Genomic DNA, 72,089 nt, shown 5'->3' on the forward strand with positions numbered 1-72,089 from the left:
GATAAGCTTATGTCTTAGAAAGACAAAGGTTTTTTTTAATTTTTTTTCGTAAATTCTTTAGGGCTATATATACCAGGTTTAAACATTTGCTTTCGCCAGTTTTTTTGTGGTAGATGGTTGTGTGAGTCGGTTATTTTAGTTATCTTTCCATCTTTGTCCATTATGAGTTTGGCGTTGCATGCTCTGCGACCGGTCCTCGAGGAACAAGCCCAGGTGTTTGTGCTTTGTTTATTAAAGGTGTAGCCTTCGATCAACAACAACCGCCTCCCCCTTTGTGACGTCACAACGTCGTAACGCAAACCTGAAATGTGTGTTATTGGTTAGAAGAACAAATTCGCGGTGTACGGTCTCGAGCATTAATATATATACACTTTGATACCATGTCACATTAACTTTTTTGACAAATTGAACTGTAAGTCTCACTAAATGGCAAATATGTTAGTGCGACAGAGTCCTAAAGTGGGTACATTACATTGCTCATGACTGTACTAGTACGCACTCATACATGTACATGTTACCATACTGCTAAGGGCTACCGTGTATGTATGTACGTATAAGGAGTGAGAGCATTCTACCACCGCTCAGTCCTTCTTTTTTTAGTTAGTTTCGACTATTGGTAATGCGAATATTCGAAATGAAAGATATATACAATTTTATTGTACTTTATATTGATGAAGCTTAACATAACTCATTATTAGTCCTATCTAACTTATTATAAGCGATAAAACTAGTACGATATCTAAAATTTACATAAAAACAATTAATATTAGAAATGCTTGCAAAATGTCTTCAAAAAAAATTACGAAGAAAATATTTCGTAAATAATAATCGCAATAGGCTAGCCCCATATTACACGAGACTACACATACGATCCAAACGTGAATTCAAACTCATAAAGTGAATTACAGTGGTGCAGAGCCCGAGCCAAGATTCAAACCAGTGATACTATGGCGTTCTGTCGGGTCTGCATGACAACCGCGCCGCGCGCGTCGCGAATTATATCGACCGCTTGGACCAATAAACGATACGAATGCTATCTACGTAGATAGACGTCAAACGGCTATTGGTCGAAGCGAATAAAATTCGCGCCGCGCGCGGCGCGTTTGTCATGCAGACCCGGCTTGAACGCACGCCTTATTTAATAGTTTAAATATTAAATAATAAAATTATTATGTTAATTACGTTTCGTTACTGGTTTGTGAACGAATATTATCGTACTGGCAACACCGTTGTTGCCGCGAATAAAATCTGTCAATCGACACTTTTGACAGTTCACTTCTTCAGGGTTAACATGCGCAACACTATAAAATTATCGATCGATTCAATAAATTTTGTCGAAAGCGATAAGTTTGTTTTTTTCCCTAACATGCGTGGCACGTGATTTTGTTCACCGTGACCATGTATATTGACCATGACAAAATTTTATCACGTTGTACTTGTCAGCCCTTCTGAAAATATAACCTGACGAACATTCGGTTTTTCATTTATAATCCGACATCCTCGCCTTGGAAAGAATTGGCCGAGTATTAGACCGCGATCGAGATATATCTAAGCCGTCAAACTAATGACACCCGACGCGTCCGGTCACGAGTACTAATATGTACTTTGCAACCATGTCATATTAACTTTTTTGACAATTTAAACCGTAAGCCTCATTAAATATCAAATATATGATAGTGCGACAGGGTTCTAAAGTGGGTACATGATATTGCTCATGACTGTACTACGTTGTTGAAGATCGCATCCCAAGCGAATTAAGTGGAAGATTACTTCAGCGCAGAGCGCCTGACTATCATCTTTCTACTTCGGAGAAAGTGAACTGACGACAGAAGCTGGCTACGACCTTGGCTCTTTACCCGACCGGCATTTCGAGCTGTCCGGCCAACCTGTGGATGGGGACGATTCGACATAGCGGCCACTTCTTCGCATCGCTGCCAAATTATCGCGTTGCCTTCTTGCCTTTCGCTTTCAGGCTGTAAGTCGCTCGTTCTCCGAACGACAATCGAACAACTACAACTTAGTTTTACAACTTAGTTAAGATCATCAAGAATTCTGGAACAGGGCTGTCATAGACTTCATTTTTAAACACGAATTAATTCTCCCTTTTTATTCTTAACATACTTCGCTGGTGGGTGGTTATGTTCCCTGTTTATCTTAACAATTTTGTCATTTAAAACCCAAAGTTTGCCTTTGCAACCTGGATTCTTTGTGGAACAAGTCCATTGGGCATTTGTCACCTTGGAATACGTGTATCCATCTACATACATCAACTTTTTTCCTCTTTGTGACGTCACTATTCCATAGGGAATGTCTGAAAAAATAAAAATAATGTGTTACAAAAAATAAATTAAAAATGTTTATTTAAAAATAGAATAACGTAAAACATATACGTACACCACCAGTATCTATCACAAAATATATTTCATGGTGATGACGTAATATGTGCAGAACCTAAAAAGACAATTTAAATTAGGCACTATATTTGAAACTGAAAACAGGGGGTCTAAAGAGGCCACATTGTTGCAATTCATCTAAGAAAGCAATATTACTATTTGACATTTGTTTGCATTGCGCACTTACTTTTAAGTGCGCAAATGTCAAATTGCAATATTGCTTTTTAGATGATTTGCTTCGATGTGGCCTTTTTAACCCCCCAGAATGTCATCATTATTATATTTTTTTCAACTGACTCCAATAGCGTACGGTCACGAGCATTAATATGTATACACTTTGGTACCATGTCACATTAACTTTTTTGACAAATTGAACTGTAAGTCTCACTAAATGTCAAATATGTTAGTGCGACAGAGTCCTAAAGTCGGTACATTATATTGCTCATGACTGTACCTGTTTCTTCTTCTATTGTGGGGGTTGTGAGGTGGATTACCAACCTCATCAACCTTTGGTATCAGGGTTACTATTGAGCCGCCAAATGCTCCTGACATGACTCATGTAACGACTACGTAGTACTTACATCAGTAATTAGTAACCGGCACCAACGGCTTAACAATACAATACAATACACTTTATTGCACCAGAATAAAAAGAAATAAATTACAAAAAGACTCTTTTTAACTAAGTATATGGCTAAAGGCGGTCTTATCGCTTAAATTGATTTCTTCCAGATAACCATAAGGTGAGGAAAAAATGAAAAGATTGAAAGACGTGCCTTCTGTAGTAGCGTACCGAAAACCTAGAATATAGAATAATACTACGTATAGAACGGTGACTCTCCGACCCTCACCATTTGTATCTGGCACCGAGATCGTTACAACACTTACAGCGTAGTAATTAGACAGTCCCTTAGATATATACCTCACCCCTCTGGGTCTTACTTAAGTCTAAAAATGGCCGTAAACCGCTGAAGAGTAGGTAACGGGGAGATAGCGCGAATTGTGTCGCTCGCACTAAAGGTTAGGTTACACAGTGCGAGCAGCTGATGTGACAATGACAGCTACTGTGCCTGTGTAGTCGTATGACAGTAGCTCGATTCGCCTCGCACGGTCACACTATGCAAACTGCTGGCGTCGCAGAAGACAGCTTCTATACCAACTGTCCCACTCGCACATGACAGTAACTCGTATGATGCGGTCACACGTGCGTAGTAGCTGCACCTCAATAAATTTACTGACTCGGTCAGACCGCATGTTAGCTCGCACTGTGTAACCTAGGCTTTACGCGTTGTAAGTCTATTGGGAAGGAAATTCCCAGTAGTTCAACTGGTAAGACTACTGGGAATAGGGGTTACTTTTGCGTAAAATATCAGGGGTGACGTGCTGTACTGGTAATACTTATAAAAAGTATTAATGTAATCGAATACTATAACGTACGTGTGAATAAATGTCATTTATAATTGTGAGTTCCAGCCCAGTCCCGCTTTAGCCTGCCAACGTCAGCTATACCGGTTTTTGAGCGCAGCAGTGTTTTGAACTCAATCAATTCGTTTTACACCTAGTGTGCTGCGCTCCATTGCTCTTTGGCAAACCTTGACCTTGGACTTTTGAGCCTCAGTAAGCGACCACGTTTGGGCACCGTAAGTAAGGATTGGCAGGATGCACACGTCGATGAGTTTGCGTTTCAGTGAAAGAGGAAGATCCCCTTTCATGAGATGTTTCATCGACCAGAAACTCTTCCAGACATTATCTATACGAGATATCTGTCAGTTCAAACTCTACTGAACTTGTACTTATTTTCCGCATAACATCTTTGTAACATTACAAGGCCTCCGTGGCATAACAGCCTCCGTGGTCTAGCGGTTAGAGCGTTAGGCTCACGATCTGGAGGTCCGGGTTCGATTCCCGATGGGGACATTGTCTAAATCACTTTGTGAGACTGTCCTTTGTTTGGTAAGGACTTTTCAGGCTTGAATCACCTGATTGTCCGAAAAAATAAGATGATTCCGTGCTTCGGAGGGCACGTTAAGCCGTTGGTCCCGGCTATTAGACGTAAAAACACCTCCACCAAACCGCATTGGAGCAGCGTGGTGGAGTATGCTACATACCCCCTCCATTTGATTGAGGAGACGCCTGTACCCAGCAGTGGGACGTATATAGGCTGTTTATGTAACATTACAAGGGGGATGAGAATGGTTATTATCAATATAATGCGATTATACTCGTTCCTCGTTGTTTGTTGTTGAGCCTTGGTAGCCGAGTTGTTAGAACGCTTGCCTCTCACTTTGACGTCGCAGGTTTGAATCCAGCACAGACCTAAACGAACGATTGTCGAATTTGTTTTCGAATTCATCTTTGGATCATAAATGATTATCACGTGCTCAGCGGTGAAGAAAGACATCGCGAGGAAACCCACATTCCCGAGAAAAGCATTTTCTGACATAACATCACATCTTCATCCTGTGAAGACGGGATAACGCTGCTGTAAGGGTGATCATGACTTATAAGTACATGTGAATGTTATATGGCCTAATTTCTTAATTATTCAGCCAGTGCAAAAAATAAAAATAAGTCTAAATTCAGAAATTACAATGAAACCAACATTACACACAAAATGAAGTTTGTCATTCGGAAAAGGATTAAGTACTCCAAATAATACTGACTTTGTTAAGTTTAATATATTAAATTCTTAAAAAAATCTAATCGTAATCCACATTTCTTACTTAAAATAACGCAAATTCCGTTCTAACAGCGAAAAACCCGATCGAATGCAATGGCAAGACTTAGCTCATTAACATTAAGAAAAAAAAGTGTAGTAATTTTCTTTTCGCTTGGGATACCAAACTAATTCTTTGGATTGTTGATTGAGCTCTTCTATGAAAATTTCTTTGCAGCATTTGATAATCAACATCTGATAAAAATGGCGTTAACGGTCCATTTTGTTGTTTGCATTTTGAAGAGCAAGACGTAGCCTATACTCTGCCGCCTTTTTTCTCCAATATTTTCGTGCCAAACGACGTTCTTTAGGAGTCATTTTATCGACAGTTTTTATCAGTCCTTTCTCCTTTTTTCGGAAATATCTATCCATATCTTTTTTCTTTTGCAATGCATACTTTTCTGGATCATTTCTGATCCTTTGCTTTCTTAATCTCTCTGCTTCACGCTTCTTTTCTAACTTTTCTTCACGTGTTAACTCTTTCTTGGTGCTATCACCTGTAACAATATAAGACAATGAGGAATGAATGAATGGTCTCGTGTTTTTTTACGTGTTTCGCAGTCTCAAACCTGGTTTACCTGGTTGAGTGTTTTTTTAATAATATATGCTCGCGTTTGACCACAATTTCACCTGATGGTAAATGACGATGTGTGTGTGTGTGTGTGCGTGTGTGTGTGTGTGTTCGTGTGTGTGTGTGTGTGTTCGTTTTAAAATAACATACATACACTCACGACTATAACCCTATTGGGATAGTCAAAGGTACTTCCATCGCAACTAAGTACCTACTCACACCTCACCGAGCTTTCTGTTAGCTCAACGTGACAGGTGGTGAGCCGTATCTGTATATAACGGTCGAGCCAACTGTGGTAACGAAAACTGTACTTAAGGTAATTTGTCTTATAGCTCATTGGTGCAAGTCTGGTACCGGGGTTGGAGCGAAAAGCAAGCCGATGTACCACAGGGCCACAGTTGGTCAAACCATAGATTTAAACCTCGATATTCCATATTTGGGGCGGAAGGACCAACGATCTGGTGAAGGTCGCGGGAAGCCGCTGGATGCGGGCAGCGCAGGACCGATCGTCGTGGAGATCCTTGGGGGAGGCCTATGCCCAGCAGTGGGCGTCGTACGGCTGATGATGATGATGGGCGGAAGGCAAAAGGGAAACCACTGCCCTATTTTTCCGTAGAATAGTTGCACGGAGAATGCTACACCGACAAGAGCGTGGCTCTTAAATTAATGATGATGATTCCATATTTACCATCATTATGAGATGTGTATTGAGATTGATTTAAGTCAAATTCAAAAATATCTTTATTCAGTAGGTAACATAGTTACACTTTGAATCGTCAATTTTCACATAACGAACGTCTCATCCGCCTAAAACTACTGCAGCTTTTCTAATAACAACAACAGCATTCGGCTCCTTCGTATACAGAGTGTTAGTGACACCAAAACGAAAACTTTGAGGGTGATTCACTAAAATGAAACACTAAAATTTTCATAAATTTTCCGATAGGAAATTCCACTTGATATCAACTCAGCAATCTCCCCCTCTGAATCATCCCCCTCAGCATTCAGTGTATCTAACACCCATACGTACTCATATGGCTACCTGTTCGTAGCCATATGAGTGTAAGTGACATCACAACGAATATTGAGGGTGAGTTAATATCAAGTAGAATTTTCCATCGAAAAGTTTAGAATTGTAAATAACTTTAAAGAACATGAATTTTGCGACGGAAAATTCCACTTGATATTAACTCAGAATGATGTCAAATGAAAAAGTGCTGGAAAGAGTTGAAGAAAAGAGAAACTTATTGAAGACTATAGAGAACCGGAGAGTAAATATGATTGGCCACCTGATACGACACGATTCATTTATAACAAACATTATAAAGGGAAGAGAGGAAGGGGTAGACCTAGGATAACATTTATGAAACAAATAAAAGAGAAGGTGCAGGTCGTGTCGTATCGGGAGGTGAAGGTTTTGGCGGGAAGAAGAGAGGAATGGCGATTACTCCACCGACAAGAGCGCAGCTCTTAAATAGAGAGAGAGATTAACTCAGAATCATGAGCTGAATCATCCACCTCAGTATTCGTTTCGGTGTCACTAACACCCTGTATGTATAATATTTGATCATGATAGATGAGATCCTATATAATCCCACCCGTTTCACCTCGCCGTGATAAATGATCTCTGTATTCTGTATGTTTTATATTTATATCTTCGTCATTTTCTTATCTAGGTATGTATGTAGGTAAGTACTATACATGATCACACACAATTTTATTAATGCATTGTATTCAAAATTTGTTCTAAGGTTCTATACATTTAAAAAGGATATAAAGAACATAAGGTCAAATGGAAAGTGAACAACTGTCTTACTTTAAATCACCATTTCAATGATAAGATGATGATAATGAAGATCATTTATGATGATGATCTGTGATGTTATTTATGTAATACCGCGTCTAAATTATGTTCTTTATATTTTATTCTTAATCATATCATAATACGAAATATAAAAATAGTTCCTTGTAATTTCATCATTATTGAGAAGTAATACGCCTTCAAATAATTTACTAAACTTGTCATGATACAATTATAATAAATAATTTGAACGTTACAAACAAATACATGATACAAAAAAAATATATTACAAAAATATCGTATTACGTATGAAAAATTACAAAATTACGTATGTGATTATCTTCAACAAAACCCTGATGTTCTTCAATCAATTTCAATCTGGATAAAATTGGAGACTATAATTTTTTTACCTGGATTGAAATTAGTGTATCTGTTGCGTTGTTTTGTTAACAAAAATCACATGCGAACGTGATTTTTCAAAAAGGCGGTCATGTGGTTCTCATCTTCGTCGATATTTATTATTCAAGAATGTTTAGACTGTCGTCAATTGCCCATCCCACCTCCTTACTAATTTAGGAGGTTCATGGTTGTGATTTTTTTTAATCATAATAATTTTATTGTTTGTAAATCTAAGCTTAGCTGTGCAGTTAAACTTGCTACATTGCCAGCTATAACTACTTCTGTTCCGGAAAGTGAATCCTTTGAAAACGAGCAAGTTGCTTCCTCTTTGTGACGTCATCATTTCGTAAGAGACACCTATAATGAAACAAAAATCATTTCTTACATATAATAAAAAAAAAATCTTAACTCAAATTGAAAAAAGACTTAAAAGAACATTGGTTTTTATAATAATATCGTATTATTTTAAGGGATTAATAATAGTGGTAGCAGTTATAACATACCAATTTATTTTTGTTATGTCTTCAATAAAACGCCGGAATTAATTAATTTATTATCAGGAAAACATAGTCTAGAGCCTTTTTAGCGGCATAACGAGAGAGCGAGACAGACAAGCGAGCGAGGCGGAGTGACCGAAAGGGAAAGCAATTCGGATACACAACAATTTTTATTTATTTGTATACGGTTCCACTGATAACAAAGTGGTCTTATAGGGTTCCGTTTATGCTTTTGAGGTTCGGAAAAAGAATTCGTTTTATATATTATAAGTACGAATGTTTAGTGCCATATCATCTCCCACTCTTCGCGTGTAATTGTTTTGTTGTTTGTGACAACAGTTTTTTTTAATTGTTGACTGAACTGAAAATTCCTTTGCAGCCCTTAGAAAAAAAAAAAGTATTTATTCATTTGATCATGAACATCTGAAATAGCCATCATGGCGTATCCGGCGACGGCGACTCCTAAATGTCTATCCCAGGTCGTTGTTATGATAGGCTCCAATGTGGCTAGCAAAACCGAACTTCGATTTGAAGGTTCGGCCACATAGCGCACAGAATAACTGGCCAGCAGAATTAAACGTATACTTGTAGGAGGGCTTATCTGAAATAGATGGCGTTACCGGAACATAGTTACATTTTCAAGAGCAAGACGTAGCCTTCGCTCTGTTGCCCTTTTTCTCCATGCGCTTCTTGCCTTACGATGTTCTGTAGGAGTCATCTGATCGACAGTTTTTATAATTCCTTTCTCCTTTTTTTTCAAATATCTTTCCTTTTCTTTTTGCCTTTGCAATGCATGCCTTTCCGGATCATTTTTTATCCTTTCCTTTCTTAATCTTTCTGCTTTACGTTTCTTCTCTAATTTCTCTTCGCGTGTTAACTTTTTTTTCGTATTGCAATCATCTGTAACAATATTTCAAAAATTGCTGTCTCTATTTTACTAATTTAATTGCAAGGATTCAACAAGACCTAGATATATAGAGTCTTTTAGTCTGAAAAAAATATCCTAAAATAACAAATACTTTTTAGCCGCATCATAAGTGTTTCTTGTACATGTTCTATGTTTGTGTGTGCAATCAAGTGTTTATTTATTTATTCAACAACTTCGTCATAAAATTCAGATATCATCTATCCCGTTTTTCACAGGGTCTGCCTACCTAACCTGAAGTTTTGACATTTTGTTTCTTTTTGGTTATGTGTTGCGAAATGAATGGTGTCAAATAACAATATTGATGAAATGCTTAATGTGGCCTTATTAACTCGCTGACAGAAATCAAACAGAAGTACACAGTCACGCAATGACAATTATTTTTAACATTTCAGTACAGCGTCTGTGAGATCCTTCGAGAAATAATTTTGTAACAGATTACTTAACACGTTGAACGCTATGACGGACACCATATACCCGCCGATGGACTTACCCCTGGGGCCACGCCAAAAATGTGAGAATTGTCCAAATATCGTAGAGACTTTTATGTGAATATTGTCTGGAAATAACTAAAAAATAATAGGCAGCTTAAGGAAAACACGATTTACTTACTCATTATTTTCCGAAATGTCAAACACCAATGTCTACCATTTGACATCTGCGCTGCAACTTACTCGGCTAGACCATGAATTTTAGTCTGGTGTTCAATGTGTTAAGGAGTAAAAACAAACAACTAATAATATTTTTGATGTCATTTTATTAATAATATAAGCTCACGACTGTGTTCCCAATTGGAATGTGTTGCTGTTGCAGTTTCTTGTCATTTCTTCTCCTCAGCCATAACACCTTGCGAAATGACGTAAATTCAAAATGTTACATTGACCTTCAACAAGTTTATCCATGATAATTACGTTGAATAAATGATTCTGATTCTGAATAGTCAGGATTACAGCCATCGCATGACGTTAATTAGACCAACGAGTGAGGTCGTGAACCGTATCCCGTAATGGTCGAAAGTCAACTGGAGATTGTAATAAGGGACTTTCCAAGACACGTTCCCCAAAAATAAGATAGATGGCGCTGTCGCGATCTACCTATTAGCTCATTACTAGAGTACACATACATAACGTAAACAGCCTATATACGTCCCACTGCTGGGCACAGGCCTCCCCTCAATCAACCAGAGGGGGTATGGAGCATACTCCACCATGCTGCTCCACTGCGGGTTGGTGGATGTTTTTTACGGCTAATCGCCGGGACCAACGGCTTAACGTGCCCTCCGAAGCACGGAATCATCTTACTTTTTCGGACAATCAGGTGATTCAAACCTGAAAAGTCCTTACCAAACAAAGGACAGTCTCACAAAGTGATTTCGACAATATCCCCTTTGGGAATCGAACCCGGACCTCCAGATCGTGAGCCTAACGCTCTAACCACTAGACCACGGAGGCTGTATTAGAGTACACAATTATTCAAAAATGCAATGTAATGGCAGAAGCATATATAAAAATAAAATAATTGTTGCTTGATATTTGGATCACATTATGTATAGAATTGTGTTGCTTCCTACCTATATTGTTTCTTTTTAGTTTGAACAGAATAATGATGGGTGAAAAATGTAATTGTGCCTGGGTGTAATAAAGTGTTATTATTTATACCTAAATTTAATAATTCAAATGAAACAGCAATATCTACACATGATTGATTTTATTCGCCTTAAAGCTGACAATAAAATATCATAACAAGTAAACGATTGTCGTGTTTAGATTAAAATGTTTTAAAGGCCCTCTACGTGTTGGCTTCGGCCCATGCACGCTTTCTATAGCTCCGGGACTCCAGAGCCCCGAGATATGGTAAGAACATTACAAATAATAATAAATAAATAAAAACGAAAAAATAAAAACAATAAAATTATTTATGTCCATAAGATTTTTTTACACAAAAAGTAATGGCTGGAACCTCTTTTTAAGTTTCTTTAGCCTGTATCATGAGGTACCTACCGCTTTGCCAGAATTGTGAGTTTCGTAAATATGACCTTTTTATATAAATGAGACCTGTATAAAAACTTAACCCAAAATTACCTAGAACCTTAACCTAATAATAATATATTTGGGCAATGTTCTGCAGGACTATTCTGTAAACCAGTGGACAAATAAAATCTGACAAAAATCAAAATTAGGTACATTATTTTCTTATCGTAATAAATATAATTACAGATAAACTTGTCAAAAGTCGAAAGCTATAGGACCGTCGATGTGCTTCTATTAACACTTTTGTGCTGAGGGAGGTTTCAGGATTTCCCTCATTCAGCGCTTATCGCTATCGACCCACTAGGGTCGATTAATTCTTTCAAATATTTTTCCTCTCAGACAACGCCCTGAGCCGAGGTTCGCGCCCAACTGGGCACCCTCAGGCCTGTTGTCTTAAACGTTATACCGGGTGAGAGCCTTCAGCGCTCCCCATTTGTCCGGCCAAGTTAATGCCATCTGCGGCAAATCTACAATAACTCACGTCAAAAAAAAGGAGTTTTCAGGCTACGTTCCCAAAAACAATATAGATAGCGTTGTACAGCTTTAACGTGATAATTACCTATTTTCTCATTACTCGGGTACATAACTATTCAAAAATATAATATAATGGCAGAAGCATATATAAATATCATTGTTACTTGACATTTGAACGAGATATGGTGAAGAATTATGTTGCTACCTATATTGCTTCTTATACACTTATACCAAATCTGCTCATAGTAAACAAAAAAAAAAGATACTGATTGCAGATATAGCCAAGAAAAAAAAATGTTTCTTTTTATTTTGCTCGGAATAATAATGATTGGAAGATATGTTGTGCCTCGGTATATGTAATAACAAGGGTTCATTTATACCTAAAGGGGTCATCATTTATACCCAAAAACGAAGATAATGTATAAATATGTCTGTTATCAATGAAATTAGAAGGTTAAACGAAGGCAGCCTTGTACAGCGCCACCTATACCTATTTTAGGGAACGCAGCCTGGAAACTTTGCCATTGTTTTTTAATGTTGTGTTTGTGTAAATAAAATGTTTTACATTGTATTCGTGGCATATTTTATATATTATGATGACACTTTCATATATACTCCTTGAGCGTTGACGATATACTGAGGAGGTGGATGGAAATGCACATTATGGTCTTTATCTGTTGTGTCGATTTGCCCATACTCATTCAACTTCACTTTAGCCTTACACCCCTTGTTCTTCTTCGAACAATAATACCTTGGTCCTTTTGTATCTTTTGAGTAAGTATACCCATTTAACATGAGCAAATAACGCCCCATTTGTGTTTGGATGAATTTGTATCGACGACCTGAAACGAAATCGGATTCTGTAACAATATAACTTTATTGCACTTAACAACTAATTACATCACAAACATGAGATGGACGTTTACAAGGGAGGACTTATCTCTAAGAGAGATCTCTTCCAGCCAACCCAGAGGTAGTATAAGAATTGCTTCGGGAGAATAAAAAGAGGTGCTATATAAGAAAAAACTCTACAGTATAATAAAATAATAATAACTATATAAATAAACAAACTATGGCAACACAAATACATGCCTAAGCCTTTATAAATATATACACATATATAATATACTATACCTATGTATATACCTATTATATGTATATATAAGTACATACTTAGACTAAGAATAAGTACTCATTGGCCCCGATTCCTGCAGACACCGCCTAATTTTATTTTAAGTTATATCCGTCAAAAATGAAAGGGACGGATGATTGTCAACAAGTTAATTTTAAAACGAATGAATAACCCGGGCAAATAAAATAGGTATGTAATCCGTTTGACGTGCTGTCTACTTAACTCTGTCGGGTTATTGGCCGATGTAAAATTTTTAGACGTTTTAGATTTTTGCTTAAAATTGACGTGTATTCCATAAATTTTATGCTTGTCGATTAACCGTCCCTTTCTTTTTCAACGGATAAGAAAGTGACAGGTATAACTTAAAATTAGATGGCGTCTGCAGGAATTAGCACCATTAGATAAAAAGTACTATTTGACTTAAAATTGAATCAATATAAACATTTTAAAGTCTGTTTATTTGCGAATTTAAAATCCATAAGGAATAAACAAAGTTTATATGGTTACATTTTAATATCCTTGTAAATGGTACATTAAAGATGCTAGATAGTGTTCATTTTGACGTAAGTACATTAATTATACCTGACACACGCATTTGACTTTTCGTATTAACACAACTCCTTACAAAATGAGTCATTGTAAGAAAGAAGAGTAACAAAAAAAAAATATAATTTCCATTTTCAAACATTAATAAAAAAAAAATCTTGCACATTTTGGTCACAGAATGAGATCATTCAGAAGACAAGATAAACAACACACAAATTATCTAAGTTATAAACGATTATGACAATCGACAGTGACTGTAATAAAAATGTATGGAATTGACATTAAGTGACTGTCGGTTGTCATAATCGTTTTCAACTTGAACATTGGACTGAGATTTAAACCCTCAGACATAATACGACATACACACGCCCGATTGGGTTAAATTGTACCTAAGAACTGTATTTTTTCTTTTTACAATGTAACTATGACATCTTTTTTTTTTGACTGTACAATTGCAATAAAACACTTTTATTTTTTTTTTTGAAAAACATAATACGTTGCAATGGAATCTGTATTGCTAAAGAAACGCCACATTAAGAGGTTGCTTCCTAATTCTATTAATTTGGCATTATCATAAGGAGTGGAATTCTCTGCAGTCTTCTGTATTTCCGAATGCATATACCCTGGGTGCTCTCAAGGTCAGAGTAAACAGGCACCTTCTCGCTCCATCTTAGGCCTCGTCAATGCCTTCGGGCAAGTCTGGGGCTAAGAGCCAAATTTGATGGGTTTACATCAAAGGTAAAAAAAAAAGAAAAATCTGGGAGTTTTAATTGCTTAACGAAAGAAAGAGTGTGTGTAACTCAAATCATACATACTAATAATCATACATACATACATACATAAACTCACGCCCGTAATCCCTAATGGGGTGGGCAGAGTCACAAGTAATCAAAGACAACTTGCAGCCACTGTTGATACGATGTCGTAAGCTAGATATGATAAACCTTATGGTGATAAGGGATCAGCCTATCGCCCATAACATTAGTCCATCATGTTAGAGGACACAAACCCTCTGTCGGTTTTTACGACATGCCCGGGAAGACAAGCAGCTGAACGTTTTCTATGTTTTTTATTAACATTAAGTTAATGTTTTCTATGTTTTTGTAACTCAAATCATATCTTCACATACTGTCCCTGAGCGGTGATGGTAAACGGTGTTGGTGGATGGTTGTGATCCTCCTTTATAGCTATGATCTTGCCAACTGAAGACAACTTCACACTGCATCGGCAATCAGCTGATATCCTCTTAGAACAATAGTACGTGAATTTAGCGTGGTTGTTTTGTGAGTATGTGTAACCGTTGCGAAGTAGAAGTCGTTTTTGGTCTGCTCGTATAGTTGACACCATCCTGTAACCTGTAAGATTTGAAAAAGATGAGATGTACCGGTTTTATGAGATAGAAAACACTATATTCACACATGAATTATTCATACATGAATTTTGCGACGGAAAATTTCACTTGATATCAACTCAGAATCATGGTCTGAATCGTCCCTCAAAGTCTTCGTTACCATGTCACTAACACCCTGTATATATTAATATATAATATAATTTACGTAGATAAGGGATCGGAAAATTCTGGACTCTGATTTCGAATTCGAAATTCAAATACTAGATAGTTGATCAAGGAATCAAATCCTGTTGGACCCCACAATTTTTCGATCGTCTTATAGACCTTTTTTTTAATATTGTGATGTTAAGATTTAACAATACCTACATTTTATATACAAAATGATCGTAGATGTGAATCTTGACAATAAAGAGATGTGAGGGATAATTAAAACAAAATGTTTTACTAAATAACTATATTTCACGCGAAAAATTATTATAGGTACACCGTGTTATTTAAACAACTACATAATATGCATGTAGGTGCATTCTAATATAATTAAAACTTATTCGAATAAACGTTTCATACTTGTTACATACGACTGACATAAAACCGTTACTTGATAATTATTATTGCTATAATTAGAACATATTCCCTAATATTAGGACTTATTGTAAAGATCAAACGGTACTTATAAATGATTAAATTGGTTTAAACCAATTCACAAAGCGTAGCTTAAACATAGAATAAGGAATAATACTACGACTAACGGCAACTCTCCGCACCCAACCAGCGGCTGAGCTAGGTCCCCCCCCCCCCTCGATCTTTAGTCTTCATCGCATGAGCATCAGAGGTCACACACACAGAAGCGCGTGTACGATGACGTCAATGTGTAGCGTATGTGTGAAACGAGGTGTTACAAAGGGTACGGGTAAATACACTGCTACACGTTTTTATTTTAACATCAAGTCTAAATGATCAATCAAATGACATAGAACGTCATAATAATAATCGGATCCAGCGAAACCACAAAGCGCAACACTTCATAAAAGAAGGTTTTATTCTTTCTTAATAATTACAACATTATACGCAACGCTTTGAGAGTTTTCTTCATTTTCAATGTTCTCAACATTTTCCTCCTGGTAAGCTAGGATCTGATCGGGATGGGTGTCCTTGATATGGTCGAAGAGAGCTTGCTGCTCTTCGTCAGAACAATTGATGACAGTGCCACACTCCTTGCATTTGTAATCGTCTCCTTCAGAATCAAAGTAGTATTTGTCGAAGCTGATCGGGGTCTCTTCTGCAAAAGATGTAAGTAAGGTAAACAAAACACAATCGCGTAATTTTCGTGGTCTTGTGAAATTAGAGTATTGAGTTCACGATCCCAAGTTCGATTCCCAAAAAAATAAATAAACTGTAGTTTAATTGGGTTAGTTAGGACAATGCCAGCTGGGATCACGTGATTAAATGAAAATAAGATGACTCGATGCTCATCGCACAAGCAAGTACATAGTCGTTACATGTATGAGCCATTTCAGGGGCCTTTCGCGGCCCAATAATAACCCTACCATCATCTACACCACTGTCGTCATCGATCATTGTTGCCTCTGTCGACCTTATAACCCACACCAAAGGAAAACTGAAATCTTAACAGTAAAGGATGGAATTGTTACATTGTTGTTGTTACATTCCAGGGTTGATGGGGTTGGCAATCCACCTCACAACCCACACGATAGAAGAAGTTACATTAAAAGTATAATCAACAAAACTACTTACTGTCACTGTCACCATCGTTCTCAGCCAAGTACTTCATAATAATATTATACTGCCTCTTGTGTTTATTTTTAATATGTCGCTTGAGATTCGCAATGCTGTGTGGGAATATTGCCACTCTTCTATTGCATGCCAAACAAGCATAGCGATGGTTCTCTACGACGACATTGAAGAAATTCCAAAAACAATTTCGGGCTCTCTCTGAAAAATAAAACGTAAAGTTGAAAGAAACCAAATGAAATGTTTTGTTTGTTATGATAAAAATGTCAAAAGGACATCGAAAAGTAAAAATATCACGCTGATAAATGATGTGATTAAAATGTTGAATAAATGGTCTTTGCCAAATAGCAAGACAATGCAAAATTTAGGTAGAATAATAATTGATTAAGCAACAAAACTGGTATATGGAGAGTGGTTGCAATGTTCTTTCAAAATGTAGAAATATTTGGTTGATGGGCTGATAACCTGTATGGTTTATCTTCGTTGCTTGCTTATAAATGATTGGTGGGTCTCCTCCCTCTACTGAGGATTACGGGGCATTATTAATGTATGTAAGTATGTAAGAAGAAAACTCACTTCTGCCAGGGATTTCTCTTTTCGAAACAAGATATTTGACTTTAGTCTCTAACTCAGGATCAGAATCATATAAGAATGGCTTCCCTTCTGTAGACTCCGGATCCGACTCGGAACCTCTTTCGTCATTACTGTTCTCTTTCTCCGGGCTCTCTTCATCTTTGCTCTCAACTTCATAGTCACTCAAATACTCTGCTACTATGTTCTCATCATCACCAGTACTAACATCCACATAACTTCTTTGTTGATTAACTTCTTTCTCATATACATAAGGGTGTTTGGTTCTAATATGCCTTTTCATGTTACCGTAAAGTCCTTTTGGGAATCTGAGCACTGCGCTACAGACATTGCATTGATATTTTTTCTCGCCCACTCTATGACAATACCTTCTTGCCCAGCTTCCTTTTACCCAGCTTGTTGATATTTTGGAAATGGCTGTTAAAAAAATATTTTTTAAAAGTTACATTAAGGCTGGTTAAGTTTGACAAGTAAAATTAATCACAAAGGGGAACCATAATGGCTAGAAATTCACTTTCAGCGCCCACAGCACAGGCACAGCCGCGTCGCGAATTATATCGAAGACTTCGAACAATAGACGCAGCGAATACTATCTACGCAGACAAAATATCGTACGGCTATTGCCTAATAGTCAAAGCCCTCGATATAATTTGCGCCCCGTGCGGCATGATTGCTGTGGCGCGGGTGCATTTTAAGTTAGTTTAAAAGTCTACAGTCTCCTTTTCATAGTCTCACTTTTTTGCTGTGCAAAACCATCGTGTTTATCAATTTTTAAAAACTTGACAAAATGTCGGACTTATTATTAAATTTTTCTTTATTAAAATTCATAAATAAGTTAAATAGAGAAAAGAAAACGTTTTTGAGATCTTTAGATCCGTCTTTATTTAGTAACAAGAATTTCATTATTTATTTTGACCTAGGAAACTACCCAATTGAAGCCTTGCAAGTCCGCGTTAAATGAAGCAAAGATACTTACTACTATATTTTTTTGTTTCTAAATGCTGATGCATTTGACGATAGACCTTCGGATGTTTCAGCCGGAGATGTCTTGCCATATTCTTGCTCAACTTCTTCGAACATATCTTGCAACGTGTAAGATTTGCACCAAGCTCCACGAAGAAATTCCAAAGATAACTCCTCTTACGACCTTAAACCAAAGCGATAAGGTTAAGAGTGAAAACAGATTTTTATTGGTCGAATTATTATTACGTAAAATTAATCGAGATAGAGGTAAATAAAACAAGAATGACATACAATCGATGTACCTTTATTAATTAAATTGCTATATATACAAGATAATAGTAGTAATAAAACGCCAATTCGGTTTAAAAATCAATGTTTACTGCCACGTTTATTAATAATAATTTAAAAAAAACACAAAACGAGGGTAGGGGGAAACAACAAAATCAACCACAACAGAAAAGGAATCGGAACATCTTAAAATGCATTACACATTGACGTAAACATTTATAAAAGAAACTAATCGTTCAAAGCACAGCCGAAATCATAGTCTGGTTCAGAAGCATGTAACACTGCACAAAGATTCTTTAACCAATTTTTCGCATCGTTCTAAAAGTTTACTGGGGAAGCCCCATATTCGTACAAAACGAACGTGGGAATTACTACAAAAAGTTAATATTGTTATAAATCGATAGAGGTGGTCAAACACTTTGCAAGATTTTAGTGAGTGTAATAGTCCAAAATTGACTCGAGCAAATGACTCTCCTTCGCTATCAAGAAGGAACAGTTCGACACTCGCCTGAAATGTTTGAACAGCGCAGATAACTTTGGGACAGTGAATCATGGAAATGGGTAAATCCAGGGAACGCCGAACGAAGATGTATCAAAGAGCAGGGGGTTAGAAAGGCCACATCGAAGCCATTCCTCTGAAAAAAAATTGTTGACATTTGTTGGCATTACGCACTTACTTTTTTTAATACGTGTAAATGTCAAATTGCAATATTGATTTTTAGATGAATTGCTTCGCTGTGGCCTTCTTAACCCGTCAATTCTTTCAATTGATGCACAGCAGCTCTTATATTAAATATATATAGCCAAATAAAGTAGATTTATTTTTTCAGTTGCTAGAGGTCTAGGTATGTAATTATAGGTAGAGCTAGTATAAAAATAGATATTCGAGTATTTAATTAAAAAAGTATTATAGAAGTATTATATTGTAGTTGAGTATTATATATTGGTAAGACAGATGTAAAAGTATCTCCCATAAATATAAGCTGTGGTGTAAGTTTTGTAAGAAATCTGTTTTGTTTTTAATGTAATAAAAGAGTAATATTTTAAATGAACCTGCTGAAAAGTAAAATATATTATTAAAAAATCATATATAATGTGAATTTCACTGTTTCATCCTTATTGTATATCAGAAATCTACATTATAATGAAGTAAATAAGCACTATGCTGCTTCTATGCTGTTCTGGGAGCAAATAAAAAACATAGAACACGTTCAGCTGCTTGTCTTCCCGGGCATGTCGTAAAAACCGACAGAGGGATTGCGTCCTCTAACATGATGGACTAATGTTATGGGCGATAGGCTGATCCCTTATCACCATAAGGTTCATCATATCCATCTTAGGACTTCGTATCAACAGTGGCTGCAAGTTGTCTTTGATTACTTGTGGCTCTGCCCACCCCATTTGGGATTACGGGCGTGAGTTTATGTATGTATGTATGTAAATAAGCACTAGCTACTAAGAAGGGAGTTTCCTAATTTCATCCCTTTTTAAAAGGTCGAAAAAGGGATGAAAGTTTGAACTAAGGTTACGACCGAGGTAATTAATGAAACAAAATGATTAAGCTCGTTCATAAATATTTATAATTGCACTAAATTCGGTCATCAATCACATTTTATTTACATGCTAATTTTACTTAATGGTATTTTGAATGATTGAGTATAAGATTTCAACATTTTCAACATCAGTACCGTAATACGCAACTTACATAGCTATTTGTCTTGTGATATCGACGGAAAATCTCTATAGAGTACGCGCCACGAAAGAAGCCCCGCGGATTTAAATGGAACTAAATGACAAGTTATAATAATTATTATGCAGATACTGCGACAGCAGCGCCGCGTCAAAATCTGAAAACGCCACATTCTATTAATGACTTATTCTGCAAAAGACAGATTCTGGAAATGTCATATTCTATTATTGACAAATTCTACAAATGCCACATTAACGTGAAATGTAGGTTCATGCGAATATGGTGCTAAATAACAAGTCATTCAATACTTAAAATACACTTCTCATCAAAAAAATCGAAACACCTTGCAAGTTTACGTTTTGTCAGAATTATCAGAAAAATGTGTACATTTAGGAATAAATGTTAAATGTCGTTTAATAGTGAGTAATATGAGCTTATCAAATCTTAATGTTAATGTTCTAAAGGAGAATGGGCGAATCTGGTCCAAGAACCTCCACTGATGAGACTTATATGTAATGAAAGCTTATGCTTTCCCTATGAATCTGGCAAAGTACTATCAGATTCTGTCCCGGGGTTCTTTTTTTACGGCCATGTTTGTCCTGGCTAAAAATGTGATAAAATACAGTGGGAGCTAAAATCGGCTCAAGATTTGTTGCTGGATAACAAAGTCTACATAAATAATTATGTATCATATTGTATATCATTTTAAAGAGGATCTTTTCCAGAATCCGAAACATAAAAAAAAAAAACAAAAAAATCTTTTTGTAAGCGAATTATAGTCAATTTATATCTGCAGCGCCATTGTTTCTCGGTAGCTAAGTTCAAGTTTCATGCCTTTTACCCCTTCCAAAAGTATCTTACCGATTTTTTTATATTGCTTCCGGAATTTGATCTGAGTGATAATAACAAGAAAAATAAATAAACACCTCTCCGATAGAGACCGGCTAAGCTATTGCCTATTGCAAGAAATCGTCATCATTAGCAAGTCATTACGGTATTGCATATTATAAGCTTATCAGCAACTTGGAACTTGGTCCAAGAACCTCCACTGGTGAGACTTGCATGTAATGATAGCTTATACTTGTCCTATGATTCTGGCAAAGTTCTATCAAACTCTGTCCTAGGGTTTTTTTACGGCCATGTTTGTCCTGAGTGTACAGTAGTGGACTGCAAAATCACCTCAGGATTTGTTGTCGAAAAACTATTTAACTAAGTCTATATACATAATTATATATCATAATGTATATCAATTTTAAAGGGAAAGGTTATCAGAATCAGAAACACAAATAAAAAAAAATGCATTATGTAAACGACTTTTAGCCAACTCACGTCCGTAGCATCATTTTTCTCAGCAGCTACGTACGAGTTTCGCGCCTTCCAACCTTTCCAAAGAAGCCCAATCATTTTTTCCTTCTTCTGATATTGCATTCTTAACCTGACAAGACTAAGTGACAACAACAAGAAATAAAATAGATACCATTCCGATAGAGGCCGCGTAAGCTATGGACCTATTGCAAGATAACGTACTCAAAGGCTAGTCATTATAATCCAACAGACGTAACATGATTAGAATGCGGCGGGACGGAAATGTAGTACATCGCCTTATGCGAAAGAGACGAAATATGTGTCTCTTTAACACTAACAGCAATACAACTATACAACTATACAGCTTAGTACGAGAGAAACAAGAAATAAGTCATTCTAATCAAGATGCAATACAATGACTCTATTGTATACAAAAGAAACACATTAAACAAGTTCAGGCAATAACTGGTGCAAAAGGCGGCTTTATTGCCAAGGTAGCAATTACTACCAGGCAACCTTACGTTTACGATACGTTTGTTGTACCATTCGGCATTGTTTATAATACAAGATATAAGCCTGGATTAATAAAACAAGATTGTGGTGAAAGAAAACATACTACATTTGCGTCCTCCCGCATTCTAATCATGTTACGTCTGTTGGATTATAATGACTAGCCTTTGAGTACGTTATCTTGCAATAGGTCCATAGCTTACGCGGCCTCTATCGGAATGGTATCTATTTTATTTCTTGTTGTTGTCACTTAGTCTTGTCAGGTTAAGAATGCAATATCAGAAGAAGGAAAAAATGATTGGGCTTCTTTGGAAAGGTTGGAAGGCGCGAAACTCGTACGTAGCTGCTGAGAAAAATGGTGCTACGGACGTGAGTTGGCTAAAAGTCGTTTACATACTTACTTAATGCATTTTTTTATTTGTGTTTCAGATTCTGATAACCTTCCCCTTTAAAATTGATATACATTATGATATATAATTATGTATATAGCCTTAGTTAAATAGTTTATCGACAACAAATCCTGAGGTGATTTTGCAGTCCACTACTGTACACTCAGGACAAACATGGCCGTAAAAAAACCCTAGGACAGTGTTTGATAGAACTTTGCCAGAATCATAGGACAAGTATAAGCTATCATTACATGCAAGTCTCACCAGTGGAGGTTCTTGGACCAAGTTCCAAGTTCCTGATAAGCTTATAATATGCAATACCGTAATGACTTGCTAATGATGACGATTTCTTGCAATAGGCAATAGCTTAGCCGGTCTCTATCGGAGAGGTGTTTATTTATTTTTCTTGTTATTATCACTCAGATCAAATTCCGGAAGCAATATAAAAAAAATCGGTAAGATACTTTTGGAAGGGGTAAAAGGCATGAAACTTGAACTTAGCTACCGAGAAACAATGGCGCTGCAGATATAAATTGACTATAATTCGCTTACAAAAAGATTTTTTTTTGTTTTTTTTTTATGTTTCGGATTCTGGAAAAGATCCTCTTTAAAATGATATACAATATGATACATAATTATTTATGTAGACTTAGTTATCCAGCAACACATCTTGAGTCGATTTTAGCTCCCACTGTATTTTATCACATTTTTAGCCAGGACAAACATGGCCATAAAAAAAGAACCCCGGGACAGAATCTGATAGGACTTTGCCAGAATCATAGGGAAAGCATAAGCTTTCATTACATATAAGTCTCATCAGTGGAGGTTCTTGGACCAAGTTTCATACAAAAGTGCCCATTGTCATTTAAATGAATTTTTCATAGGTTTCGTATTTTGTTAAATGAGTCATTTTTATTCCGTATGGAGTATAAAGGAAATGGATAAAACAACACACGTAAATGAAAAAAAAAAGCTAAAAAACGTTTATCTAAACGTTTATATAATAACTTGTATTCCCTCCCCGAGCTCTAATTACTGCTTCCATACGGTTCTTCATCGATCGGATGAGAGTCACGATCACATGCTGTGGTATATTGTCCCATTCCTCTTGGATTGCATCTTGCAGCTGGCTAAGTGTTTCTGGGGCAGGATCTCTTGCTCGAATTCGTCTCTTTAATTCATCCCACAGATGTTCAATGGGATTCATGTCCGGGCTTCTTGCTGGCCATTCCATAATAGAGATATCGACTTCGTTAAGATAATCTCGTACGACGCCCGCGGTGTGAGCCCTAGCATTGTCGTGCATGAATATGAAGCCGTTGCGAATAAAATGTGCATAGGGCATCACATGAGGCTCGAGACACTCTTCGACGTACCGATGACAGTTTAGTGCAGGCAGACGTGGCCCAGACACGAAAGCAAGCTCTGTCTTACCGTCGGCGCTGATTCCTCCCCAAACCGTCCACGAACCGCCACCATAGCTGACCTTTTCTTCAATGCAGCATTGTGCATAGCGTTCTCCGTCTCTTCTGTAGACCTTGTTCCTTCCGTCGTTACCATACAGCATAATTTTACACTCATCAGAAAAGAGAACTTTGCTCCACTGTAGGTATGACCAATTTAGGTGCTCACGTGCAAAGTTAAGGCGCGCTCTTCGATGGTCTGCAGTTAATTTCAACCCATTTGCTGGCTTATGCGGTACCAGTCCACGATCCTTCAACCTTCTTCTAATTGTAGAGTCACTTACAGCCACCCTTCGTACAACACGAAGCCGCTGCTGCAGTTGAAAAGCGTTAAGGCGTCGATTTCTTAAAGAAGTTGTTACAATAAATCGATCATCTCGCTCAGAAGTGACCCGATTCCTGCCAGATCCTGAACGGCGCGTGAACAAACCAGTCTCCCGATAACGTTTATAGACTCTATGAACAGATGACAGGCTTAGATGCAGTCTTGCAGCCACAACACGCTGACTAAGGCCAGAATCCAGCAATGCCACAACTTGGGCGGCTTCTGTGGGCGAAGTATCCATACGTTTTAGAAAAAAAACCTTTTTTCAGACGTCCCAAAGTCACAGTATTGAAATAAAAAACAAAAAGTTTAAGGATAGGCGCCAATTTTTAGTTTTTAAACGCTAAATGTACTCCAACCCTAAACACACATTTGTCTCAAAACAGTGATTCATTTCGTTTATAAGATAAACAAATGAAATTCTAATTTTGAATTTAGAATTTTCGCTTATTACTGTAATGGCCAAACTGCCAGCTATACATTTATGTATTTTTTTTCATCGTATGAATTCTTTTTTGTGTTAAATTCGGACAGAAACAATGAAAACGGAAGTGTTTCGATTTTTTTGATGAGAAGTGTATTATTATTTCTTGTTTAATCACTATAACTTAAATTTTACACAAATAAATCAGAAAAATAAACAAAATTAAACAGCCTCCGTGGTCTAGTGGTTAGAGCGTTAGGCTCACGATCTGAAGGTCCGGGTTCGATTCCTGATGGGGACATTGTCGAAATCACTTTGTGAGACTGTCCTTTGTTTGGTAAGGACTTTTCAGGCTTGAATCACTTGATTGTCCGAAAAAGTAAGATGATTCCGTGCTTCGGAGGGCACGTTAAGCCGTTGGTCCCGGCTATTAGCCGTAAAAAAACACCTCCACCAACCCGCATTGGAGCAGCGTGGTGGAGTATGCTCCATACCCCCTCCGGTTGATTGAGGGGAGGCCTGTGCCCAGCAGTGGGACGTATACATATGAGGCCTCCCCTCAATCAATAGGTTGATTTTTCTGATTTATTTGTGTAAAATTTAAGTTATAGTGATTAAACAAGAAATAATAATATTTTAAGTATTGAATGACTTGTTATTTAGCACCATATCCGCATGAACCTACATTTCACGTTAATGTGGCATTTGTAGAATTTGTCAATAATAGAATATGACATTTCCAGAATCTGTCTTTTGCAGAATAAGTCATTAATAGAATGTGGCGTTTTCAGATTTTGTCATTTATAGAATTTGTCGTTTTAAGACTAGTGTGTCATTTCCAGAATATGGCATTTATCGACTAAACCCGTGGGACTTCATTCGTGTCGCGAACTCTACCTTTCACATTTTTATTTTGGAATTTACAAATAAGAGTCACATTTTGTTTAACGGTGTGTAAAACGACGAATGTGAAAAATATATGATGGATGTAGACGCGACCTAATTTTTTATAAAACACATTTATTTTATAAAATAAAATTATATAATCTTTTGATAAATTTCAGATTACACACTCGACCCGGTTTCGTATTTTTTTCTCCGTATGAATAAATGCTGATCATAATTTTAAACACCACACGCAAATGCATTCGGCGGGTCTTAGGATTGTAAACAATGTATTGATTAATATTGATGATGATTGATATTTGGTAGTATTACCATTTATAACACAAATTAGCATTTTTAAAACACTAAATTGAGTCTTGGATCTCTCTCTTACGCCTTTGGTATACGTTCTTAGATATTGTAAACTATTTTCAACGGGTCGATACTTGATCAAATGTTAAATAATGTAAAAACAATGGGGAGTTTTCCAGTTGTTCATTATCACTTTAGGAAAAGTTTGTATGGGATGATAATTAATTCATCATCACTAATTCAAGAGCCACGCTCTTGTTGGTGTAGCATTCTCCATGCTACTTTTTAGGGGAAAATAGGTCAGTGAATAGGAAGGCAAGAGGGTTTCCCTTTAATAGAGGAAGGGAGACAAGAATTGAAAATGCTACACCGAGAAGAACGTGGCTCTTAAATTAGTGATGATATGCAAGGGAAGTAACCCGATAATATAATAACAATTATAACCTATCTACTAAATTATATCACAGAACTGTGGAGATTGACTGGGCAAAATAGTGTAGAGACTGATAACCGCACAGGGAAAAAGCGGTAGATTGGTCACGTCCTTAAAAGACCTGTGGAACACCCATTCGTTGAGCTCTGACCTGGGGCTCTACCGGCTAAGACGGTGCCGATTCAGATTGGAGCAAATCGAACATCGATTTAATGTTGTCGTACCGCGTAAGCAGCCAAGATGGCGATCCCCGATTCGTGACGTCACATGAAGTTCGGCAAGCTGATTGAACAACTGGTGTGCGCGTGGAAGACGCAAAAGGGGACAGCCCAATAGATTTGGCGACGCTCGGTTGACTGAGAGTTGAAAACTCTCGGCATGGCATGGGAAGCTACAGAGGCTGCAAAACATCGTGAGGAGTGGAAATCTGTTAATCGAGCCCTACATCCCAACAGGGGAGAAAAGGATTAGTAATTATATAAGTAGTATTTTATTTATCCTTATTAATAAATAAAATAAATTATAGCGAAGAAACATAAAAATACAAAGAAAAATAAAAATAAAAAGAAACAGAAAATACCTTAACTAAACATTGTAGCAGGGATCCCTGCTTAGTCAAACAGTCAAATAAATAAAATAAATTATAGCGAAGAAACATAAAAATGGAAAATACAATAAAAAATAAAAATAAAAAAAACAGAAAATACCTTCACTAAATTGTAGCAGGGATCCCTGCTTAGTCAAACAGCCCTCGCCTCACCCGGCGCAAAGGTCCCCATGCAATGATGCAAATAAAGGACTGTTTAATTTTTTTTTCATTTATTTGCTTAAATAAAATTCCAAAAGTGATTTGAGCGCCATCTCATCTTATTGAAGGAACTAAAATTACTATACCTACTGGAAAACTCCTCATTACCTTTTAGTTTGATTTGACCAACGTTTCGGCCCGTTGTAGCTGCCCTTAGATATTGTCCTACTTAAAATGAACACATAATTTATGACTATTTTTAAATTAATTTATAGTACTGTCCAGATGGTGTCTGCACGTACGTAGGTGGTGGATGAGTGTGGTTATAATCTGCGCTGACGATCCTACCATCATCATCCAGTCTTATACGCGCGCGACAGTTCCCAGACTGTTTCTTCGAACAATAGTAGTTATTCGAAAATTTCATTTGGGAATATGTATACCCTTTAACCATTAGCAGATGTTTTCCTCTTGGTGTCGGTATGAATTCACATTCTTCTGAAAAAAAAATGTCGGGTCTTTATATTAGAAAATATGTGTTAAACAAAGTAGATAATATGTTTGATCACAATACGTGAATAGATGAAAAAATACCTTTTTATATTTGTGTGGGATTTGTACCTTTTCATCTCCTGAAATTATGAGGATGAAACTAAATTATATGAAGATAAATTATATATAAAATGGTCTCCACAAAACTGGCGCCATTTGAGAACGCCTGCAATCCTTAAAAGGTCAAGGGTTAAGGGCTTATTCAAAAGGCTAGCTGCGGCAACATAAATGGTATTTGGTGTCAAAGACCAACCAAACTTTCAGACAAGACAACTAGTTTCGACAACACTTAGGTAATAGCTTAATACTTGTTAGTTTGTTGTCTTCCAGAAGCATTCTCCCATCTTTGTATTATTTCTATTCAAATCGTATTTGTTTACATAATAATAATTAATTTAATTATATAATTTATATTCAACTTATCCCTTATATATTTTTAATCATAATGACTAGCTATATGCTTATAATTACTGGTACTGATTAGATTTGAGGTCTGTCCTTAATCAATCATAGATGGTAAGGAGCATACTCCACCATGTTGCTCCACTGCGAGTTAGTGAAAGTATGACTAAACATTTAAAAACAATTTTTATGCTTTTTATATCATTTACCTGTTACTTTTCACTCACACATTTCTTCAACTATAACATATTTTTAAATTTAGATCTTTTGATATCTTTATATTCTTAAAGAAGCTTATTATTAAATCATTGTGTTGTTGTGGTTTGGATAGTTACATTATCGACACCAATATATCGGCCATCTTTATTCAAGACAAATGTTTGTGGTGGATGATTATACCACTCCGCCAGCTCTACAATATTGTCAATTTTATCAACTTTAGCTTTTCCCCTACATTGCATTCGAGTCCTCTTCGAACAGAGGTACAATCGGCCTTATATATGACTGTACGTAAATCCATTATACTTACATCAAAAGTTGTTTCCCACGGCCAGTCGGGATAAATCCCAGGCCTTTTCGATCCATATTTCATTAATAGTAGGTAGTATTTTTAAAATAGTGCATATTTTTTTTTAATTTCAACTGGCTGTCTATTACGGTTCATTTGAGACAGCCCTTTAAAGATGGACAGATAAAGAGATGGACAGAGAGTGTAGGCTTAGTAATAAAGTCCTGTTACGGTAAGTACGGCACTCTAAATTATCTACATAAAAACAACAAACTTTGATATATTATATTGTTTATTATTTTCCTTATTACATGTGCAATAAGAAAAACAGAATGCAAATACCAATAAAAAAATATATTTTATTTATATTTTTAAATTATGAGCCATGATTTAAAAACTAAATTAAAATTACGATATTTTATTATTTGTATTGAGAAGAATAAAAATATGTATGATGCAGCATTACACTTTTGCATATTTCATTACTCACCAAATTGTAACATTGTTTAACATATTTTATAATAATATCAAAAACATGTTGGGAATGTATCACACAAAATAACTCAACAATTTTATTCATAAAAAAGAAGAATTAGGTCAGGGGTCCATATTTTATCACTAAATGAGAACCCCGAAACTCTGGTTAACAATTACACAACGAAAGAAAAGAGCTCGTCTAAAATGATAGGTAATAAAAAAAAAAATAGATTATTTTAAAACATGACCGACAAACGAAAAACACTCTTAAGACCATACAAACATTTTCCAAGTGGTCTGAAATGTTTATTTTGAATCTTTGTTTTTTTTTTTCAATATTTTGTAGATTTTGAAAATTATAGCTGAAATAATACACAACACATTTATTTTTATTTATAAGTATTTAATGTTTATTTATTTACCAAAGAGAAGCTCATACTATATGTACAAAACTTTGAACTAAAAACACAATAGAATCAAACAAAGCTTTGCAAGCAGTTTTGTACCTATTGTTTATTTATACCGATAGACTACAGCTTCGTGTAGACCATAACATACATTAAACTTCTTAAAACGCCTGTCACTTTCATTAAGTCTTTATCTACAAATTGCATAAATTCTCATAAGTAATACCTGCATTATATATATAGCCGATGAAAATATCAAAACATGTTTATGCAACAAACAGCCTGCTTAATTGTGAACATAAATATAAGTAGATAAGCATATTAAAGTCAGAAACAATGGTAAGTCTAAACAAAAATTTTCATAAAATCATTTGTTTATGCAGGTTACCGAATAAGATAACAATAAATATAAACTGCACCCCATGTTTTTTATGATAAATGGTTTAAAGAACTTACATTCTAGTACTTACCAACTCGCAGATAAATACGGCTTCTCGTAGTCAATTCATATCACAAACACTTAAAACACGTTCAGATCTTAATTACACCTGATATAAAATTAGAAAAACACACCAAAATCACTTCAAATATTGCGAAAAACAATGATTTCATCAAATGACCAATTTATAGGTTAGAATCACTTTTATCATAAAAACTGCACATTCACTAAGATTTTTCAGTTGCACAACTACATTATTCCGCATTTTACCGGAGAAAATAGCGGTATTTTCCATATTTAATCCCGAAATTCCGCGGCGTTTATTTACAAAATAAAGGTCAAAATTTTACTGGATATCTGTCAAAATGTTTACTCACATATCGAGCCATGTTTTTGGAGCCGTATCTTATTCGACCTGTGTTGCCATACCAGCGCTTATCAAATAAAAATAATCTAAACATCTTTATACACAAGTGGTGGTGGCATACAGTATTACCAAAGTAACACCATAAACATGACGATCTACATGAATGCTAACGTCCATAGAGTATTATCGTGTCGGACTGGGTTTGTGTCCTATACTGCCAATAATTAAGAAATACCGAACATAATTTTATAAAAATAAGACGCCACCCGTTAGATAAGCTCTGGCACATTGTTACAAGAACCGACGAAGTAGGTAGCAGGAATATGTATAAAACAACCAATAATCTCTCATAGTAGTGTGATTGTGCAAGTGATCGTTTTTATGCGTAGGTAAAATGTGTGTACGTATGTGCGGTGGTCTTATTGATACCTAACCGATTCTTTCCAATATCAATAAGGTTAAAGACAGTAAAGTTCCTTACCATCCGTTGTGCAGGGCACGTCTATTTGCCTAAGCATTTCACCTGTATCCACTTACTCCTCAGAAGCTATGTAGAAGTAACGTGTAATAGGGTGCGATCCTATAGCCATTAAACGGGCACAAATCCTAGAAACATGATATCAATTATTTATGATCCAAACTTATGAAGTCATAAAGTAGAATTCAATAATTTAAGAGTCCGAACCGGGAGTCGAACCCGTGACATTACGATCCGATCTTTCACGTTACCACAGATCACGGATCTCAGAGGACTTTTATTAATGATGTTCAAAATGCTGTCGATTATCAAAATTCTGAGTTAAAGTTAAGAGTAATTACCTATCTATGTTCTATTCTATGCCATTGAAGCGAGCGAGAGAACTGTCGCTGTTTTTTTTTACATAATGCTATGCGGCCGGAGATCGTCTCTCCTTGTACCATGCAATGGAAAATAGATAGAACTATTATACATGGTATAATTTTATACCTAGTAATTTTATTAATAGGTGAACCCTTGTCATAAAATAAAGGTTATGTTCGCTCCCGTGCGTGTGTCGAGTGCGCGCACGCCTGTGCGCCCGTACCTGCTCTGCTCCTTTCTCGTTTTCCTTTCTATGACTTTTTTAATACACATTCAACATATTACATTATTTATTAGCTTCTTATTGTGATTTTTTAAACCCCGTCATACATGCATTATATTTTTATTTTTTTACTACGAGTTTATAATAAGGCTGAATAGTTTCAATTTTTAGCCTACAAATCTCTCTATCAATTTATAAATAAAACAATCTTGACGCTTCGGGATAACCTAAAAATTGTGTTGTTTATTTTCATATTAAGACTTCTATTCTGATTTATAAATATTCATTTCCTGTATCCTCGCTTTTAATTAATAAGAGAGAAATTAATTATGTGTAAAATGTGTGACAAACTCGCTTTAATTTATTGGATCGTATTAGTGGTGTTTACAGTCTCAAAAAGATGCCAAATCTATTTTCCTACAATAAAAGCAATATAAATTACATAAAAAGCATTATTTTGAATAATTAGAAGTGTAGTGAGTGATATTTACGTGGGAAAGTGGTAAATATCAATGTGTGATAGTGTTTGGCCTTGGAAGATTTTGCTGTTTGGAAGTTGAGTGAAAATACAAAAGGTACCTACCTGTTTATATTATAATTTTATGTAGTAATCATTATTATTAACTGCAATAAATTAATGTTACAACGCATATTTCTTAACAGAAATGGCAATAAGCATCAATGGGAAATAGGCATAGCCCTGTTCATATAAATATCATAACATTTGCACATTGGTGATTCTTGTGCGATAAATCAAACGATAATTACTCTCGTATGGATGTCTGTAGAGAGTAGTGTATGACATAGTTTGTGTATGTGTAAGCATGTTAGATAAATAAATTAATACAAAAATTATAAACAAAGAATTGAAGTACCTACCTATACAGTTTAAATTTGACGTTTTGATTCTTAATTTGACTAATATGTTTTCAGGTAAGTGATACTAACCTCGAATGTCATCAGCAGTAGATTTTGGTAAGTGGATTTATGTCTTTTTATTTACTTATTACTTTAAACAGATATACTAAGCAATGATATTTTAAATAAAATAAACTTACATGTTGTAATAGAGGAGACGTATTATTATTTTTTTTAATATATTTTGTATTTTTTGTACTCTGCTTAAGGTGAAATCAACATGAATTCAAACTCATAAAGTCCAATTTATTGGCTTAGGATGGTTAGTATTAAATCTCTTGTTCACAAATAAAATAGACTTACAAGTTGTGATAGAGGAGACATTAATTTTTTTAAATATATTTTTTATATTTTTTTACTCTGCTTAAGGTGAAATCTACATAATACAAATGTGAATTTAAACTAACTCATAAAGTCCAATTCAGTGCTTTAGAATGGTTTGTATTAAAACTCTTGTTTGCAAAGTTTTGAGTTTAACTTCTTTTATTATAATGTTTTTGGCGGCGAGAGTGTGCAACCGCCGAAGAATGTTTTCGGGATACTGAACAGAGCACCCACACATAGCAGATGACCGACTAGCTACAAGTTGGTAACGTGACTAGGGATCCACGATCCAACAGTATCATAATTATGCGTTATTATAATTATGCGGCGCGCTGTGTGCGGTTGTGTAGACTTTGCTTGCACATTTGAGGACTATACTCAATGCCATCTGTTGGTTATGAGCGGAACTAGCTGGTCAGCTAGTTGGGTCCACCAGATGTTTATGCATATATTTTTTTTTTCTTATTTTTAACGAGGCTTTGAACACCCTGAGTGATATAATCTTAAAATTAATTTTAATAAAACCTTTGCTAGTTATATTATAATTTTGCCTATGTTTTTTCTGTGTTTATTAAAAAAATAAACTTTTATTTTATTCAATTGTGACATTTATTTATTGATCTTTGGTTATTTTCTGGTTGAGTTGTGTTGCTTGAATCTTATAAAATATTTTTTTACATAAAGTATTTTTAACATTAGATTTGATTTTATTTTCTATCATTTTCTGATATATATGGTATTTTATTGTAAAAATAACTCCAAAAAAGATGAATTTTTGTTTAGTTTTATTCATACCAGAGCCATTCAAGTGGCTAGTCATATCATACCTACAGAAATTAGACGCTAAAACAGCCGATGTTGAACAATGAAAAAAAAAATAAGCATCTGCACCGAAATCGGCTGACCACATGGAAAAGGATGGTTTTTAAATAAAGAATATTTTGTTGTTGCATTACACTTTCTTTATCCTTAAGTAAAGTATTTTAGTTGTAGTTCTTTTTAGACCTAGGGTGGTATTAATAAACGAATCTCAGCTGAGACTGCCCTCAAGATCATGCTTAAGTCTCTGTTTTTATATGAGAACTGTCACATTGACATGATCTTGAGGGCAGTCTCGAAGTTGAGATTAGTTTATTAATACCACCCCTAGTTTGGTAAAACTGTAACTACGTGTTGCTGACTGTTCGCCTTTTTTTAGAGATACACTTCATAACATCCAAGAAAGGACACAGATTGTTGGTTTACGAGCACTATACCTACGCTATTAACTGCAAGAGTAAGAATAAGACCAGTTGGGCTTGTTCGTCGCGGTGTTCGAAAAAATGTAACGCACAAATTGTCCTTACGAACGCCGATGAACTTGTGGTGTTAAATAACGAACACACACATCCACCGCCAGTCTTCTACGTGAATGAAGAAGGAGAATACGTCAGAGTCAGTGATAGAAAGTTGAGCAAGATGACAGTCTTGGAAGAGGAGCAACTCATGAAGATTGAGTCACTCGACGAATATGAAGAAGCTAAGTTGGCGACGTAAATTAGTCAATATGTAAACTATAAGTAATTTATTATATGTATATATAGGGTTGCCATACGTGCAGGTAGCCGTACAATTACGCTTGGGTGTTAGCGATGTGCCTTTCCCGCAAATGTTCCCACTTTGGGAATATTCCCGGCAGTTTTTTTTTTTTGACGTGACTTATTGTAGATTTGCCGCAGATGGCATTAACTACTTGGCCGGACAAATGGGGAGCGCTGAAGGCTCTCGCCCGATACAACGTTTAAGACAGGCCTGAGGGTGCCCAGTTGGGCGCGAACCTCGGCTCAGGGCGTCGTCTGAGAGGAAAAATATTTGAAAGAATTAATCGACCCTAGTGGGTCGATCGATACCGATAAGCGCTGAATGAGGGAAATCGTCGACCACGCCGGCGGGGTCGGTATCGGGGTCCTGTTCCCGGCAGTAAAAAAGCTCAAAACGTATGTAAAAAACCTTTATCACCTAACCTTTGCACAAATGGGTCCAGAGCAAGAAAGAACAATTAAAAAAAAAAGCAGCCAGTGTCCTTACTATTAAAGAGTTTTAACAACGGGTACATTTTTCTGTTTGGGACCATTCCCGGGAACGGCACTACACCTGGGTGTTAGTGACACCGCACCGAAACCTTTGGGGGATGATTCAGATCATTTTTTTTTTTTTTTTAACGTTGGGAAATGCATTACGCATACCACGCCGCCCGGGGACGACAACGTGGTTATGTGGGACTCCCCGGGTGTCGCCACCCGGTATACCCACTAAAACCCAACGGTGTTCCTCCTTGCCGCCCTGTGGCGGGGATACGGGAACGCAATTGCACACAACCGCGTCCCCGCCGGCGGATGCCCTTTCGCGGCGGATTCAGACCATGATTCTAATTTAACCAAGTGGAATTTCCTGTCGAAAAAATAATGAAAATTTGTGTTTTTTAAAACTATTTTCAGTTCTATATTTATTTATTTATTTATTTTGCGACAGAAAATTCCACTTGATATCAACTCTGAAACATGATCTAAGTCATCCCATGAAATGTTTTTTGCGCTGTCACTAACACCCTGTAAAGGGATAACTAGCAATCATGTATTAGGTACATATTGCAGGCAAAATAAAAATAAGTGTGTAAATTGAAAACTTTTCACTTACATAAATCCTACCATTTAGGTATATGATGGAGCTGATTCCAGAATATACCATCTAAGTTTATACTAAATTATACCTGTCATTTTCTTATCCGCCGAAAAGGAAAGGGACGGTTAATCGACAGGCATCAAAGGAGATCATCGGCTTTCCATACTTTCGCCGGCCCAAATTTGAAAGTGCCGGCCAGAGAAAAAAAATGTGTCGAACCTTTCGAGTAGATTGCTCTGAACATTTTTTACTATGACACCAAACGTGTATGACCATTAGTTTGGCTTTAATTGGATTTTAAAAATCACGATTTTTCATACATTTTGTAAAAAAAAATATTATGTCCGTTAGGAAAAAGAGGTATACAGGTGTATTACAAAGGACCGTTAGAACATCTATTAGTATGGCGCCAAACTTCTATGACCATTATTTTGACATTTTATTGGACTTTCCGTTTTGGTTAATATGTTAAAATGCCGGCCATCGAAAAAAATACGTCAAATCTGTCTAATAGTTGCTTCTCAATATATTTTAATATGACACCAAACATCTATGACCATTATTTTGACTTTTATTGGAATTTACGTTTTAGTTCAAATGTGAAAAGTGCCGACCAACAAAAATACCATGTTGAGTGTATCGAGTAGATGCCTGTTAACATTTTTTTCTATAGCGCCAAAGGTCTATGACCATTAGTTTGCCTTTTATTGTATTTTAAAAATCTTGATTTCTTATTTATTTTGTTAAAAAATAAAGTGCTTTGGGCAAAAATTGTGGTACGGCGGATTACAAAGGACCTTTAGAACATTTAATAATCTGGCACGAAACATTTTTGACCATTATTTGGACTTTTATTCGTCTCTCTTTCCGTTTTGGTTCAAATGGGAAAATGTCAGCCAGCGAAACAAAATAAGTCAAATCTTTTGGTAAATTACTTGAAACGTATTTTTTTACTATATTACCAAATGTAGACTTTGGCGTTTATTGGACTTTTAAAAAATCTTTTTTATATACATTTTAACAATGACAACAAGCAGAGCTTTCCCAATGACTAGTTATTAGTCAGATGAATACTTTGTGTTATTGTTTTGTGTGTTGTTAGGTGAACTTCTATATTAATACTATCTGATTTTAGATACTACGTTGGCTGTAGTTTTTACATTCGACTCAACGTTACAGCCTAAGTTTAGGTTGAATTATGGTATTGATTCATCTTGATCGTAGATGGTTACCACCCTCCAAAGATAAGCTTGCCATCTAGTGACGAAACTCGTATTTTGACATGACGTCTGAAGAAGCTGTTAGTGAAGACAGGAGTCGGGTAGTTATACTTTGCATGTATGCCGATCACAATGTCCTGGTGCTACTCAGCCCATATAGCATAGTACCTCACATTTCTTAAAAAAAAATAAGCTTCTAAAGCGTGTATCACAGTCAGGTGAGATAGTGGTCAAACGAAAACCTATTTTTGATTTATAAAAATGTGTCCAAAGACGACCACGATATTATGCCTTTACCTGCATTATCGCCAGATAAAACTTTTTTCGCCAAAGTGTAGGCATCTATGAAAACTCCAGATTTTTGAGAAATCTAATTGAGTTCAAAATAGTGGTCATAGACGTTTAATGTCATAGTAATAAATATTCTGACGATCCTTTAAATAACGCGCCTGTCATATTTTATTTTATAGCAAAATAAATCAAAAATCGAGATTTTAAAAATCCAACAACAGCCAAACTAATGGTCATACACGTTTATTGTTATAGTGAATAATGTTTACAGGTATCTTCTCGATAGTTTTGACATGTGTTTTTTGCTGACCGGCACTTTTCACATAGAAACTAAAACGTAAAGTCCAATAAAAGCCAAAATAATGGTCATAGACGTTTGGTGCCATAATAATAAATGGTCAAATGGATAAGTTTTAATGGGATATACCAATATTGTTTCTTGGCCGGCACTTCACATATTCACCAAAATGTATGAAAAATACAAGTTTTTTTTTAATTCAAATATAACCGAAAATATTGACGCTACAGCTTTGGTGCCATAGTAATAAATGCTCAGACGGATAAGTTCTTAGGACATATACCATTATTGTTACTTGGCCGGCACTTCACATTTTCACCAAAAATGTATGAAAATTACAGTTATTTTAATTCGAATAAAACCGAAGATATTAACCCTACAGCTTTGGTGCCATAGTAATAAATACTCAGACGGATAAGATCTAACGGAATATAGCAAAATTATTTTTTGGCCGGCACTTTGACTTCTGGGCCGAAATCCGATGATCTCCTTTATGGAACATAATTTTATGCAATAAATAAAAATAAACCCTCCCAAACTTTTATATTGCCCAATAACCCTACAGGATTAAGTTGACAGCACACATCAAACGGGTTGCCTATCAGCGAGATTATTCATCCACTCACTCAATAATTTTAAAATTGACAGTTGTCAACTTGTCAATCATCCATCCCGCGATAAGAAAATGACTGGTATAACTTAAAATTAAATTAGTGTCTGCAGGTATCAGGGCCAGTAGCTTAGCAATTCGAATGGGTTCTTAAAATATTTCTAAAATTTTTCATTTCCACAGATACAATTCGTTACTTGAAATCGGAAAACGGAAAAAGGATCATAATGTATGATAGTCATACATATTCCATGAGGAATAAATTGGACCTGCGTTGTTCAAGATACTTTAGGGGCAAATGTCCGGCAAAGATAAAAATTAATGAAGAAGGAAAAGTCCTGATTGCGAACAATTATCATAACCACCCTACTCCAAAATTCCATGTTACTTCTGACGGACTGTACATTAAATTGTAACATGAATGGCAACGAACTTTGTATATACCTACCTACATATAATACGCTAAATAAAAACTTAATCAAATGAGATAGGTAGGTTTTTACGAAACGTTAAAACAAATATTTTCTTTTTGTCTTTTTTTTTGTTTTGGTTTTCCCCGAAGGGTAAGGCAAAGGGAACTATGCCCATACAGCCATGTCTTACGTATTTTTTTTTCTTGATGATTAATGGAATGATGAAAGGTGATGATGATGAAACCTAAGCCCCCACCCTCGGAGTAGACTCCCACTCCGAACCCCAAACGAATTAACTCAAAATTCCGCATAAACTTTCAAGTTATGAAGCGGCTTGTTGGCACGAAGCGAAAATAGATAGGTACACCTTGTTTATTGAATATTCCGATATAATAACACTATCGCGAATGTTTTCTGACTAACTTAATGCGATCATTATCCACAAAACACCACTTCGTATTAATTATTTAGATTATTCAATGAAGAAAGCAACTGTTCCGTTCCCGTTCCCGCCAAAAAGCCTAAAACAAAATATTTTTATGGAACTTTCATAGAAATAGGTACATAATCGTGACGTCATCAATAAACGTGGTTGATCGATGTAATTTCATTAGTACGTAATAAATAATAAGTCAAAAATAAAATTGCCATTTGTTGGCGTTATTAGGCTGAGAAAGGTCCTCCTTTCTCCCCCTTTCCCCTCATATGGCTCATGTTACGGCTACGTACTTACTTAAGTAAACAGTAGCCGGAGACGACTGCTTAACGTATCCTCCGAAGCACAAATCATCTTACTTTCGGACTTCAACTGGTATCAGTTCTTAACCTAACCAAACCATAGATCATAAAGTGATTTTTGTGATATGTCCCCACCCGGATTCGAAACCACGAACCTCAACCACGTGAGGACGGAGGCCGTTGTTCGTATTCTTTACTATTATTTACTGTTTTAATTTGTCACTGCAACCTCAATCTTCGACGAGTTTTCAATCAAATCAAAATCAAAACCACCTGGTGTTTCTATGAATTCCACCACAGATTACCACAGATACAATTTAATACCTGAAAAAATAAAATGAAAGAAACGACCCTTAAGAAGCTAGCCGTACTCTCTCTCTCTCTCTTTCTCTCCTTGGTATTTATTATTCCCTTCTGATGGTGAGGTCTGCCTTCTTCGTAATCCTCTTCCACTTCGCTCTTCGGACGTGTCGTTCGCGGAGACATTGCACGAGCACAGGCCCTTTTCGACCACATCCGCCCATCTTTTTTTTTGTCGTCCTCTTGGTATAAGCCCTGGTGTAAGCCGTGGTAAAGAAGCATCGTACTGTGTAATATATATATAAATATATATAATAAAATATACGTATACAGGGTGTTAGTGACATTGTAAAGAATACTGAGGGGGATGATTCAGACCATGATTCTGAGTTGATATCAAGTAGAATTTTCCGTTGCAAAATTCATGATTTTTTTTAGTAAAAATTTCCGATTTTTTTGTTATTGTTAAAGCCTGTGTGGTATTCTGATGTATAAGCTACATTACTGTAAAGTTTAATTAAAATCCATTCAGTAGTTTTTGCGTGAAAGAGTAACAAACATTCATACTCCCAAACTTTCACATTTATAATATTAGTAAGATTTTCAATTCTATACTTTTGCGATGGAAATTTCTACTTGATAACTCAGAATAAGTAATCAGCTGAATCAGCCCTCTCGGTATTCGTTACGATGTCACTTACACCTGACTGTATATATATATATATATGTATACCATACCTACATATTTCTATAAATCCAAATCAGTCCTGCGATGTTCCGGAAACAGTAACTCACGAAAAAGAAAATATTATTTATAAGCAATATTTCTGATGAATTGTATATTAAATTGCATAAGAGCAAATAGCCAAAACTATTTCTTTTTATTTGGTGTATAATAAAATATATGATTATTTTAAAGGTTTGTTTTATTTCTTTCCGCTAATCGAGTATGATTGTTTACATGATTTTATACCTTATGTACCTATTATTAATTACCAATTACAGTTCGGTCGTTAGGGACTGAGGAGCATGTCACTAAAATTTTTGTCCCGACGACTCGAACCGCAGCTTATAACATGGGGAGTTAAAAAAGCCACATCGAAGCAATTAATTTAAAAAAGCAATATTGCCATTTGACATTTGCCCATATAAAAGTACCTAAGTGCGCAATGCAAACAAATATCAAATTTAAATATTGCTTTTTTAGATGAATTATTTCGATGTGGCGTTTTTAACCCCTCATTTGTTCAATACTACATATTAGTAGTATCTACTACTCACATACAACATATCTATGTTATTAAACTAATCGTCTTAAATCCAACCATGTTTACGAATTACATTATTTATTTCAGGGCCCGTCCTCATAAAAGCTTCGAAGAAAAAATACGTACTGCTGTATAAAATGTATACATTCTCTCGAAGGACGAAATCTAAAAAAGGAACTGTATGGAAGTGCACTGCAAGTAAAACTGACGAGTGCAAAGCTAGCTTGACAACTGATGACAACTTAAACGTGGTACTTTACAAAGGAAATCATGAACATGATAGGCCTAAAGTTGAAAATAAGCCGAAACACGTCTATTTTACAACTGTTCAGTAAATTGCGAAAGGATTATTATAGAGTGCTTATTATTAATTATTGTGTAGAATCTAGCAGCGCATGTTAGCCCTGCTGATCAAAATAAAGAGTAGCAATATAGGTAGCAACTCATAATCTGATCATATATTCCTTCTCTTTGCAAGGTCTTTAATCATAGCTAGTATTAAAAATATTATGTTACATCACTAACATTTAAGATTATTGTTCATTGTATATTACAAAGATGTCAAATCTATGAAAACCACGTGTGTTGCTCTGTACTTAGGTACCGGAGTAAAGCCTACCTTAGAATAAGGCTAGAGAAGTACCTATATTCGAAATAAGCATATTTTGCAGCTTGTCTTTTTAAATCTTAGGTTAAATAATTGGGGATTGGTTTAAAATTTACGTTTATGATCACACGTAGTATTATTTTCTTTAATATTAAAATTGTTCTGATTTGAGAAAGCCACGCAGCAGCGGGGCTATTTCTCCTATTTTTATGTGATTAACTCTAATTTACATTGCGAATACCTCCTTATTAATATAACTGTAAATATCTACGCCATTTTCATATCTATTGAGTGAATTATACCTGTACTAAACCTCTCGTCACAAATCCGGCGTGATTGGGCGAAAGTGTGACGACAGTGTGGCGAGAGTTCAAAACTAGTAAAGCAATGAACTTGGTTTCTTAATTTACTTACAAATAAATCTCCTTGGTGCATACATATTAAGTATAATTGCTCTTAGATCTGCTTAAAGTTTAATCGCATCTTTTGTAAACGTTTTTGTGTATTATCTTGTATGGTAATGGTACCTACCAATAGAGAATAAATATAAAAAAAGTTAAGAATAATTACTTTGGTGACCACTGTGCATGACCGATAGCTAACATGTGAGCTATATATCGATTGAACTGTGTGTATACACATAAGTAAGTAGTATTACCTACTTATAATAATAAGAATAGTTTTATACGTATATTTTATTTATTATTAAAATAAAGTTTTTATATGTATAGGGATTTCTACCTAAAGATCGTAGTGCGGAACTATACCGTCTAATTCCAAGCATTTGAACAACATGGGTAAAATGTTATTTTTTTTTAATTTCATCTACCTCAACAAGAATTATCTGTTGTAGTTACAATGTACTTTGTGTTTTTATTTTTATCAAATAATTTTTCATATTTTGTCATTATTTAGGATATTATAAATAACAAAAGCATTTATTTCGAATATTACTATAATATGTTAGTTACAAATTACTTAAAAACTAATGTTAGTGTGTCATTGGCAAACAAAAAAATTTACGTATATGAATTTATTTATTATGAGACTTTTATATTTAGAACCATAACATAACAATCGTGTTGTTTATTAATAAAATCATTACTTAATTCTGTAGTAAAATTGCGTTTAATTTCATCCTGAAAATCTTATATTATATCTTTGACCTTTCTTTGTAAATATTGTACCTTTCTGTTCGAAGTTTAAAAATGTAACGATCCGCAGCCGGTAGTACCGGGTGAGAGCCTTCAGCGCTCCCCATTTGTCCGGCCAAGTAGTTAATGCCATCTGCGGCAAATCTACAATAAGTCACGTAAAAAAAAGCAGGCGGTAGCTACTTTGAAAATAGGCCTCCTTCGACTTTCGTTAGCGTGTATGAAAAGTTTTTAACTTATAAGTTTATTATAATTACGAGAGAGTTAGGGCGGGTAGCACTTTGGACGCGTTTTCGTGCGAATTTTTCTTGTCCGTGCTAATTATTCGGTGAGTTTTGGAACACAGGAAGTCAATATTTATAGTGTTACCGCAAAAATATCCTAGAATCGTTTGTCTTTTGTTGTTTGGTAACATATTATGTATGTTAACTTAGAACTTTTGTATGTTCTAAGTGTTTTTTGCAAAAAGACAAATTGTTTTTGGATATTCTATTGACGTCAGGTGCATAAAGACTCGGCAAGAACGCAAACTAATGCAAGTTGGTCGTAGAGTGTACGACGCAAATTCGAACGAACAAATTCAAATTCAAAAATATCTTTATTCAGTAGGTAACATAGTTACACTTTGAATCGTCAATTTTTACATAACGAACGTCTCATCCGCCTAAAACTACTGCAGCTTCTCACAACCTGTATAGCCGGGGAAAAGAAGCTGCAAGAAAAACCTCGGCACAGGGCCCTAGACGTTCTTTAAAAAAAATAAAAATAAACATAAAATATTGATATACAATTGAGTAATTTAGCTGCCTAATATCAGTTCTCAGACAGGCGCGCAAAACACGCGTCCAAAGTGCGACCAGTTTTAATTTTACTATTACAATAACGATTACACTTCGCAGAACTCGAACCTTCACTAATATTATCAAGAAGAGGAAGACCTGTACTCCTGTTTCGTCAGTACACTTATTGGAAACATCACACTGCATTGGGGAAAATCTGCTGGTATTGCTCAACTAGGCATTGCCGAGCTAGGATCTATACTGACTATGAGAACCGTTTCATGATAAGCAAATATCAACATGCGCATTTACCTCCCAGCTTTGTACAGTAATTATTGTCCTTAATTAAGCAACTTCAGAATTAAAGTTTTATGTAAAATTATAACACTATTTTTCGCTCAGATCATAATTGGAATCCCGACTATATTATAAAAAATAAACTAAAAAAAGTGTCACTAAGTACTATAAGGTAAGGTTAGTAAGGTTTTTTTTTTCGAATATTCAGTACTAATATTATATATTTTACAGTACAAGTAGTAACAGCGATAGATGGCGCTACGTTGCTGATGCTCAACGGATATTCGTTCACAAACCCATCACCAATGTCTGGAGGAGAGCGGTGGTACTGCTCAGGACGGATTCGCTTCAAATGCAGCGTATGCTTACACGTCAACGATGATTACGAACTCGTCTGCATATCCCACGAACACACCCACAAACCTCCTGTGTACGATAAAACACCTGATGGTCTCTACGTGGAAACGGCGCCAGAACTATCCAACTTTCAGATTTATCGACCTCCTGAACCTGAAGCTTAGTATGGAATCTAGAGGATTTAAGGACTGTGTATTTGTAAGAAAATTTTGTATGTAAGATGTAGCACCTAAGGACTAAACAGTAGAATCTTATAGTCTAAGAGAACCTACTTGCTATATGAATTCTGTATCTAAGGTTAAATTATAAATATTTAGTGTAGATCGCCGCTGTAAATAATGTGTGACCGCAGACAAGCGAGTTGAGTCCGCGCCACTAAGAACGCGCCACTAAAAACGCGCCACGAAGTCCCGCGGTCGCTGCGCTGTTTCTGCATAGAATAGAATAGTTTCCTAGGTCAAATATAAATTATAAAATTCTGATTACTAAATAAAGACAGACCTAAAGGTGACAAAAACGTTTTGTTTTTTTCTATTTTACTTATTTATGAATTTTAATAAAGAAAAATGTAATAATAAGTACCACATTTTATCACGTTTTCCTATGACGTCACAGATTGTCATACAAATTCCATAGTAATTTCGCGTTTTGACGTTAAATAAAATGTAATTGTTTTGACTACTTGGAAACTACCGCATTATGACTTGTCATTTAGTTCCATTGAAATCCGCGGGACTTCTTTCGTGGAGCATACTCTACACTTACGCTGAGCATATATTCTTGTATTCCATTATCATTTCAGTAAGTTGAATTATTAGATATCGATCTTGTAATTTACGGTACTCTTTATTATATTTTTGTGTCATTTTTACCCTGTGCAAAATGGGATAATGTTAGGGGGATGATTTACTGAATAAAATGTGAAATAAAATAATATGGTTACTTAATTTATATTTTATGGTAAGGTAAAACTTTAATATAGGTACCTATACCTACATTTATCGCGTGACTAGATTAAGGGAAACATAATTATAAGTGTTGAATTACACCACACAACTATTTTCTGTAATATATTACTGTAAAATATTAGTACTTACCGTATGTACCTAAATACGCCATTATTAAAAATATTTTTAGGGTGTTTTGTGCATCTTTTGAGGCTCATATTGCAAAATACATGTGGTTGTATAATGTATTATTCCGCCTGTATTTCGAAATTGTACCTAAAGTATTGGCCCAGTGATATTAATGTTAAGTGTCTATGAATTTACTCCAGGGTATTAAATACATTATTATCCTACCTTTATTAGAACTGTCTCTTTATGTCTATCAAGTGTTATATTTATAAAATAAATAAAGAAAACCTAGTGACCTATTCCTGTAGTTTCGAATTAAATCTTACGCTTTCAAAACACTACGAATAATTCGTTCTCAAAATCCAGACATTAAACAGACTCATCAAAATTTTGTTTTTCAGGTAACTGGAAAAACCATATTCTGGCGAAAATGGAGGGATCACCTCGCGTTGTGCGCCGGCGCTGCAAAGGATGCTATGACTTCAACGTTGGCATATACGGCAGTAAGACTGCCAAGAATAAAACCACAAAAGTCAACACTTATTGCGTACAATGCCGAGGTTTCTTCTGTCTTACCTGTTTTAATGGTATCCACCATGGGGTTTCACGTCCTAATCAAGAACCACACAAAGTGTTTGCGAAACCTCTTGCTCGGCCATCAGGCCAGAAGTCCTCAAATACTTCAGAATCTCAATCCCAGAATCAATCGGAAAATTCTGCCGCATGGTCGGACACAGTAACAGAATCCAACGAGGATGAGGAATAACCTTCAGAGCTCTCCGAAGGACGTATATACGGTCCTGGTGACCCGATTACTCAAACTATAGACGCAGCCGATCAGCTCGCGACAAAAAAACGCTTTAAAAACCCGATACCGACCCTGAGATCGGCGTGGTCGACGTTCTCCGTCATTCAGCGCTTATCGCTATTGGTCCACTGAGGTCGATTAATTCCTTTCGTCTGTTCTCTTACATTTTGTAGTTAATAAAAATAGCCATCTGAGGCATTTGAAAATTGCAAGTGTGAGTTTTCATACATGATCCTTATTAAAAGCCGACCCTTATAGGGTGCAAGTACCTTAGCAATATTGTTTTTTAAGATGATGTGGCCTTTTTAGACCCCAGCAGCAGATAAGTAATGTATAGGTAGTCTGTACAGATAGGGTAGATAGCTAGATTGGCCACTCACTTGGCCACCTGATAGGTTGCGAGATTTCACTTTTTATTAAATTTGTTTGTATTTATTGTGGTATTCATACCTTAATTTGCATTTTTCCAATAACATGACAGTCATAAGACTAGTACCTTTTCAAGTATTATTTACAATTGTACACGATAAACGATGAATACAACCTTACTAAATGGTCATAACCATTTCGCTAATTAGTGTAATGTTTGTAGATATTTGAAACGAGCAATATTTTTTAAAGGTTTTCAGTATTTTGATAACATTATTTTATATTGACATTATTTATTTCTGTATTTCTGTTCTGTATCCGAATATGAGTATTTTTTATTTATTTTAATTTTACAATAATTGTACATTAGTTAGGTATTATATATTATTATTACCTATGAATAAACATCTTGAAACTACTTGGTAGTATGAAATAAAGTCTATTCGACCACACATACACACATAATTTGTAAAATGTGCTGTAACTGTCAATATAAAAAATATACCGATTGAAGGTGCCATGTGTTTTATTTTAAACAAACTCTATCAATTTATTTGAAGTTAAGATTGGCAACGTCACTGATTGTAAACAGTGTTGCCATTTGTAACTTAAAAATACTCCAGTAATTAATAACTTACTATATATAGTTTAGGTAACTATGTTGGTGAAGGTATAAGATTGGATATCTGTTAAGATTTTTAAATGTAGATAATTGTTTACAGATACACAGGGTGACTTTAAAGAAGATTTTGAGGAGGACCTGGTTGAAACGAATACAGAAGAATTCCCTGAAATACCCGATGACTTAATGGTAATAATAAAGGAACATGGTCTTACTGACGATGAATTGACCTACGAAGTGACTGAAAATGTAGATCCGAGCGAGGAAGTGGCCGTTTTCATAGAGTCACGACGTGGCAAGACCATTCTTCAGTATAACGACCATAGATACCGGAAGGCTTATAAGTCAAAACATGGTGTCCGTTGGGTGTGCTCCATTGACAAGAACTGCCCTGCGTTTGTTTACTTGAACGACAATGATGAGATAATAATGTCGAACCAAGAACACACTCATACCGCGCCCATGCAACCAGCAATCGAAGCTCCTAATGGTAACTACTTTTTTGTCAATCAAATGTCTGTCGTTACAGTAGAGAATGCCTTGGATTCGACTCCCTAATAAATATGGTTTTAAGGGACTGTTACATCACTTACCTACGTGGTTTTCGTTTTTGTGGAATATACCGTATCAGTCGCTTCTTTAGATCATTTAGGCTGTGCTCTTGATCATATTATACAATGTCAGACTTTAAAATTACTCATGCTTAGTTTTTTTTTAAATTCCACTTTTTAATTTCAGACACGGCAGTGGTTATAACGTCCAGGAAAGGCAAGGAAATGTTACTGTTCAAACATTACACTTACAGGAAACAATACAACAAGGGTTCTAGGTCTCGTTGGGTTTGCTCGACGCTGAAGAACTGTCGCGCTTGCGTCTTTACAAACAACAGTAACGTCATCACGTCGGCTTTCGAAGAACATTGCCATGACCCGCCGAAGTACTATCTGAAGCCGAACCATGTGCTCGAAGCTTTAAGAGAGCCGCTTATATTTGAGTCTGATTAATTTCGCCCTGATTTTTCTAAGAGCCGTCTCGTTTGACCCTGGAACTTTGATTCTCTAAAAGCAACTAAGGAAAACTTCTATGCTTCTATCCTTCTCTGTTACACAGAACCGTCATTTGCTGGAGCGAGAGAGAGCGACCGCCCTCGGCAGAATCGAAGAGGCGACAGCGTGCGGTCGCTTTCTCTTGCTATAGAAGCATAGGAAAGTGCTATGAGGTCCTGCCAGATGTGGTTAAACCCTTATTCTCGTGGCCTAGGCTATGACGTCAGGTCTACGCAGAGGCCGCCTTATAAAGTGCGCTCCTCGCGTAATCTTGTTTATGTAAAACTGACCTGGCATCAACGTCAAGCGCAACTTTGCTATACGTCAATTCCACCCATGCAGGGCCTGCATCACAACCGCGCGTGGCGCAAATTATATCCAGATCTTCGTCCAATAAACGCAGCGAATGCTATCTACGTAGATAGAAATCGAGCGGCTATTGGTCGAAGCACTCGATATAATTCGTATTGCGTGCGCTTCCCGTGCCGCGAGGGCTGATCTCTCGAGATATTTCCTTATTTCTTGTGTAGACCTACATGTCGACTTCAAAAAGGGTTAATTTGCACAGGCCTCCCTCTTCATTCGGACGGTGCTCTTACATCCCTAAAATTTGGTAAAATTTTGCACAAGTTGTTGTAATTGTCACTCCAATAAGTGCAAACTGTGAACAATATTATAGGAATGCAATTTGTCTCTATCTTATACCTAGACAATGTTACAAATAATTATCATAGTATGTAGAGTAGAGACATAGTATTTTACAAAAAAAAAAATCAATAAAAAGTACGAAATTGAAAAATACTAAATGTGTTAAGATTTGTAAAAATCACGTTTACTATACCGTTTACTTATGATTATTGATCAAGTTTATTAGAATTAAAGTATTCACGTACTAGAGTTATTTTAACAGTGAATAATATTTTAAGTTATTTTTTAACATAGCGAGTATGATGTAAAATTAAGCCTTAACACTGTATGGGAATAAATGATAGTTATTATGTTTTAGTTTAAACGCTACTTTTTTCAATAAAATTAATCATTAATTTCACCTTTTGTAGTTTTAAAACTCCATAAATATTCTATCTTCCTTTCCAAGTAAGCAACATTTGAGAAAAGCAACCCTTTGCTCTTTGTAAACTATCTTCGCAATTATGAACCAAGGCAGGTACGTAAAGTAACTAGAATTTCTAAGTAGGTATCTACGATTTTTATACCATCACTTTTTAGGCAAAATCAGCAACCCTCATGCCATTTGCCTCATGTCATTGCCACTCTTTTGCTAGGCTGCACAAAGCTCTCGACACACAACCGGCGTGACAGGGCGAAAGCGCGACGCCTGTAGTTGTAATGAACTTAAAAATAGGAGAGACGTCACACTGTTGGCGGTGGCCGTCACGCCGAGCGCGTGTCGAGAGCTTAAGTTTATAATCATCCTTCAATTGGCCTGACATGAAACTTTATTCCGCAGCATCTATAGTCATGTCGAAGAGGGGACGACCGTTGCTCAAGTACCTAAACTACACATACGCGAAGTACCCTTACCCTCCAAAAGATGGGTTACGGTGGTACTGTTCGAGGGTGAAGAATTGCCGAGCTTCACTTCTCACGACACCTGAATATAACATCATATCTGTTTCGGGGAATCATAACCACGGACCAATCCCACAAGAAGACTCGTTGAGAATACCAATAAAAAAATGGCCACCGCCCCCGTGTTGGTACTATTAATTCTAAATGTTATTCTATATTTAAATCTCTATTTATTAAAACTTATAATCCTCAAATTAATAATTGTGTTTTTTTAATTATACTATCTACAAAACGTCTTAGATTAGAACACATTCATTTGGAGTCGCCGTAACCCAGGTTTGTCTTTTTTAAGAGCTAGCATAGATAGAAAAAACCGGTTAAACCGCTTCTAATAACTCTCGCCATTCTTCTGACACTCCATATAACTATCTCATTCTTATTGTGTGTCGCCTGATAAGTGCGAGCAAAACACAGTCCGCGTGCTCATGCTCCTCAGGGACTTACTAAGACCCAGAGGGCGAGAAGGCGGCGGCCGGCTTTGAATTGGTACAGTCATGAGCAATATCATGTAGGTACCCACTTCAGAGCCCTGTCGCACTAAAATATTTGACATTTAATGAGACTTACGGTTTAATCTGTCAAAAAAGTTAATGTGACATGGTTTCAAAGTGTATACATATTAGTACTCGTGATCGTACGGGGCGGAGTTACCGTTCTATACGTAGTATTCTATGCTCCCACCTAAATCCTATTCCTCTCCAAAATTAACGGTAGTGATTACATACTCTTTGTTCAACAGTTAAAGTGCTGAAATCAAAACGTGGTCGTCCACTGCTTCTCTTCAACAGCTACACGTATACTATGGGATCCCAAAACAGAATCGGGGATCATCGATGGGACTGCTCATCACGACGATCGAAGCAGTGCAAAGCCTACATCGTAACTACTGGAGACTACACCATCACGAAAACTATGGAAGAACATAGTCATAATCCAGTAAGGTTCCATATTACGAACGATGGTAATTATTATAGGCTGTAATCCGACGAATTTCAAGTGTTTTCTTTTTGGTAGTCTCTTCTTCTAGTGCGAGTTGTGAGGTGGATGCAGTGGCGGATTTACAAATTTGCCGCCAGTAGGCTATTCAAATTTTGCCGCCCCTACTGACCTCTGAAATTCGATACTAATTATAGTCGAGTGCACAGCGCTACCAAAAACACGGCGCAAAGTTAGCAAAATATGTTCGGTTGAAGCCCGTACAGACGTAAGAATGTTCAGTATACTGTGCATTACTAAAATGTTATAACTCTTGTCACTTGTTTCTTTGTGTATAGGTATAATATCTATTATTTTACTTCTGTAAGACAAAAAAAAATTTGGACCAAATTTGCCGCCCCCTAAAATCTGCCGCCCTAGGCTTCAGCCTACTGGTAAATCCGCCACTGGGTGGATGACCAACCTCATCAACCCTGGTATCAGGAGTATTATTCAGCCGCCGAAGGCACCTGACGTGACTCAAGTAACGACTACGCACTTACATTAGTAAGTAGTAGATAGATAAATCATTTATTTGTGATCGGGGCCAAGAGCTTAACGTGCCTTCCGAAGCACGGTTCATCTTACTTCTGGACAATCAGGTGATCAGCCTGCACTGCCCTAATCAAACTAGCGATCACAAAGTGTTATTTTTATTGTGATTGCCCCCACTGGGATTCGAAACCGGGACCTCCGGATCGTGAGCACAACGCTCAACCACTGGACCACGGAGGACGTTAGGTAGTTTCTTTAAAGCATACTATAGGGTCTATAGGTATGTTAGCTTTCAGATTTAGTTTTATTTTTGACCAGACTTATTGTAGGTTGGTACTTCACCTCACAACCCACACGATAGAAGGTTGTAGGTTTGCCTCTGATGGTATAATACTTACTAATTGGCCGGACAAATGGGGTGCGCTGAGGGTTCCTATCACTTTTAGCGTTGTAGTATAGCTTCTCTGCTGGACTGGGAGTGAAAAAAATCATAGACTTTCAGCTGCTTGTCTTCTCGGACATTTCGTAAAATCCGACAGAGCGTTAAAGTCCTTTCCAACATGGTAGACTATTTTGTGGGCGATAGGCTGATCCCTTATCAACATATCATCATCTCTAAGAACTTCGTAATGACAGAGGCTGCAACTTATCATTGATTAGCACTTGTGGCTCTGCCCACCCCATTAGGGTTAAAAGGCGTGAGTTTATGTATGTACTAGTGTTCTGAAATTCACCCGTAATGTGTTCTTCTTTAGTAATATTTATGTAATTGTGCTGATTTCAGTTCACACCATCTAAGTCAACAAGTTATTCTGTCATTTTCTTGTACGCCGAAAAGGAAAGGGACATAAAATTTATGGAACAACAATTTTAGGTAGAAAAAAACTCCCAAAATTTTATATGGGCCAATAACTCGACAGAATTAAGTTAAAATTCAAATTCAAAAATATCTTTATTCAGTAGGTAACATAGTTACACTTTGAATCGTCAATTTTACATAACGAACGTCTCATCCGCCTAAAACTACTGCAGCTTCTCACAACCTGTATAGCCGGGGAAAAGAAGCTGCAAGAAAAACCTCGGCACAGGGCCCTAGACGTTCTTTAAAAAAATAAAAATAAACATAAAACATAAAATATTGGTATACAATTGAGTAATTTAGCTGCCTAATATCAGTTCTCAGACAGTTAATCCCATGCATTCATATCTTCTAAATAATCACTAACTTTATAATAACCTTTTTTGTAAAGTTTTTGTTTAACTACTGTCTTAAAACAGTTGAAAGGCAAATTCTGAATGTCAATGGGAATCTTATTGTAAAAACGTATATATTGCCGTGATCTTATGTAATCGACTGACTTGTAAAGCAAGTTTATTTTTGTTCCTGGTATTAACAATGTGCCGATCGCTATTTTTTGCAAATAATCCTATATGTTTTTTTACATATATTAAGTTTTCAAAGATATATTGTGATGCCAAAGTTAAAATATTAATTTCTTTAAATTTATTTCTAAGTGACATCTTGGGTCCCAATTTGTAAATCGCCCGAATGGCTCGCTTTTGCAGAACAAAAATGCTGTTCATATCTGCAGCATGACCCCACAGCAAGATGCCGTACGACATTAGACTGTGGAAGTAGGCAAAATAAACTAATCGCGCGGTTTCTACATCGGTTATTAAACGAATTTTTTTGACCGCGAATGCTGCTGAGCTGAGCCTTTTGGACAACTTATCAATATGAGGACTCCATTGCAACTTAGCGTCCAAAGTAATTCCCAAAAATACAGCAGTATCCGTGAGGTCCAATTCCTTATTTTTTACAATAATAGAATCGAGGGGCCTACTAACATTCGATAACGTAAAATAAACATATTTTGTTTTATTTTCATTAAGTAGCAGGTTGTTTACAGTAAACCAATCCACTACCTCTGAAATGGCGTTGTTTACATCGTCAAAGGAATCTTGTCGTCTCTTTACTTTAAAAAGTAAGGAGGTATCATCTGCAAACAGCACCACCTCATGTTTTACAAGACTAGGTAGGTCGTTTATGTAAACTAGGAATAGAAATGGACCTAGAATTGAGCCCTGCGGGACGCCTATAGTGACGTTAGATCCACATGATCTGGAGCCATGCACATCAACCCTCTGAACGCGGCCACTAAGGTATGACTCCAAAAGAGCGATGGCATTATCAGTTATTCCATAGTGACGAAGTTTCGCGATCAAGATATCATGACAAACGCAATCGAAGGCTTTGGAAAGGTCGCAAAAGACACCAATAGCATCTTTGGACTCCTCCCAAGCCTGAAAAACATGATTTATTAACTCAACACCAGCATCGGTTGTTGAGCGACCCTTTGTGAAACCAAATTGTTTATTAGACATTAAATTGTTTAAATTGAAATGTTGAAGTAATTGCAGTAATAAAATTTTTTCAAATATTTTACTAAGCGTGGGTAGTATAGATATTGGTCTAAAATTAGTAGGGTCAGAAGTACTACCAGCTTTAAACAATGGAATGACTTTACTGTGCTTCATTAAATCTGGAAACACACCATTGTCTACACATTTATTAAATATACATGATAGATAGGGAGCTATGCAATCAATCACGGAGTTAATGACTTTAACAGAGAGACCATGAAGATCTGCAGTCTTTTTGATTTCTAAAGATTTAAAAGCTCTTAAGACGTCCCTAGGACTCACGTGTGTAAATGTTAGTTTATCTACTTTGGACGTATCTATGTGCTCCCTTACAAGTGATTGAGCGAGTGCAGGAGATGACTTCAAGTCCTTGGTAGTCGAAAATGGAATGTCAGTAAAGAATTTTTCAAAAGCTTCAGCAACTTGTTTATCATTTGTGAGTAGTTTACCGTCAATTTGTAATTGATACTCGAGATCGCGTGCTTTGACTTTCCCAGTTTCGCTATTAATAACTTTCCAAGTCATTTTAATAATATCTGAGCTACCTTTAATTTTACTGCTAACAAACATTGCCTTCGCGGTAACGCAAACACGTTTGAAAACTTTTGAATACTGTTTTACATAGTCGTGAAAAGCTACGCTATGATTGTATGTTCTTTCTTCGTAAAGTTCATACAACCTGTTTCTACTCTTATAAATTCCTACCGTCGCCCAGTCACTAAAAATTGGTGTGTCTGCTTTCTTAATTGTTTTTGCCTTAAATACTTTATTAAATTCCGATTTTGTTAGATTAAATAGGGAGTTATATAACAAATTTGGGTCATCACAGTAAGGAAGTTCTGGTAATTTGTTTGACATATTATCTTTGAATTGTTCTAAACGACTACTTGATATGGGATTGCATGTAACATCCTTTTTCAGTGAGCGGTCAACAAATAAGTTGAAAGATATTTGTTGACCACAGTGATCTGACTTTAATTTATTAATTATTAATTTATCACAAGGTTCTAAGTTACTAAAAATATTATCGATACATTTCGCGGACTGTGACGTGATTCGGGTTGGTTCTGAAAAAAGATTTACAAGATTATAACACAGAAATAAAGATTTGAATGAATTTGGATATGAATTTGGTTAACAGTACATGTCAAACTGGTTGCATATGAGCGAGGTGTCTATTTTATTCGCCCGGTTTATTCATTCATTTTAAAATTATCAGATGTCAATCATCCGTCCCTTTCCTTTTCGGCGGATAAGAAAATGTCAGGTATAACTTAAAACAAAATTAGGATGTGTCTGCAGCAATCGGGGTCAAATGTGTACCTAAGAGTGCTGGACACTAACTTAACTTTAGTTTTACAACTCTCAAGTTAATGCTGTCCTTCACTTAGAATAAGTGCAAGAAAGTTTTAGTCCTGTTAAAATAAATCAAAACCAACTTGGTAGTTGCCCCAATCGGCACCAATGTCTAATGAAATATATCAATTAGATTTTATAAAAAAAAGTAAGATATTTTAGTACTAAATACGAAAGTAAAAAAAAATTCGTCAATACGTATTAAGATTTATTACAAAAGACAAAAATAGGTAGGTATTTTAAGTACAGACATATAGGTATAAATCATTGAATACCAATGACATAACATTTAAATACAAAAATTGTTACCAAATTGAGCAGTGTGAGGTAAATATGTATATTTAATTTGTTTTATATAATTCACATTACCAAGTATACTTATCTAAAACTTATTCATATTGAGCATTTTATTAAAAATAATGTCAAAAATATAAATTTAATAACTAACTTGTACCATGAGTTACATTTACAATCAGTCAGAACTTAAAACTATTTTTATTTAAATATTAACTTTGTAAAATAAAGAGGTAGAATAATCACTAAGTAGTTATGTCAGTCTTTAATAATAAAATAAAAATATGATTAATATATGGTTCATATATATGGTCAGGAACTTAAAATAAATATTACTGTGCTTCAGAATATTTGAGGTAGGTACTTGATTAGCCTTTTTTCAGTCTTAGAATTAGGTACATGTTTAAATTATCTTATTGTACTGATTCTACAATTATTACTTTTGTATACTTACACACTTGAAAGTGACTTGATTCCCCTTACTTATACAATTTTAAAGCTTCCATCCTTGCGACGGTAAAACCCTGGAGGAGCATGATTATGTTTGTCTCTTACTCGTTGGACTGCTTGACCCAGACGATGGATCACCGTTGTCACATCCACATGGCATCCAGTCTTCGTTCGGGATGTGCAGTACCATTGCTTTTTTCCATAGGCAAGTTTGTTCTTTAATCGGAACGCATATCCCTCGTACACCAATAACTGGCTACCTTTTCTCGTTGGAACAAAACTGGCAACTGAAAAAGTTTAGAAAGTTAGAAAATTTAAAATAGAGACACAACTTACCAGTATTATGGAACATGCTCGTTTTTAACCTAAGGAAGTGATAAATAATAAGACATAAGTTTTTGAATATTTATTTTTCAGTTTTCAACACTTTTATAAAGATTGAATACGTTTTTATCACATTACTTTTAGAAACAAGACACTTTATTTTGAAGTGATGTGGTTAATTTATATTGATGTGACTAGTTTTTAAATAATATAGAATTTACTAGTAAGTAGTATTAAGTTGCGCGCGTTAGCATAACCTAAACACGCTTCACTCGTGAATCACTCAAAATTCGCTTGATTCAGTCTCAATAGCAGAAAAAACACTAAATTCACATAGTAACTTATATGAAAACCAATAGTCCTTGTTTTATTCATATTGCAGTACTTTACATTAGATTTATAAACAAAACTTCTTGCATGACGCCAACTAACAACAAACGACGACGTCATTACATACGTCAGCGCTCAGTCGACCTCATTCCATTTGCCGACGTAACTATATTATGTTGTCGTCTCGTTCGCTCACACGGCATCGAAGCTCATTGTGCTCTATTCTACCGCTTTACGTTCCGTTTCACTTCAATCCGTAAGTCGTCAGAATTGTTATTCGCTTTATGACAATGTATCCGAACGTAAAATATTTTATAATGAATCTGTCCGCCTGGGCTTTTCGGCGGGAAACGGGAACGGGACAGTTGCTTTCTTCATTGAGTAATCTAAATAATTAATACGAAGTGGTGTTTTGTGGTTAATGATCGCATTAAGTTAGTCAGAAGACATTCGCGAGTGTTATTATATTGGAGTATTCAATAAACAAAGTGTATCTGCCTATTTTCGCTTCGTGTCGGGAAGCCGCTTCATAACTCAAAAGTTTATGCGGACTTTTGAGTTAATTCGTTTGGGGTTCGGAGTAGGAGTCTACTCCGAGGGTGGGGGCTTAGGTTTCATCATCATCATTCATCACCTTTCATCATTTCATTAATCATCAAGAAAAAAAAATACGTAAGACATGGCTGTATGGGCATAGTTCCCTTTGCCTTACCCTTCAGGGTAAACCAAAACAAAAAAAAAAAAAAATCTGTCCGCCTGTCATGTCATTCATTTGACATTTGACACAAGTGTCAAGCATGTGTTGCGGAAAACAGGGAACTTCGTCCCAAAAGATAAAAACCATCAGTGAAATTAGTTAATTATGTAAATGTTTCAGCTAATCGTTAGACGCAATAAGTACAGTGCCACCTGTTTAAGTTTCGGTGGTAAAATTCAGCGATCAGTGTTATAAATTGTAATTTTTTTAGTTGTAATACTACGATGTTTACTTTATAGTATTTTAGTGATTCCGTGTTGAACAAACGCAGTGTATTGTTATTTTACACAATAAATATCGTTAAAACCTCTTTCTGTATTAATGTTATCCGTGTTTTAGTGTTTAATCTTTTTATATAACATTGTAGTGCTGTAACCAATTACATACACTTTTTGTCTAATAGAAGTGAGATACCTACTAAGTGCCCACGCTTAGCATATCTAGTTTTAATTCCCATCACTGTGTTGTGGCCTAACGCAATTTTTCAGGTGTCTGAGCCAGTATTTTGATTCAAGATTTGTGTTAAACTTCGACCTTATTTTGAGTAAATCATATAAACTATTATTTGTTTTATTTTCCTTCCTTATAGCTATAAATTGGCTAGTTTAAGGTAGCTTGTCTTATTCCTGATTCATAATATTTGTGTTATTTCAGGTATATTTATAAACACGAGAGGGAATTCGAAGCTGTTCATATATCAGAATCATACATTCAGGTTTATGTATAAGAAGGCATATGGAAGTCAACTGTGGTACTGTTGGTACTTCTTCAGTCGATGTTGCCCTGCAAAGCTCCGGATCAACAATGCTGGGAAGGTGACGGAGACCATCGGACGGCACAATCATGATCCTCCGACATGTTGGATGACTCCGGATGGCAAATCATACAACCTACCTCCGTTACCAGATAAAAGTACACCTACATAAGTATATTTTAAAAAACACTTTAGTCTTAAACTCCGCCACTGCCATTCAAGTTTTTCTTTTGTAAACAAAACTTAATCACTTGGAATATAAAATAACTTGTTTGTAGTATTTAATATAAATGTGAGCTTCAATTATACTAAATGCACATGTATTAATTAAGATATTTAAGCATTTGCTTTTTTCTTAAATCAATGTATTTTATAAAATGCAATGTAAGAGATTCTTCCTCATGTATCATGTATGTGTATAAAATATTTAAATATTAAAAAGTGATTATTTTTGTCTCTGTTGTTTTCCAATGAGATTATGTATCTAATGTCGGTTTTGGAATGTTAAGTAACTTAATGTTGTCTGTTTGATGTTAGGTTTATTTTTTTATTACAAAATGGTGTAAATTTTTGCATATAAACCTAATTTTATTTTAAAATAAATTTAATTTTATTTTAGTTTGATAGCTCAAAAACGAGTCCATCCTTCACTTATGACAAGTGCAAGAAAGAGATGCCTAAATTTTTTGTGTTAAATTAAAATAAAATTGAGTTTTAGGTCTGTTGGAATTGGTACCATTTTGTCAATAACTTGTGCAGTGTCCTAAGACATGTACCAAATAACAATATAACTTAAGTAGTGTGTTGGTTTGTGTATTTATGTTCTTTTAGCACCATCAGCTTTTATATTGTTGCCTCGCAGTATGGAATATTGCCTTTGCAATATTCAAAAAATACTTATAAAAAAAAAGAAATCAACACAGTATATTCACTGTTACACAGTGAAACGTATTTTAGAACTTAATACATTTAATGTTAGTCATAAGTGCTAGTATTCGGATTTCATGTTATTATTATGTTGTATGTATGAATAATTTTATATTTAAAAAAATAATATATTCTATTATGACCCTCTTAGTGCAGCAAATTCGATGCATTTAGAATCATATTTTTTTAATTTTTAACTTTCATGTTCCAAAAAAGTTGTGAAACTTTTTTTTCTACTGGAGTGACAGTCGGTATTATCGTACGTTTTTGTAGCATTTGTAAATTATATGTTAGTTTTGTGCTAGCTAGATAGTAGTTTAATACTTATAGGGCCTAAATATTTTAAATAGTATCAAAAATTCTGTTCCTATCCCGTAGAAGAAATAGTGCCTTGTCCAGTTTTAGCCACAAAAACCAAATATAAAGTATACTATTTTAAATCAAAGACGTATTTTATTTGTACTACGATGATCCTCAACTTAGTAGGTACAGTCATGAGCAATATAATGTACCCACTTTAGGACTCTGTCGCACTAACATATTTGACATTTAGTGAGATTTACAGTCCAAAAAGTTAATGTGACATGGTACCGAAGTATATACATATTAATGCTCGTGACCGTACAAACGTGCGGCCTTATTTCTCTGAAGCAATTATATTTTATCTGCCTAAAGGTTAGGTTACAAAGCTCTATTTACCACTGACTTCGACTTTATGAGTTTGAATTCAAAGTGCCGGAAGTTAAAGATATACTATAAAACATAGAACGCGTTAAGCTTATCTTCCCGGGCATGTCTGTCGGACTGATCAGGTATGTCTCTTAAAAAAAAACCAGGCGCCATGCCTGTCATCATATCCATCTTAGGACTTCGATTTCCACTTATAGTAATTATAATGGGCATGAGTTGTAGTATGAGCTTCAAATATACTTAGTTAGTCATTGATAGATTCTGTGAACCCTTCGCATGGGACAATATAGAAGTAGGTACCTTCCTAAAGCATCAATTGCGAATGATCTTGTTCTGATCAATTGATCGGCCGCCGTCTGCTCCTTGATCAGACGATGTGTCATGCATATCATAGGTCATGCAGAAGTCATTCCTTACTATAATTTATTTGAACTAAAATACGAGTCAACATGTTAAAACATCTTTTTAGTTAGAACGTCTTCTTAGTAACTCGTATAAGTGATGCCAGGACACTCCATACAAAAATCTCTTTTCTTACCGTTTTTCTGCTGCCTTACCTCGTGCGTGCGAGCGAGATAAACCGTACGCTCGCGCTCCTTTAGGCCGGGTATCCATTGACGCGGAGATGTGCGGATTTGACCAATCGTAAAGTTCGAGAGAGCGAAAAACGAAGACGCTCTGTCACTCTCCCTCACGGTGATTGGTCGATTCCTGCACAGCACCGCGTCAATGGAAACCCAGCCTTACTCCCTAACGGCTTACGACATAAATAGCCTAAAGAGGTCCCCTACCGGGGGTGAGGTAAACCAAGCTCGTTTTGACGCGGGGCGGAGAGTGACCCTTCTATACGTATCTACTAGTGATGTTCCGAATATCCATATCCGAGATAAAAGAAAAATCCGTATCCGTGTCCGTTACTTTTCACGCGGATCTTTTTTGGATCTTTTTCAGGTGACTAAGTAGAATTATTAAATAAAAAACTATAAAAATCCATTCAGATTGTTTTACCATAACCAAAACAAAAGTACTACCCGCGCAATGCAAGTTAAAACGTGTCCTGCCCGACGTTGCGGCGAGCGAAGACGTCAACTATCGTTTCAAGGTCGCGGGCGCCGACACCAATCGAATAATATCGTATAAGAAAATAAAGATCCGTATCCGTATCCGCGGATCTTTACACTAAATATCCGTATTCAGATCCGTATCCGCGGATATACATTTTTAACGATCCGGCACATCACTAGTATCTACCAGCACCCATTAGACTTGCCAATCCATCCGTCCCGAGGCATCAAAGTCACGGGCTCGGGTATCGGGATCGTGTAGTGTAACAGCTTATCGGTGGGCGGGGCCACGATTTCGCCGTACATTTGATGATGTGCCGTTCCCGCTAATGATCCCAAAGTAGGTATGTTCCCGTTGTAAAAACTAAAGCTCTAGACAGACGGACCGCATTTCAACTGCAATCCGACTGCCAAGTTGCAGTTCGGATGCAGTTTGAATGCAGCTGAAACGACTGCAATAGAACTGCAAACCAAACGGGCAGTCCGATTGCAGTTCAATTGCAGTCGTGCTGCACAGTTGGTTTGCAGTTCTATTGCAGTCGTGTCAACTGCATTCAAACTGCACCTGAACTGCAATTTGTGGTTGGGTTGCAGTTGAAATGCGGTCCGTCTGTCTAGAGCCTAATAGTAAGGACACTGGCTAGTTTTCATTTTCAAATTCTTCTTTCTTGTACACAAACTGCTAAAAGTTAGGTAGGTAATAAAGCTCTTTTTACATAAGTTTTGTTTCGTCGCTGATTTTATACCTACGTCCGATGCCCAAGCCCGCGATACTGAGGCATTCATTGAGCCATATGGATTGGCAAGTGTAATAAGCGCTGTAGTCTCTGATGACTTATACCTACTCCTCTTCAAGTTCAGGGGATCCGGTGGCCCTGTCCGTAATCCATAAGGATTAAGTAAGAAAGAAAACTTTTGTTCCCACGTTAGACGCCACATTAACCAAATTAAACGTAAACACAACAAAAATACAAAATAAATCAAATATAAATATTAAACATTCCAAATATATTTGTGTGGAGGACATCACTACTTAGTAGGTATAAAACAAAGTCGCTTTTTCTGTCCCTATATCCTTATGTACCTACGCTTAAATCTTTAAAATTACGCAACGGATTTTGATGCGGTTTTCTTAAATAGAGAGAGTGATTCAAGAGGAAGGTTTATATATGTTTATAATAACATCCATTAAATAGTGGAGAAATACTGTCAATTTTGAGGTTTTTTATGTGATGTCGTAAATAATTTCATTTTTTCCTCAGCATTGCACCCGAGCGAAGCCGGGGCGGGTCGCTAGTCTAAAATAAAATAAGAATCTCCCTCAGCATTATGACGTGACATGTGCCATCGGGCGGGATTAGGAGCCACCATATCTCTCTATTGAACTAACTACGATACTAAGATACTTATTTTTGGGAATGAGTACACTTAGAAACCGCGCACATTTCGGGCACATTACCTACCCTAACAAAACGTCAATATTAAAATTTTAATACAAACTAAGCAAAGGCATATTTAAACGGCATTCAGCCTACTTAAGGAGACGTTTTTTAAAAAATAAATATCGAATGAAAAGCAAAACTATTCAAATGAGTTTTTTTTAATAGTTTAATCTTTCATTTAAAAGTATAATAAAATACTTACGTTCAAAAATACCTTACATACCGAATTCAATCCAAAACTTAATGAATGTGCTGAGCTGATACACAATTCATTCAGTTCAAGGTTAATTAGTACTTCTGGCGCCAAATCAAAAAGTTCCTGCGTCGATTTCAGATAAACAACGTAGGTACTTTAAAAATGTACTAATTTGGGCGTTTTTTTATCGTGTATCTTTGAGCTGAATATTAAGGTCACAGTTTAATTTGAGAAGAGCCATGATCATTGACGTGGTTAAATGAATCGGTTAGCATTAATTGGTAACAAAGCTTAACCTTTCACAGACAACATAACTTACGAATGGGCATAGAATAAGGAATAATACTATGTATAGAACGGCAAATCTCCGCTCCCCACCAGCGCCTGAGCTAGGTTTACCTCTCCCCCCTCGGTCTTACTTTAGTCTTCGATTGTATAGGCGTCAGACGTCACACACACATATGCCCGTGTACGATAACGTCAATGTGTAGTGTCCTAAATGAGACCTTAATGCCTTGAGTCTAGATGTAATTGCATGCTCAATTGATCCAAGATTATTTTATTTAAGTCATCATCACTAATTTAAGAGCCACGCTCTTGTCGGTGTAGCATTCTCCATGCTACTTTTTAGGGAAAAATAGAGCAGTTGTTTCCCTCTTGCCTTGCTTTATTTAAGTAGTCTGTATTTTGTGCCACTGCTTGACATAGGCTTCCTCTTTCTCCCAAGTATGTCTGTCTTATGCGTCATTTGAGATGAGAATCTTGTTGTAATGACCTATGTCGTCAGAAGCCTCCATCAGAAAGCTGCAATCTGACATCAACTAGTCTCACATTCGCTTAAGAGTTTTTTAAATACGTGCGTGTTAAGTTATGTCGCTAGTATAAGTTGGTTTCCTCAAATTAAGATGTTACAGCTGTTCAAATAAAGTGCAAATACCTATCGGTTGTACAGTCATGAGCAATATCATGTACCCACTTTAGAACCCTGTCGTACTATCATATTTGATATTTAATGAGACTTACGGTTTAATTTGTCAAAAAAGTTAATGTGACATGGTTTCAAAGTGTATACATATTAGTACTCGTGACCGTACAGTGTCGTAACACGCCGTCACTTGTGGCAAGATACGCCGCGGACACTTTAGAGAAACTAGTTGTCTCTTTCTTATACGAGGTCTATGCTTAGCAGATATACATGGGTAAATTTATGAGAGCACCTTTCTTTCCAGAAATAATTCCCTATTTGTTATACGAGGTATATGTATGCTTAGCAGATATACATAGGTAAATTGATGAGAGCACCTTTCCAGAAATAATTCCCTATTTGTTATACGAGGTCTATGCTTAGCAGATATACATAGGTAAATTGATGAGAACACCTTTCTTTCCAGAAATAATTCCAAGTTTTACAACTTCGAGACGTGGGAAACCGATGATCCAGTTGGGAGGATATACCTTCACGGTTCACTCTTACAACGGCGAGAAGATCAGATGGCAATGTTCGCAGCAACGAAGTCTGAGTTGCAAAGCTCGCCTTGTCACTATAGATGCAATTATATCGAAAAGTATGGGAAGCCACAACCATGATCCAAAGGAGTGTTGAAAGTGCTTAAGAAATTTTTGGATGGAAATTTTAATTCTCATAAAACTAAAGAGACGAATTTCAAACATGGATGGATATTATGATATAAAAAAAACCCCGCTTATAAAAAGACTGTCTTGTGTTTACCGGTGCCAACCAAAAAAATGATATAAGTAACTATACTCTTAATTTATTCGTCAACCCATTTTATAATAAGTAATTATATCAGTTTAAAGTGGGCTTACTTTTTTTACTAACCATGACGATACTGGATTGCATTATGGTTCACGGAATAGAAGAAAGATATTGGAAGCGCCAAGTGAACGCGAAGCGCGGCATAAAAGTATGAGCAAATAGTTGATACTTCAACTTTGCACTCCACTCGTCTGCAAAGTTTACGAAGCACGGAGCTAGCGATGGTATATTAATAGGGCAAAAAAGACATATATCGACTATCATGGAAGAAGATCCCTCCTTATCACAGGAAAGCTAAAAACCTCAGTATGATCGGCTATTTATCAAAAAACTACTTTTATACTTATGTAGTATCTTACAATGCGTTAAGGTCTTTCCGTCCTCTTCCTACTATTCCGTGGAATGTTTAGAAACTAGAGTTCATTTTTTTAAGACTATTCGACCCAGTGTGGCAATAAACCAATGATTTAAACTGATTTCGTCGTGTTTACTTTTCAATTCTGTAATTTAATAGAAATTTTCAACTAGATAATGAGGGACTTTTAAGTCTCAGTCTCTCTCTCTCTCTCTATTTAAGAGCTGCGCTCTTGTCGGTAGAGTAATCGCCATACCTCTCTTCTATCCGCCAAAACCTTCACCTCCCGATACGACACGACCTGCACCTTCTCTTTTATTTGTTTCATAAATGTTCTCCTAGGTCTACCCCTTCCTCTTTTCCCTTCAATATTGTTTTCAAGTCTACGTTCCTCGAAAACAATATAAGTACATGTAGATGGCGCTGTGAAGATTTTATTTGGGTACCTTACATCCTTTTTTTACAAAACGGATACTTGTAAACACAAACAAATGCCAATAAAATGCTGCCACAATTGAACATAAAACATTTTAAATGTCCATACATACTCAGATGCACTCAGAAATTATTTTTTCCTTCGTTTAACCTTCTAATTTCATGGATAACAGACATTTATGCGACTTCTGTCTATGTTTTTCGGTATAAATGATCTCATTATTACACCCAGGCATAATTCTATACATATTGTGATCTAAATATCAAGTGACAATTATTTTTATATTATGCTTCTGTCATTAGATTGTAAAGTCTGTCAATTCATAAAGATGTGGGTGTTAAAATATTATACCGTTTAAAATAACGTTTACTAATATTTACGTTTTATTGTAGATTTGCTAACACTCGTCCAGTTCGCGCCTTCTTTCATTTTCAAATGTGTAGACATTATGCATCAAACGTTGCCATTCTGGGCGGTTACTCGCATGAGGTTCCGAGCGAGAAGGCCCAATGTTGCATTTTTTCATATGTCTTTTCTGAACATCTTTGAACATATTTCTTTCTGAACATATTTTTTTTAAAAGAACGTCTAGGGCCTTGTGCCGAGGTTTTTCTTGCGGCTTCTTTTCCCCGGCTATACAGGTTGTGAGAAGCTGCAGTAGATTTAGGCGGATGATACGTTCGTTATGTAAACATTGACGATTCAAAGTGTAACTATGTTACCTATTGAATAAAGATATTTTTGAATTTGTATCTGAGGAACTGGCCACTGCGATTCCGCTTGCCGTCATAGACAGCGCCGTCTTAAACTAGGCTGGGGCCCTTGGGCACACACGAATTTGGGACCCTTTCTGAAAGTAAAGAAAGCGAATTGGAAAGTAAAAAAAGGAAAACACTTACATTTTTTACTAAGTGCATATGAACCCATTTATAGGTAATCAAATACAGCATAGGTTTTTTTTTTGAAAAGTCGCTGTCATTGATAATATAATGGCGTAGTATATGATATGCCTTGTAAATCTAACCTTCTGATAAGATTCCTGATTTGTGAAAAAAGTGTAATGTGTCGGACAAAAATGTTTTGAGAATAAATATGTGAGAGAAATTGTGTACCCTTCGGGGCCCCCCGAGAATGGGGACGGACACGGGCCCCGTGTGCCCTTATGGTGAAGACGGTATTGGTCATAGAGCCGAGAATAGTAGGCTTCGACACTCTCTCGTCGGGAATACATACATGACCACGCCTGTTTCCCATTGGGTTAGGCAGAGGCCATGGAATTTCACTTACTACGATCGTGGCACACCACTTTCACTTGTTCCACTCTCATCAAAGACTCCATGCATGCTCGCCGGTCTAGAGAACTCTTGACCAGACCTTTCTTTAAAACATCCTGGATCTGAAATGAAATGAAATTTATTCGCTCTAGAGTGGTACAAAAGATCTTAAATATACAATTATATCAATAAAAGTCCATCACTCAACCATACAGCGTGCTAATATTAATATTAAATAATTTATAATTAAAGGAACATGCAATCTTTAATAAATCTGTTTAAAAAATAAATAAATAATAATAATAACAATAGATATTTCAAATACACAAAAAACAATTAACCTTAATTTAAATAAACGGGTGTGACTTTAAATTTAAATATTCTTTCACTGAATAAAAGGTATGGTGAATAAGATTTTTTTTAAATTTACTTTTAAATATTGGCAATCGTAACCCCTTTATAGTAAATGGTAAGGCATTATAAATTTTAATACACATACAATATACATTATTATTGGTCTGATCGCAGTTAGTCTTGGAAATTAAATGTCTTTTATCAATAAAACACTTTGATACGCGTAAGTATATTAAACAGGTAGGTGCCTCATATAATGTAAACAAATTGTACGCGCCTAATTCCGATACAAAGTTCAAGTAGGTAGGTGTTTTAGAATTAGGCAATTTTTTGTTAATACGGATGTCCTTGTTAGATAACTTTTATTTTTGACGGTTTGGCTAAATATATACGAACTGCGAGGTTAGATAAAATTTGGTCTGAGCCTCTGAGGCCAAAGACGGCTAAATCAAAATAAATCTAGATTTAGGTACATTTTTATTGCGAGAATCCACATTATAATACAACGCAAAATATACTTTCTCATTCTTTTTATATTTAAAAAAGGCATTTAACTAGGTATATTGGTAATGGCGGCCTTATCGCTTAAAGCGATTTCTTCCAGACAACCATAAGCTACAATGGCCCACTTTCAAGTTTCTAAGTCTAACAAAAAAATATTTTATTAAAGTAAGGAGTAGGTATTTCCTTTAGTTATCTACGCATGTTTTTGATTAAGTGTAAATTGTATTCTTTATTTGTTTTTTTTATTTGTATAACAGCCTCCGTGGTCTAGTGGTTAGAGCGATGGGCTCACGATCTGGAGGTCCGGGTTCGATTCCCGATGGGGACATTGTCGAAATCACTTTGTGAAACTGGCCTTTGTTTGGTAAGGACATTGCAGGCTTGAATCACCTGATTGTCCAAAGAAGTAAAATGATTCCGTGCTGCGGAGGGCACGTTAAGCCGTTGGCCCCGGCTATTAACCGTAAAAACACCTCCAGCAACCCACAGTAGAGCAGCGTGATGGAGTATGATTCATACCCCCTCCGGTTGATTGAGTGGAGGTCTGTGCCTAGCAGTGTGAAGTATACTTTTGCGACTGAAAATTCCACTTGATATCAACTCAGAATCATGGCCTGAATCATCCCTCAAAGTTTTCGTTACGATGTCTGTATAGGCTTTTTGTGTTACGTTTATGTATTTTGTATTTAAATATTAATATTTACTAAAGATATTTTAAAGATGGTAAGATAATAAAATTTCAACAGATTTATTGTGCTAAAGCACGTAGGTGGTTCAAATTGTGTTGTCAACTGCGAGTGGGTCATCATCATCATGTCGTCCAAACGGTATCCGGGGACGGCGACTCCTAAATATCTATCCCGGGTCGTTGTTGTGGTGGGCTCTGACCGGGTGAGAGCCCTCAGCTCCGGGTGAGAGCCCTCACCAGCTCAGCTCCGGGTGAGAGCCATCAGCTCTAGGTGAGAGCCCTTAGCTCCAGGTGAGAGCCCTCAGCTCCGGGTGAGAGCCCTCAGCTCCGGGTGAGAGCCTTCAGCTCCAGGTGAGAGCCCTCAGCTTCGGGTGAGCCTCAGCGCTCCCCATTTGCCCGGTCGAGTAGTTAATGCCATTTGCGGCAAATCTACAATAAGTCACGTCGAAAAAAAGGAAAAAGGTGGCTCTGATAAGGCTAGCGAAACCGAACTTCGACTTGAAGGCGCGGTCACATGGCACACTGTAAAGTTGGCATGACGAATTGAGTGTGTAGGGTTTCGGTCGAGTCTTCCGTATTTGACGCTTTCAAATTCAAATTATTTATTTTCAGACACAGGTCCATAGATGTTAGTAACAATGCAAACTTAAAGCTAGGGTTAGTATAAAACACAGCAAATGAAAACTTAAGAGAGGTGGAGCTTCAACCATCGGCGCAGCAATGGGGAGTCCCACTTATCAGCGAACACGCTCAGAATGGTGTTGGTAGTGCCTCGGAGATGCGACAGCAAGGAGGTGGCGCTGCGCTTCCGCTTCCGAAGTCGAGATCGTGTAACCGGGGTCTTAGACCGGAATGGTACAGCATCATTCAAAAAGCGAGGATTTATTTGAAGAGAAGCGAGTAGGTACTGTGATAAGGTGACACAATGTTTCTCTTATCACTAGCTGAATATTATATCAGGTACTTAACTTACGTAAGTACCTAAATCTACCTACTTCACTCCTGTCGCCGTATACCTACCACGTTCCGTCAATCCAATATCGTAAAGTCATGTTATCGAATATTGTTCGCTAAATCTTATTTATAACTGTTATAAATAAACCACTACTAAAATACTTACATACCTACATAGATAACCTCATGCCTATTTCATTTGTTTCGATCCTGACACACTTCTCTTGCTTCCTCCACATTCATCCGCTTGGACGAAATAAGAAAAAAGGTTGCCTGGAAGAAATTGCTGTATGAGCAATAAGGCCGCCTGTTGTGCTTTTCTGTATATGTTGTCCTTATCTCTGTATTTTGTGTCCATTGTGCTCAATAAAGTATTTTATCTATCTATCAGCAATCGCTACATACACGCGCGCCGGTTTAGAGTAGATCGTACTTTTTTTTTTATAACACTTCATAAATACCTAAACCTAAACCTTTTCTAAGGACATCTCCAATTTGGTCAATGTAAGTCGTTCTAGGTCTTCCTCTGCCAGCCCTATCATCAACTTTTGCTTTGTATACCTCGCATCAACTTTTGCGTTAAATAAACCATGTCAGGGGCCTTTGGCGGCTTAATGGTAACCCCGGTGGTTGCCGAGATTGGTCATCCAACGCACAGCCCACACGATAGGAGAAACCGCTCTGGTTTCGAAGTCCTAAAATGAATACGATTGCGTTGGTGAGGTAACTGTCTTTTTCAAATGCAATCGTGGGCTGGTCACAAAACATAAGGCGTCAATACTGACCTTGCAGTCCAAAGTTCAACTAACGCTCGTGTTACGCTTGTGTGTCGCTTTTGCTCGTGTGTGTGATTTTTTTTATTTTTCTTGTGCGATTTTCACTATTAAACTACTTCATCATCATCATGTCGTCCAAACTGTATCCGGCGACGACGGCGACTCCTAAATATCTATCCCGGGCCGTTGTTGTGGTGGGCTCTAAATTACTTGTTTGCGTATCCGAAGCAGCGTGGCTGCGTGGCGGAGTATGCTCCATACCCCCTCCTTTTGATATAGGGGAAACCTGTGCCCAGCAGTGCATCCGGTACATCGAGGCCCCCTCGGTCTTACTTAAGTCTTTAATTGGCTAGCTAACAGTTTTCGAATAAGTATTTTAAAAAATGTCACTTGGGTTGTTCTTCTTTTTTATCGACAATGATCTGTCCTTCGTTCTGCTTCTGATAAGTTATGTTTTAGAATTTTATTTCATGTTTTGATTGTCCAAAAATATAGTTATCTTATTATACTCAAAATACAAGCAAAATACTAATCGGTTCCTCAATTAGTTATTAACGTAGCTTGATCGTTTTTCACAAAATTATGTGACAGAGTGGTAAATTGAAATGCTGTCTCCGATGAAAAGGGCCACTCTGTCACAATATTTTTTGGAATGCGCCTGCAAAGATAAGTATGTTACCAAGATGAAGAGAACCACTAAATAGTCCTCTACAGACACATCTTTATATGATGTTTTAAAATATTTATTGCCGTTATAATTTTAAAGATGTTAAATCCGATAAATCGAGAAAATGTCTTTTTATTGTCGATAAAAAAGAAGAACGACCCACTTACACCCCACACAAGTACATACGGTAGCCATACAAGTAGGTATGGGTGTTAGTGACACCGTAACGAATACTGAGGGGGATGGTTCAGACCATGATTCTGAGTTGATATCAAGTGGAATTTTCAGTCTGAATATTCCTGGAATTTTTTTTGTTTTTTTTTTTTTTATTATTTTTAATTCCATACTTTTGCGAAGGAAAATTCCACTTGATATCATCTCAGAATCATGGCCTCAATCACCCCTCAAAGTTTTCGTTACGATGTCACTAACACCCTGTATAATAGAAAAACACATTCTTCTTCATTAATTTAAAATGTCACGAAAAAACGGTTGGTCACGTGACATTTTGCCCAGTGACGTCACATTTCAATAAACAAAGAAACTGTCAAACAGTATAACTGAATCTAACAGATAGTTTTTGTTTATTTCGTAATATGTGACGTCACAAGAAGCTCAATAATGGCCGCAATCAAGGTCTTGTAATTTGCAGACAAAAAACCCTATAAAAATAAAAAAATAAAAATATTATAAATAATAATAAAAATATTGGTGTTAATGATAAATACGGTATCGGACATATTTTATTATTACAACTGTAGCCAATTGTATGGGCGTTTGACGTCACACACGCAGATGCGCGTGTACGATAACGTCAATGTGTAGTGTCGAGGTGTTTTGTACGAAGTGGCCGGGGTGTGCCATAACGCCAGAGGAAGCAAGTAGTATTTTAACAATCCCACAGATATTTACCACTGTCATTTTAGGACCGTGATACTGACCCCGCATAACCTACGTCCTGAGTGTTGGCAACACCTGCTTTGTGGAAAAATACGGAAGACATGGCTGTATGGGTATAGCTCCCTTTGCCTTAGCCTTCGGAGAAAACCAAAACAAAAAATATATTATTGTGGCAACTTTAAAATCGCTCGCTTTCTCTGTCTCTCTCTTCCTCCTTCAACACCATCCCGAATGTAACATGTCGTGTGCAAGCAAATAAATATTTTTCTATAACTTTCAACAACGTCTTTAACTACGAACAACCGCAGCCCCGAACATGGTTCTAAACACATAGCTAGCGAGAAGTGGGTGTGTACGGTCACGAGCATTAATATGTATACACTTTGGTATCATGTCACATTAACTTTTTTGACAACTTGAACTATAACTCTCACTAAATGTCAAATATGTTAGTGCGACAGAGTCCTAAAGTGGGTACATTATATTGCTCATGACTGTACACTATATAACTCTGCCTACCCCCTCGGAGACACAGGCGTGTACCTACCTAATTACTTACCTATCTCAACTCAAATTGTTGATATCCTGTTTTACTGACTAAATAATATTATTATCTATCTGGTACGCAATACTTATCTATATCACGAGCAATCGTTTTTAAAATCTTTATTTTAATTTATTGAATTGGTTATCTGATTATTGGCTGATAAAATTGATTCTAAAAATAAGAAGGTAGGTTATTCTTGTGATAAGATCAGCCATAGTCCGTAGTTTGACTAATCTTTAAAGCATAACTACGTAATGGTGCTAATTCCTGTAAACACCATCTAATTTTATTTTAAGTTATATCTGTCATTTTCTTATCCACCGAAAAGGAAAGGGACGGATAATCGACAAGCATAAAATTTATGGAACACACGTCCATTTTAAGCACAAATCTAAAACAACCGTCTGAAAATTTTACATTGGCCAATAACCCGCCAGAATTATGTTGACAGCACACGTCAAACGGTTTGCATACCAGCGAGATACCTTTTTGATTCGCCCGGGTTATTCATTTATTTACTCATTCTTCCTAAAATTAAGAGCTGTCAATCATCCGTCCCTTTCCTTTTCGGCGGAAAAGAAAATGACAGGTATAACTTAAAGTAAAATTAGGAGGTGTCTGCAGGAATCGGGGTCAATCTCTTCTTCTACATATATAAATATCATAAGTAACCTATATTGTTCCAACTGCCGTGCACGTGTGTCCCCTCAATCAACCTCAATAAGTGACTTTCCAGGCTACTTTCACCAAAAACAATAATAGATGGCGTTGGCTTTAATGTGATAATTACCTATTTTTCTTAATTACCTTTTATTCCTAAATACAATGTAATAAGAAGAACATATATAACCTGGTCTTCTTATATCATACTATGGTCTCATAACGGCCTCCGTGGTTCAGTGGTTGAGCGTTGTGCTCACGATCCAGGGTTCGAATGATGGGGACAAATCACAAAAATCACTTTCTGATCCCTAGTTTGATTAGGACATTACAGGCCGATCACTTGATTGTCCAAAAAGTAAGATGATCCGTGCTTCGGAAGGCACATTAAGCCGTTGGTCCCGGTTACTACTTACTGATGTAAGTACGTAGTCGTTATATGAGTCATGTCAGGGGCTACGGCGGCTCAATAATAACCCGGACACCAGGGTTGATGAAGTTGGTAATCCACCTCACAACCCACACCATAGAAGAAGAAGCTACCATGGTATAAGAGGACCATACCTGGTGTTCTTATACCATGGTGTTGGTGGCATTCACGAAGCTCGCGACTGCGCCAGCGCAGTATCTGCGAGGTTGTTTTCCACATTCTTGTGGTATGTGTAGTGAGGCTGAAAGACGGGACTTTTTTGTTAAATATCCTTTACGAGACAGCCTCCGGGTTCTAGGGGTTAGAGCGGTAGGCTCACGATCTGGAGGTCCGGGTTCGATTCCTGATAGGGACATTGTCGAAATCACTTTGTGAAACTGCCCTTTGTTTGGTAAGGACTTTTCAGGCTTGAAT

At 36.3% G+C, this 72,089-nt stretch overlaps 2 protein-coding genes and 1 long non-coding RNA gene across 3 annotated transcripts; 1 reads left to right on the top strand and 2 right to left on the bottom strand.

The window, feature by feature from the left end:
• Positions 1–15,274: 15,274 nt before the first annotated feature.
• On the bottom strand, positions 15,275–30,076 carry LOC126370112 (uncharacterized). The gene is made up of 5 exons (XM_050014849.1): positions 29,730–30,076; positions 18,155–18,325; positions 17,164–17,595; positions 16,591–16,788; positions 15,275–16,114 (listed from the first exon to the last, which is right to left on the bottom strand). The coding sequence occupies exons 2-5, from the start codon at positions 18,231–18,233 to the stop codon at positions 15,873–15,875; spliced, it is 951 nt and encodes a 316-aa protein (XP_049870806.1). The 5' UTR covers positions 18,234–18,325; positions 29,730–30,076; the 3' UTR covers positions 15,275–15,872.
• Positions 30,077–31,353: 1,277 nt separating this feature from the next.
• On the top strand, positions 31,354–48,297 carry LOC126370140 (uncharacterized). Its single transcript, XM_050014889.1, has 3 exons — positions 31,354–31,704; positions 46,340–46,729; positions 46,978–48,297. The coding sequence occupies exons 2-3, from the start codon at positions 46,426–46,428 to the stop codon at positions 47,241–47,243; spliced, it is 570 nt and encodes a 189-aa protein (XP_049870846.1). The 5' UTR covers positions 31,354–31,704; positions 46,340–46,425; the 3' UTR covers positions 47,244–48,297.
• Positions 48,298–63,899: 15,602 nt separating this feature from the next.
• Positions 63,900–65,317, bottom strand: LOC126370188 (uncharacterized). Its single transcript, XR_007566840.1, has 2 exons — positions 65,209–65,317; positions 63,900–64,771 (listed from the first exon to the last, which is right to left on the bottom strand). It is a non-coding gene; the product is annotated as an uncharacterized LOC126370188 (long non-coding RNA).
• Positions 65,318–72,089: the final 6,772 nt, after the last annotated feature.

Source organism: Pectinophora gossypiella, chromosome 10 (genome assembly GCF_024362695.1).
Source record: "Pectinophora gossypiella chromosome 10, ilPecGoss1.1, whole genome shotgun sequence".
NCBI classification, from domain to species: Eukaryota; Metazoa; Arthropoda; class Insecta; order Lepidoptera; family Gelechiidae; genus Pectinophora; species Pectinophora gossypiella.

What these genes read in the sequence shown, in the direction of transcription:
- LOC126370112 (XM_050014849.1), bottom strand. Translation starts at nt 18,233, where the DNA reads ATGGCAAGACATCTCCGGCTGAAACATCCGAAGGTCTATCGTCAAATG. An exon ending in AGAAACAAAAAAATATAGTA is followed by an intron (nt 17,596 to 18,154) that starts GTAAGTATCTTT and finishes TTTTTTTAACAG; the next exon opens with CCATTTCCAAAATATCAACA. An exon ending in GAACGATGGTGACAGTGACA is followed by an intron (nt 16,115 to 16,590) that starts GTAAGTAGTTTT and finishes CATCTTTTGCAG; the next exon opens with AAGAGACCCCGATCAGCTTC.
- LOC126370140 (XM_050014889.1), top strand. Translation starts at nt 46,426, where the DNA reads ATGGTAATAATAAAGGAACATGGTCTTACTGACGATGAATTGACCTAC. An exon ending in AGCAATCGAAGCTCCTAATG is followed by an intron (nt 46,730 to 46,977) that starts GTAACTACTTTT and finishes TTTTAATTTCAG; the next exon opens with ACACGGCAGTGGTTATAACG.